Source organism: Mesoplodon mirus, assembly GCF_964341445.2.
Source record: "Mesoplodon mirus genome assembly, chromosome: 11".
NCBI classification, from domain to species: domain Eukaryota; kingdom Metazoa; phylum Chordata; class Mammalia; order Artiodactyla; family Ziphiidae; genus Mesoplodon; species Mesoplodon mirus.
In genome coordinates, this window is record NC_138987.1 from 14,867,072 (window position 1) to 14,938,915 (window position 71,844).

Consider the following 71,844-nt stretch of genomic DNA (forward strand, 5'->3'; position numbering starts at 1 on the left):
GATTGCCGATGGATATTATAGGGGCACATTAAAGGGATAATCACTCTTCTGTTTGAGGATATATTAAAAACTGTGTGTTTCGTGAATCTGTAGGTGGACCATTTATCATTTTCCAAAAGCAATGTAGACATCAATAAAGTGAAATCTCAAATTTATAAATGATGCCAAGATTTTCTGGCAATTGAAATACCAACCTGACAAAAATAAACACTGGGAAGATCTCACAGAGCTGTGTGAGTGGGCAGAGAACACTGACGCTCAGTACAGGCAGTGGAACGTAATGCCCACAGGAAAAGGGAACCCACCTTGTTCTCCGGAGACCAAGGCCTCCAAGTGCAGACGTGATCCAGGAAAAGGCTGATGGCATCATTGTAGCCCATTCTCTGAGGAAGGCGCTCCAAAGTATTGTGGCGGTCACAAAAGCAAGCATCATCAGGAAGGACGTTAAAAACAAAATAGAAAGCACAATCTCGTGAGTGCTCACACACACGCACACACATATACACACGGAGACACCAGATTGCATCTGCTCCAGAAATACTGGGTTGAATTCCAGTCATTAAACCTCAAAAATGTGAAAATGAAACTGGAATGTATCCAAAGAAGGTCACTTAAAATTAGTCAATATTAGGGTTTGTAAAGAAATCAGAGAGACTTTAAAACACGTCAGCCTGAAAAGACAAAATATGAGAGTTGGTGGGTCAGAATCTATAAAATTTTTTTTTAGATCAGAGGGTTCTGATAGAGTTCTAGAGTGAACACAGTCCCAGCACAGCAGACCTAGAAGTCCCTGGTGAAATTAAAGTATTTCTAGGACAATTTATATTTTCAATTGCTATTCTATAGGACGGGTAATAAGCTAGAAAAAAAATCGTAACTCTAAGAGAGTCTAAAGTAGGGAGCTCGTAAAAGCTTATGGTGCAGTTAGAGCTAAATTATATGCCCCATCTTCTGATGTCCGTGTTATGAAAGACATCTAGCAAGCTCCCATTCACACAGTTCTTTGAAGACCCTGAGAGTGGAGATTCTAGATTAAATTCACTACTGGCTTAATACATAGGGCATATCTGGTAATTCCCAAAGTGGCAATCAAAAGAATCACCTATGGACCTTTTATTATAAAACAGATTCCCAGACCTCACATCCAGTAATTCTAACTTGGTAGGTCTCGGCTTAGCAACCCTAAGAGAAAACCCTTTCCATGGGAAAATCCAGAGTGTGATAGGATTGGTTGAACTTGAATCATGTCTTATCCCTGAACCAATCACTGAGATGGGAAAATGATGTACTCTTCTTGCCCTGCCCTGGGTCGTGTACCTGCCCCTAGAGTGGGGGTAGGGTTTTCGCCAGGAATGAAGTGGGTAACTAATATTCAGTCTCCCCTTTTTCCCAAGTCACAGAACCTCAATTATATGTTAGGGGAAGCACATGCCCAGCTAAAAGTCTATGTTCCCCAGTCTCTCTAGCTATGGCCATGTGGCTAATTCTGGGTATTGAGTACATAGTGTACAAGTCTGGTACATGTTTTCCTGGAAGCTTCTCTGAGGGAACAGACTCTGCAAGAGGGGCACTCTTTTCCCTTTTTTTCATCCTCCTTCCTACTGACTGGAATGTGAATGTGATGACCAGCATGGAGCCGCCTTCTTGTGACTGTGGGGATCAAAGCTAGAAGAAGCCTGAGTCTCAAATGGGCCTGTGAAGTAGCCCTACCAGGTCAGGATTTTACACCTCCTGACTTTTACAGATGAGAATAAATCCTCATGAGTTTTGATAATTTTTAGTTTTTGTTCTCTATTATAGGCCTCTGAACCTAATTCTCCCTGATACATTACAGTAAGATTCTGTACCCAGATGTGTGATATTGTGATTTACAATAAGAAATATATATATTGGTCTCTGTCCCCAATTCCTGACAGAGGGCTCTTGAGACCCTTGTGATTTCCTGGGTGATAAGACTATCTTTTGTTCTAAGAAGAGGACTCTGGGTGGGCTTTTGGATGAGGGCCGGTCACAGGAAAGAACAAGCCATGAATAGATGCTTGGAATTTTCAGCCTTGCCTCCCATTATCTTGAGAAGGGAAAAGGACTGAAAACGGAGTTAATGATTGATCACGCCTACACGATGAAGCCTCCATAAAACTTCCAAGAGTATGGAGTTTCGAAAGCCTCCCGTTGGGTGAGCACATACTTACTGGAAGAGTGACACACCCCCAACTCCACAGAGACAGAAGCTTCTGCATTGGAGACCCTAGACATTGCACTATGTATCTCTTCACCAGGCATACATCCGTATACTTTGTCATATCCTTTAAGAAACTGGTAAACATAACTATGTGTTGAATTGAACCTGAGAAGAAGGTCATGGGATGCTCTGATTTGTGGCCATGTTGGACTGAAGTTGTAGGTAATCTGGGACCTTCTACTTGCTGTTAGCATCCGAAGTGGGGTATGAACAGTCTTGAGGGATTCAGCCCTGAAGCTGTGGAATCTGCCACTATCTTTAAATAGAGAGTGTTAGAATTGAGTTTAACTATAGGACACCCAGCTGGTGTCACAGAGAATTGCTTGGTGTGGGGAAAATCCTCTACACATTTGGTGATCAGAGTGTGAGAAGGGAAGTGTGTGAGTAGTAAAGGAGACACAAGAAACAGACACACAGAAGGAAAGAACAGGAGTTTTTCCAATTCAAGATGTAACTGGGAAGGGAGGCTAGGCAAATCAAAAGCCACTGTTTTTTCTACTCTCTGCAAATTCTCTTTAAATTTCACCCCCCATATCCCTGGGTATCCTGATTTTTGCTCTCTGTTTTACATCTTGAAAACTACTTTTGCCATGCCTTACAAAGAATTTGTCTTTTACTACTTCCAGATCTAGGCGTAATTCATTACCTACAACTGTAGCATCTTTTTTACACGTCTGTGAAAGAAACACCACTCTTCAAACATTGGTGCAAGATGTAGGACACCCCAAAACACTTCCAGACCAGCCCCACTTAAGTCCAGATAATCAAAAGTAGATATTCTTTCATCTCAGTCTCTCTGACTCTGTTTCCATGTTTGTTAAATAGATGCAGTGGTTTTCAAACAGTTCTAGCCACAAGTCCCTTGATTCCCTAAGACTCCACGTAAGGTTATGCAGGTCGGCACTGCCAGTTTTGTCATTGTCTTTCTGATAGACACCTTTTAGAGTTATATAATATACAACCTGCCCCCAGATGTACCCTTCCCTGAGAAGGACCAGAGGGATAAAGTTTGAAAAGCACTGCACTGATATTTTCAATGTGTATAATCAATACAGGACTAGTATTTAGGATATCAAAGTATTCCTTATATCAATACAAAAACTAGAGGTAACTCATGAAGAGGCTTGAACAGGAACTTTGCAAAATAAAATATCCTTTGCCAATCAACACCAAACAGAGGCTCAACCTCATGAGGATTCAGAATACTGAAAATTAAAATCATAATAAATAACAATTTCACACCTTCCAGATAAGCAAAAACTAAAAAAGTCTGACAATATCAAGTGTTGGCAAAAATGCGAAACTATAAAAACTCAAATACCATTGGTGGTGTTTAAATTGGTACAACCACTTTGAAAACAATTTGTCATTATATAAGTTGGGGATCTACACAATCTATACCTATTCCATTCCCTTGTGTATCCCCAGGGAAACATGTGCACAGGGCTATCAGGGTACATGCACAAGAGTCTTAGCAATACTGTTCATAATAGTTAAATCTGGAAAAAACCCAAAACCCAATGTAAGGTAGTCTACTACAATGGAATACCATGAAATACAATAGAATACTATTTTGCATGAAAATAATGAACTATCACTATACTCAATAACTTGGTTGAATCCATCACAAATATAACATTTTCTCTGCCCAAATGAAAACATTAATATTCTTTCGTAAAACTATTTCATATTTTATTTCATGGGTCAATCTTTGTGATTGTTTCAATGGTATTACTATGTTGGGAACATTAGAGACAGACAAAAGATGAGTTAGAGTAAAAGAATAATTGCCGCATTGTTGACAGCTATAACGTTTTCAAGATAGGACCATGAGACTAATTTGGGGGCTCGTTATTACTTCTTAGAGTCCCACATTCAAGCAGTTTCCATGTAAGATGTGGAAGGTTCTGTTTTCCAAAAATGGTTGCAGCCATATTTTCCATCGCACGTGCTCTCAGAATCTTGCCCCTCCTTCATCTCCTCACCTTGAACCGTGGTAGACCTTTGTGTGACTTCTGAGCCTATGTCCTGAAACTCGACACAGTTACCTGACTCTCTCACTTGGGGTTTCACCCATGGAACATCATACTGTGAGGAAATTTAGGCCACATGAAGAAGAATCAAAGTCCCTGACACAAGCCATTGGCTGAGCCCCCAGCTGACTGCCAGCACCAGCTTGCCAGCCACGTGAGGGAGCCATCTTGGAAATGGCGCTTCTGGCCTGAAGTCAAGCTACCCCAGCTAAGACAGCATTGAGCAGAGACCAGGCTTCCCTGCTGAGATCTGCCCAAATGCAGACTTAGGAACAAAATAAATGATTGTTGTTGTTTGAGCCGCGAAGTTCGGGGGTAGTTTGTTATATAGCAATAATAACCAGAACTTAAGATGAAGGGACATTCCTGCTAGGATTGTCCTTGGAGTTATGTACTCCCAAAGAACCTCTTCTGTACCTTCCCCACTTTCTTCCTTCTCCTGTTAGCATTTGCAATAGGAATTAAACTAGACTTGATGAAAAATGCTTAATGTAATAAATACTTAGTTTGTCTCCAAATGCAAGAAAAGAAGAATTCTAGCTTAGAAGAAGCAACTTTTTTTTTTTTTTTTTTTTTTAGCTTGGTGCTTTTGAGGATGTCATTATCAAATAATATATATTTCTTCTTGTTTCATTTGTGTGTCTGAGAGTTCATTTTTGGAGGTATGGTGGTCCAAAACTTCTCATCATTAAAAGGCTGCACACAGTCTCTAAAGGTATTTTTCCATGGCAAAATAGGGAAGTAGGTGGGCCAAATTGCAGACAGGTGGACTAATAATACTTTCCCCTATAAAAAATAAAATATAAGGTCTAAAATGTTATTTTGACCGTTGCAGCAGGTAAGGACATACAAGGACTTGCCCAATAGTTCTTTGGGGTTTCCGCTTTGACTTGAGGCACCAGCAGAAAGATTAAGAGGTAACACTTCGAAACATGACTTTGCCTTCATCAGCCTTTGAGGGCCTGTTAAGTCTTTGGCTGCCTTTTATTTTAACCTTGTTTCATTGAATCTGTGTAACACAGATCAAGGCCTGCCTAAATATTTGTGAATTGTTTGAACTTTGTTCTGTGCCCTTAAATACTCTTAGGAAATCAATATTGGACTTTAAAGAAGTTTAAAGATTCCATCACCCAAACCAGACTAATTCAGGGCCCACTGTGGTAGAAACACAAGAGGAGTACGCGTACTTGAAAGTCTGCAGAATCTTTTGGAAAATGACTGTTACAGTGTGAGGAACTGCATATAAATTTACACCCAAAGTAATCCTTTTGAAGCAGTTTAAAGTCTGAGGACTGATTTTTCAAGGTGACTTTTCAAGAATATTTACTTACGGCCAGCTTTCACATGATTTGCCCTTGTTGAGTTCTGCTCCTCCACTATTTTCTAATAAGCCCCTCTTATTCTGCAGCCTTCCATGGTTCTACCTCTCTCCCTCTCCCTCCCACTTCCTCTCCCTCCTTCTCCCTCTCTCCCTCTCTCTCTCTCTCCTCTCTCTCCCCCTCGCCAGGCCAGCTTTCCTCCAAGAGGATCACAGTGAGGAAGTGACTATCTCTAGGGCCAGTTCACTTGTGTAATCCTGAAAGGGGAGTATGGGCAAGGTTCAGGGCCAGCTGGCCAGCTGCTAGCCACTCTAGAGATCGTTAGGAACATCAGTTTTGTAATTTATGTGCTCATGGGTCCAAGATAGAGTAACTTCTCCGCGGAGAGGGAGGATGGAAGCTTCTAGGCAGACCTGACATCTCTCTGATGACATATCAGCTGGGGTCCTTGGACTCTCTCTTGATTTGGCTGTCGAATTCGGGTTTGATTTGGCAGGTCACTTAACCTCTGCTTCCTCCACTTCCTCGGCTGTAAAACGGGGTCACCACTTCCTAGCCAGCATCACAGGACTTTATAAAGACAAGCAAATACTGATGACAAGCAGTTTACAAGAAGAGCTAAAGCCTCAAAGCTCAGTTCTACCAATTCCCACGAGGTGACTTCAGGTTCTATTGGCCTCTCTCTGCCTCAGTTTCCTCGCTGAAAAATGAGGATGGTAATAGGACCCATACCGGAGCTGCTCCAAGGATTAAATGAGATACTGTTGTAAATGAAGGACAGTATCTAATACCCTCAGTACATGTTATTTGTTTCCCCTCCTCTGCACCTCGTTTTACCGTCTAGTTTGTGTACCAGAACACTGGAATGATAAAAGAATCCTAGAATGAGAGGTTAAAAAGTGTCTCATTTTATAGACAAGAAAAAAAAGAGACTTGGTGAGGTGGGCTGACTTGCCCAGGGCTTCTGATTCATTAGTGAGAGTCAGAGTTCAGGTCTTCTAATTGTTGGTCCAAGCACGTCTCCATTTTCACTCCTTTATAGGCTGTGCTGGTATTTCTATCCCCAGATAAGCCTTTCTCAGTCTGATTTTAAACCTAAGACCGGTTCTGACCATTAAGCAGTCCATCTTCTAAGTCTCCTGCAGCCCCATGAAACCTGCAGATAACGTCCGGGAAAGCCCCCCCCCCAGCCCCCTGCAGAAGGCCAAGAAAGGTACCGCTTGCTCAGAGACCTGAACAAGCCACTAATGGAGACAGCAGGTGAGGAGCGAGGCCAGGGAGCTGCAGCTGTTGGCAAAGGTTGCCCTAGTAACCGTGCAGGGCTCCATTCAGGAAGTGAGCCCAACTCCAAGATGCAAAATGATCGCCTTTAAGGGCTCCTGGGAGCGCAAAGGAACAAAAGGAACTGAGGGATGGCCAGGAGGAAGGGAGGTATGGGGTGAGAGGGGGGCCCAGGTTGTCAGTTACAACCTTCCACCTTCCAGAGAAGAAAAATAAAGCAAGAGAAGAGCTGTTTGAATCTCCTGGCCTGTGTGAACCGTAAAAACACCCATTTAACAGGAGTCCCTTTGTGGCGATGGAGGGAAGTAGGCGCCCCTCTGTTCACCAGCCTCATGAAACTATGCCAGGAGACGGGGGGGGGGGGGGGGGGGGAATCCCAAACCTGGCAAACTTTATGGGGGCCCTAAACCCTTCTTGCTCCTCTCTCTTATTCACACTGATGACAAAGACCATTTGCTACCAATTTATTGGAAACTTTTTTTTTCACAGCTTGAGCTGCTTAGATGCAGGGAGCTCCCTCTCCCCGCAAATCGCTGTCTCAGACACTTGCTGAATGGGCCAGGCTCAATTATGCTCCTGCCACAGGTTCAGCTCACACTGTGACCCTGCATGGCTTCCTGCTATTCATATGTGTTACTTCCCCTTTGTGGTAATGGCTTGTGGCACTTGGCCAGAAAACATTATTAATTTCAGAAGTGGACTGACAAACAACAAACCCACAGTGAAACGAGAGGAAGTGCTGGGGAGGCCAGCTGTCGGCTTGAGCAGAGCTGTAGGAACTCAGTGTATGCAGGTTCTAGAAGGAAAGGAGACGATAATCCACAAAGAGGAAATGCACTAAAATTATCCACCGCCCATATTAAAGAAAAAAGAAAGAAAGAGAAAAGAAATCAGAGAAAAGTGTGGGGAGGGGGGAGGTGTGTGGAGAAGCACGCAGCTACTTGAGCTGCAGCTGGACAGGAAATTGCTAACGCTGCTTGCAAATCCCTACTTTGAAGAGGCAGTTTAGGGAATGCCAGGAGCGGAAACCGTTCAGAACTGGATTAACACGGGCCAAGTTGAACTGCAACCCACTTCTCCTTTCGGAGCTCTGGCTCACTTGGGGCACCCAAATGGGAGAGACTGACTTGGTGTTTTTTTGCACTGTTTCTGCCTTTAATACATGCTTAGGTGCTAAAAGTCACACTGGACGGCTTGATATGGTTGCCATAAAATCAGGGCTACTTGCCTCCTACCAAATAATTCAACGGGCATCTCACAGGTACCGTGTGGGTGAAAAGCCCATATTTCTCCCCACTGCAGACCAAGGGACCAAGCTCATTCAAAAAGGGCTGGAAATGTATGTTCTAATTCTTTTGATTTCATACACCTGCCCTTTATTTTGATTTGTGTATTTTGACACTCAGGACAAGGAGAGGTATGTCCCAAGGAAAACGACGGGATATTAAGCCTTTACCTTAAAGTAACTGTTCAAAATAACCTCAACATAAAGTTCCAACAGGAGTTTCTGGCCCACATTCTAAATCAAAGTACAAAGCACATTAGGAATGGCAATGCTTCAAGTGCCAACGTGAAATCGTGGCTACATCTAGACTCAGGAAGAAAGCTTAGCTATGCCCTGCCCTGTACATGAAAGGAAAGGGGAGACATCATCCCAGATTCATTTGTTATTCCAACGCTACAATTTGCAGGTAGAATTGCCAGTTACAGACCAGAAAAAGAATCATCTCTACTTTCTCCCTGGCAGGTCTAAGTATTATTGAGCAGAAGACCCTGACAGGGAAGGAAAGAGAGGTGAACACTGCAATTGTCACCTTGTTATTCGGGTGCCCCCCCTTTAAGACTATTCATGAATATCCAAATCTTAGACTTCAGCAAGCTGTGCTCTGAGACTTCATTTTTCTTCAAGAGCATTACAATTTTCCTAAGTAAGCCAGGACTTATTAGGAAGTATTGTCCAATGGAATGATGTAATCACTCTCTTCCCTTCGTATTAAGTATTATCCATAGGAATGATAGTCAATCCCTTATGTCAGTTTTATTTGAAGCCAAAGATGCACCTGAAAAATTCTTGGAAATAGCTTAAAAGATGAGAACTTTGCCCCATTATTCCTACATGTACTTTACAAGCCAATATCAATCCCCAACTGAAAAAGTCCTAAAATGTGTCACTTCACATGTAAGTACAATTAAGGAGAGATTTTTTAAAAATACACATTCAATAGCCAAAATAGTTATTTATTAATAATTTAAGGTTTTACATTCTTATAATAAATTTCAGCTCAGAACTTTACACCATGAACGTAATGGAACCACTTGTCTCCCTCCTTCACAATCATATGCATGTCGCCTATTGAATGGGTACCCACGCTCACACACACGCTTCCAGTTTCGCACAAATTGTTTTGAAAAAGGAAAGAGACCAACCCAAAGTATTGCATTTGAGGTGACACTCCCTGAAGAATTTTGTACAGAGGTAATATACTGTTTAGCACAGCTGAAGTTTAAAAAAAAAAAAAAAGTGAGCCCATGATTTTGGTGTCTTTCCAAGATATCCCCTTTGAGACAACACAAGCCAAAATATTTACAAAAGTAAGGCAGAGTCAAACTACATTAAGAGAAAAGAAAAGGTCACAAGGAAGATATATGAAAGACACTGAAGACTGCACCATAACAAGGTCTCTGTGCTCGTAAGTGTCCATGAAAACGTCATTCAGAATTGGTAAAGTCGAGCATGCTGCAAATATATCCTTTGGATTAGAAAAGAGCAAAAGTTTCAATCGTTTGGTTTTAAGAAGTGGCATACTGCTCTTTCTCCCTTTGGATGATTTCCTTTAAACCCATCAAAGGAAAAACAAACACAGTTCAAACAAACACTGTCAAATGATTTAAGATCAAATATTTACAGTAATCAAATGGAGTATCAGATTCATTTGATTGATTATTTATTTATTTTCTTTTTTTTTTTTTTTTTTGCAAACTGATACTACAAATACAGAGCTGAAACCTCTCTTTGGCTCCTCTATATGCAAAATTGAGTCAGTCTTCACTGAAGACAATATAGAGTCAGTTCCAGATGCAAAAGGAAACAGTCATACAAGGCCCTAAAGAACACATGCTCCTACCCTACCATTTGGTCCTACCCTATATACCTGGAAGTTCTCGAATCCCAGTCCCTGCAGGGGTAGGCTGTACACATGGGTGTGGAGCAAACCTACTTACTGCCTGTATCTATACAGCAGGTCCTGTTCTTCCAACGAGAATGGAACAAATCTCTCCCTTTGGAATAACCAATTCCACACGTGGTAACCTTGTCTAATACAGACAGCTGGTGTCATGTTGACACCTGGGCCACATACAAAGAAAGCAGCCCAGCTGATGCTGCTAAGAGAAACTGCTGAAGAACGGACACATCCCAGAGTGTGGGGCCTTTCACGTGGATTGCAGGGAGTCCACCTGGTAGACATTCTGGTTGGAGGGCGTGGTGAAATAGAGCTGCTGTGCTGGGACCCGGTTGTCACAGGGACTGCTGAGTCCCAGCGTCCTCTCGAAGTCCAGCAGCTGGCCCATGAAGTTGAAGTTGGGAGAGATGTTGGATTTCTTCATCTTCACAATGTCATAAGCATCGTTCATTGACAGGTTGAGCTTCTGCATGAGATAAGCCACAGTCACAGTGACTGAGCGGCTGATGCCAGCCAAGCAATGCACCAAGACACCACAGTTTTTGCCCCGGGCTTCATCTGTAAACACACAAAAAAAGAAAGGCAAAATGTCAGTAGACTGAAAACCACCCTTTGTGAACGACCAGTCTAAAAACTGAATAATAATGATAATAATAAAAAAGATAAAAAATAATTGTGTGCAGCAGTTGAGCCCTGCAGGCAGCAGAAAATGTATCACTGCGATAAAACATGTACACTGGGCACAATTACATATTTCAGATATTTTCTGAAAAGGGAGCTTTTGTATTAAGTTCCCGCCAACAAAAAACTCCTTAATGTGTGCATTCTTTGCCCCAGCATGTGAATACCAGAAACCCTGCAATATGGTCGTGAATGCCTTTTATACAGACAAGCAGACTGCAAGGGTCTATTAAATTATTCTCCAACTGTTGTGCAGCTAACAATGGAGATATTCAGGCATTTTAAAAGAGAGAGGGAAGTCACAGGGGACAGCCCATTAGGAGGAACAGGATGTCGACATGGCCTGAAAATGAGTTCCTTTGTAATAGGAAATGCATTACAATGCCTGGAGATTCGCTTCTCCAGGCTTTCAGCCCACAGTCCTTCCTGCTGGGCTCAGGTTACCCTCACTGTCTCTCACTGTGAACCGGTATCACAGTAACATTCAGCTGGATTACAACATCTAGCATTCACAGGGCTTTCCAACGCCTAACTTGGTATTCTCAAACGACTCCCAGGTCTTTTAAAATTACAAAGTCATGCTAGAATTCCTGTCTACCTTGAGTACTTTTATCTGGCCCTCCTCTAGTCCAAAGATTGTGGGAAAATTCTGTTGTCTACTTACGAATGGTCCCCATTTCAAATGACTGAATTCAGAGTCAAGCAGCAGACGGCATTTCAAATACACCTGTGGTCTGCAGCCTTGTTAAAAGGCACTTTTTCTTAGCAAGAAGATAAACCAGAATTAAGAACGCCCTTGGAACATCAGAGACCGGCAGTCCCACAAATTAGCAAGCAGCAAGAAAGATGAACAGCTTGAACTCTAGGAAAGGTTAGGAATTTTGCATTTAAAAGTCTGAGCAAGGACAGTTAATTAGTCTCACCTATGAAAGAAATGGCCTCAGGGAAAAACTGGGACAGGTTTTGGCTCCAGTGATCCGAGATGGGGATCTGCTTGTATTTGAACTCTCCCGCGTTCTCAAAGAGATTCGGCAAATTGGGGGTGACGTTCAAGATGTACTTGATGCCGAACTCCTCCAACACGTCCAGGTTGGTGGAGTCCTTGGCACAACCCAAATAGAGGAAGGGCAAGATCTCCACGGGGAAAGAAGGCTGGCTGTTGGACAGCGGGCTGCCATCCGAGTCCGTTGCACTACTGGGGTCTCGGTCAAGGTCAGACTCAATGTCCGAGGAGGAGTCGGAGCTGATCCGCAGGCCCCCGAGCCCCAGCACTGGCAACGGTGGCGAGCTGCTGCTACACGAGCCGTCTAGATTGGTCTCGCAGTGCAGAGCGAACTCGGCTTGGAACTTACTGAAACCACCTGCCAGGACGAGAAAAGCAATCATGTAACCCGAGATCCCGTAGTAGTTTTCACAGCTTTGAGAGCCGCAGCCTCACGCAGAAACACACCACAGAACCCTTCCAGCCGCCCTGCACACAGAGCCAAATACAAGAGAAAGACACTGAAGTGTGCACCCTTGGGAACAGAACGAACGGGCCCGCCTCCCCTGGGAACCTTTATTCTTCCGAATCCGGAAATGCACAAAATGGCAACTTTCCCGAATATCTTGAAGAGCTAGAAGGTGTCAATCTGCACCCCCAACGACCTCTGCCGTCCTGCAAAATCTGAACTCAAAATCGAACGATAGAAAGCAGAGAATGGTGGAGAATATCCCGGGTAGGAAGGAGATCTAGTTAGAAAGAACCGGCCCGTGCCTGCGGCCGGAAGCCGGTCGATTCCGCGCGGGCCCGGCTCGCGGGTGCGGGACTCTAGAGAGGTTCGCAGCCGGGAGCCGGCAGACTGCCCTTGGCGCAGCAGCGCGGCTCAGAAGCGCCAGCCGAGCGCTGCAGGGGCGCTTCCAGCACGCGCGTCCCGCCTGCAGCTCGCAGCCCGGTGTCCCCCGTCCTGCCCCCGCGCGGAGCTCCCCCGGCTCGTACCTTCCAGGTAGAACGCCCGGCAGCCCTCGTCCTTGAGCTTCTTGAGCAGCAGCCCGAGCACCGACTCGCCGCCCGTATTCTCGTTCCAGTCGCTGCTACTCTCATCGTAGAGCACCACGGTATCGGTGCCGCAGCGCCGGGTGAATTGGTCCCGGTCCTCGCCGCGCGTGAAGAGCGCGCGTACCGGCAGGTTGCCCTTCTGCAGGCGCCGCAGCATGATCCCCGGGATGGCCACGTTGATGGCTGACTCGATGTGCGACGACTCGTACAGCTCCTGGGGCCGGCAGTCCATCAGCAGCAGCCGCTCGTTGCCCAGTTCCAGCTGCTCGTTGAGCCACGCCACGGTCTTGCTGATCGCCATTTCCGACGCGAAGGGCACGGGTCTGAGCGTATCTATCATGGGGGTCTAGCTGCCGGAGAGGGCGGGGTACCTACCAGACGCCCCTCGGGGCAGGCATAGGCCGAGCGCGCCGCGCGAAGCCGCCGCTCTCAGAGCGGGGTTGAATTCCACCTCGCCCTTCCCAAACCCGGTTAGCGGTTGGGGCAGGCGAGACAGAAGTGAAGCCGGCGGTTCCCTCTGCACCCAGCTGCAGCCGCTCGCTCTTAGTGTCAATGAATCTCTCTGAATGAAGCTGCCCGGAGAGTTTTGTTCCTCCCCGGTGAATGAAATCCAATTAATTCGGACTCCGTGCTACACAGAGGGGACGAAAAAAAAAAAACACCCCAGCAGCTCCTAATCCCTCCCTCCAAGACTGCACCTCAAATCCACCCGGGCGTCTTTCTCCTAGGACTATTCAACCCTCGATTTGCTCACTCTCCCTTAGACTGAAGCCTCGCACACCCCCTGAGCGAGGCAGCTCCTCAATGGATACAAACAGCGAGCGTCTCAATGGATACATTCTCCAGGCCAGCCAATGAGCGCGCTGCGGAAGGGGCTGTTGCCGTGGGGACGGGCCGGCTGGAACAGGTTGTGTTGATGAATTGTTAATGAGTTTGTCATTCACAAAAACGGAAAGGAATTTCCGCTCCGGATAAGCCCCAGTGCAAACAAGCTGCAACAGCGGGCTCGGCGGGAGGAAGGAGAAAGAAGAGGAGGCGGTGGTGGAGGAGGAGCAGGGCACACAAACCAGGGCACTTCAGTTGTCTCATGTTTCCTTCTGTTGAGAGTTCACACTTCGCTTCGGAACTTTTGCGCACAAATGGTGCAATTAGCAGGCACAAAAGCCCTTGTTCGCGACGCCTGGGCGCGCAAGCTAGCTTTAGGGAAACTTGTGCTGACTTTTTCCCTTTTATTCCCTTTAAACTCATTTGGACTGGAGTTCACGTTAACCCCCCACCCCACCCCCCTTAGGCAGTGTGTGGCATTTGTTTGCCAGCTTAAAAAGCCCAGCTCTGTTTACTCTGATGTTCTTTTAGCCGGGGCTGTGTTGGGGCTGGTGAACTGCCCGGGCTTTAGTGACCGATGAGGTGTTAAATGCTAATCCAACATCTTTTGAACAAACCAGGATTTTGTTGAAACATTTTTAAGCAAGCAAACAAACAAATGCTTGGTTGTCCAGAGAATAAAAAGCAAGCGTTTTCTTTAAAAAGAGCGTTTTAATTAATTAATTTTTTTTAAACAGTGGAGACTGCAGGAACAAACTCGTTGGGCAGTCCGATGCTTTTATTCCTCTCCGGGGGCGTAGGGCGTTATGAACCATTGTTACGGGGATCCAAATCCCCCGCCCCCGCCCACTGCGCCCTGGGCGGGGGGGCGGGTAGCGGTCGTTAATCATTTCTGAGCAGCTAGCTCAGCTTCCGACACAGGAGCCCGCCTGGAAGGGCTGCCTGGGCGAGGTGTACCAAGGGCACACGGAGCCGGGCCGTCTGTCCCCACCATCCGAAAAGCCTGGGGAAGTCCTCCCGCAAGGCCTGCAGGCTGCGGGGGCTCTGGAAGGCTCGGCGATTGGTTACTGTAGACCGAGGCATGTCAAAAGGGAGACTCTCTCCCGCCCCCCGACTTCCCGCACAGGGTCACCCCCTCCCCTGCGAGTCGCCGGGCCCTCGCGGAGCACCGCCCGCTCCTACGCGTTGCGCTCCTCGCTAGCACCCGCCGCCGCCGCCGCCTCCGCCTCCTCGTTCAGCGGGCGCGGGGCGTCGGGCGACGCCGAGGACCGGTGCAGGGCCGATGCGGGACTTCGGGCTCCGGAGAGGCCTGGGGTGGGTGTGGGGCGAGGAGAAGTGCCTGCCGGGAGCCCCTGCTCCCGAGGAGAGCTGGGAGTCCTGGGGAAAGTGTCTGCCGCGCTGCAGAGCCAGCAGGTAATTGGGGAGGTGCTCGCCAGGCCAGCGAGCTGCGCTCGGCTGGGGTACGGCGGGGCGGAGCGGGGCGGGCGGCGGGGTCCGGATAGAGGCGTGGCGGGCTGGGGCCGCGGCGGCGGCGGGTAGACGCATTCCAGGCGCGCAGAACTCTGTTGTTATATAAAAGTACCGGGGCTGCAGCTCCCGAGCGGAAAGCCACCTGTGTGCGGCCGGCGCGGCGCGCAGGGGAGGTGGAGGATGGGGGCCTGCGGCCGGAAGGCGCGGGCCCTAATCCGGCTGCCCCTCCCTAACCCACGGCGGAAAAGAGGGCGCTCATTGTCCCGCCGCCGCCGCCGCCGCCGCCGCCGCCGCCGCCGCCGGGGAGGCGGAAGCGGAGGCAGCCGCTCGGCGGGGAGCGGCTTTTCCGAGCGCCCTCGCGGCGCTCTGCGTCCACCGCTGATACCGCCGAGGGCACCTGAGGTCGCGGGGTCTCCCCAAGCCAGACGCCCCACACCCACGGGCCGGCCTGCTGACGCCCCCGCTCCAATTTGCATTTTTAGTCACCCGCCTCTTCTCTGGTTTGGGGAATGTAGGCTAAAAAAAGGCGGCTGCTAGGCCCAGGTTGCCAATTTTGGAGCTTTGCTACAGTCAGGCCGCCCCTGTAGGAGCGTGTTCGGTGAAGGTGGGAGTTGCAGCGCTCCTATCCCCGCGCCTTTTTTGGGCATCCCTTGGAACAGAGCTCCCATATTTCACTGCATATCATCCAGTTCCAGCTGGAGGAGGCCTGCGCTGGAGTTGACGCCTCCGATCCGCCTCCACCTGTTACAGATGTCCCTACCCCGAGACCTTTCTGTTACTGGGACCTGGAGGCGAGGAGGGGAGAAGCAGGATGCCTTGCAGCGGAGCTGAGAAGTGCATTATCTTTCAGCCCAAGACCTCCAACAGAAAATGGAAGAAGGGAAATTGTTTTCCACTTCGCTATTTTAAAAGTGCTGTTACCTGAGCCTGGGCATCAGTTTGGAAAGATGGTTGCAACACTTCTCAAACCTGAAACATTTAGCTTTACCCATGCTTCTGAACCCTCAGTCCTTCTCAGGACACTGTATAAAATGGCATTCAGACCGCTCGGTCCTAAAACGTGCGGGATAAAGAAAGGGCCTCTGGAGTGGGGCGGCCCGGGTTTGAATTGTGCCCTCACCCCTTCCTAAATGTGCGACCTTGATTACATCATCTAACTCTTTTTAAGCCGTAGTCTTCCACGCTGACATACGGAAAAGGACAGAATCGCTGTGATGACTGAATGGGTGAAGTGAGATGCCCTAAGACGTTGTTGATGTGTCATTAACTGTTGATATTATTTTTATCTTTCTGAATTCTGAACCTGCAGAACGGCCCCCGTCCTTTCAATCCCAAAGACGCCCTTTGATGCCTAACAGCCCGCCTGAAGTTCCCTAGTCTAAGGAGAAATCCTCTGAAGAACTGCCCTAAGCAGTTTAATCCATGGTAATTCAGCTGTCAAGCAAAGCAGGTGCTGTTACAGACCACGATCACAATCCTTTAACACAGTTAAATACTGAATATACCCAGCTACCCTTCTAACTTCTCCCTACTGGTCCCCTCTTAAACACTCTGTACACTAAACTGATATAATAGAAGTCGTATGTAGTGGGTATTTACCACCTGGTGGGCATGGTCTTGATTTCTGTGTTTACATGCATATTTCCGTCAGTCTTCAGAAAACCCATGCAAATTATCCTCATTTACAGAGATTAAGGAATTTGCCTGAGGTCACACAGGAGCAAACGGTGGGGTCAGGATTTGAAGCCTGACTCTTCACAGAGCCTCAAGGACTACCACATACCCATATTACAGGGTGTTGTGGAGACCGCGCCCACCACGCTTTGCTGTTGCTGCTGAAATTTGAAGGATTCAAAGTCTGCACTTTGAATTTTGACCACCAGGCATTTCCGGGCTTCACAAATTATGTTGCTCCTTCGCCACAGATGTCAAGGATCAAAAGTTAGGCTCATTTCCTTCCTGCTCCTTTTACATCTGGCGGTTTTCTTTGACTGTATGCACCTTTTCATTAGTCAACCATTTAATAAATGCCCATACAGTTTTCTTTCCTAGAGTATGTCTTAGATGCTAATCCTCGCATCTACCGTTACTGATGTGTCTCAGGGTAGCACATGGGCCTGAGTTCAAATCTTAGCTCTGTCCTCTAACTAGTATTTTGATAGGGGAAAGTCACTTAACCTCTCCGGGCCTCCATTCATTCATTCATTCATTCACTCACTCACTCACTCATTTACTCTAGGTACCAGGAAAGCAGCAGTGAATAAAACAGACAAGAACCCTGCCCTCCTGGAGCTTACATTCTAGTAACAACAGGCAATGAACAAAATAAATAATTATACAGTATATTAGAAAGGAAAAGTGCTGTGGAGAAACATAAAGCAAGGAAAGGAATTCAGCAGTATGTAAAATGGGGAATAGTTACACCTGCCTCAAAGGACTGCGAGGATAGAGACAGCCAAGATGACACACAAAGGGCACAAAGTAGGTATTCAACGGTTTTTAAACTCATGGCTTCATTTTTGCATAAAACTGACTCGCTGTTGCTGGTGATCCTGCTTTGAATCTCATCATCCTGGCCCTGTTGCCGGGGCCCCCAGGAAAAGCTTTCTCAGGAGAGCTCTAGTGACTATAAGAGACACAGGCTTCCTTACTTCCAGAGGCCTCAGTTCCCTGCCTGGGGTATCAGTCACATGTAGAGAACTGTGTTTAAAGGTTGGAGAGTACAGCAGGTCATCTCTGATGCATTTTCATCAGTGCACAGAAACAATTTCATAGATCCTACCGTCTCTGTGTGATAGTGTGTGCGTGCAATGAGCACTCGTGCTTGACTTCTTCCCCGTGTTTCCCCCTGGAAGGTTCCTTAAAGGAAAATCTTTCAGTTATAAATGTTTGCTTGGTTCTTGGAGAAGCAGTCCAACTTTGCAGGGATTTTCCTGCATTTGAGAACACTTGCGATTGATGAGACCTGAAAGGGTTAGTATGACCTTTAATCTTGGAGTAATCTCTATGAGTATAATGACGTTTATTAACACATCATGTGAAAATAGTTAAACAGATTTTCACCTAATAGGGAGAGCGTGTTTTGGAAGATCTGACTTAAAAATGGAGTCTTTTTTTTTTAATTTGTTTTTTTATTTTTGGCTGTGTTGGGTCTTACTTGCTGCACGCGGGCTTTCTCTAGTTGCAGCGAGCGGGGGCTACTCTTCGTTGCGGTGCATGGGCTTCTCATTGCAGTGGTTTCTCTTGTTGCGGAGCACGGGCTCTAGGTGCACAGGCTTCAGTAGTTGCGGTGCGTGGGCTCAGTAGTTGTGGCTCGCCGGCTCTAGAGTGCAGGCTCAGTAGTTGTGGCACACGGGCTTAGTTGCTCCACGGCATGTGGCACGTACCAGGGATCGAACCCGTGTCCCGTGCAATGACAGGCGGATTCTTAACCACTGTGCCACCAGGGAAGTCCCTAAAATAGACTCTGTGGCATATCCAGGATTCAGGGTTTTTAGAGGTCCCGGGGAGGCCCTCAAAGTGACAGTCAGTGGAGTGAAGTCAGACAGAGAAAGACAAATATCATATGATATCACTTATATGTGGAATCTTAAAAAAAGCCTACCAATGAACTTATTTACAAAACAGAAGTAGAGTAGCAGATGTAGAAAACAAACTTATGGTTACCAGGGGGTAGGTGCGGGAGGGATAAATTGAGAGATTGGGATTGACACACACACACTTCTATATATAAAATAGCTGACTAATAAGGACCTACTGTATAGCACAGGGAACTCTACTCAATACTCTGTAATGACCTATTTGGGAAAAGAATCTAAAAAAAAAGAGTGGATATATGTATATGTATAACTGATTCACTTTGCTGTACACCTGAACCTAACACAACATTGTAAATCAACTATATTCCAATAAAAATTACAAAAAAAATAGTGACAGTCGGTGAGTTTCAGGACAGCTAAACCTCAGAACAGAATTTAACTGCATTTGAGAAATATGTTTGAAATAGTCCGACTTTAAATAAAGGGCATATGGGGTTCACAAAACTCATGTTGTGCTTTCTTGACAGGTGCCTCGAAAAGACAGCAACTTATGTCAGACCGGTAGGAACCGTGGAGCCCAAGAGGCCCAAAGGACTGACAATAGGAAACCCAGGTAATATACAATGATGGGCTGTGCATGGACAAAACCACAGGGAGCTTCAAATGTGAGCCCCAAGTTAAAATACCATGACTGCAGATCCTTGTTTGCCATCAAACTGCTTCTGGTGTGGCAGCTTCATGCAGCCTGCCCCAGGGTCAGCTGCAGGGAGCTTATTGAAGGCGGGTAACAATGTCCCCAAACAATGCAGCTGTGGAGGGAAAGGCAGGTAAGCTTAGACGGGGACTAACAGGCAGCTAGACAGCAGCAGTTCCAGAGTCACATCCACAGTCACATGGAGGGAGTGGTCGGAGCTTTCCTGTAAAAGTGATGGCACTTTCACCCCTTGCCGGAATTATACAACCTGAAGAAAAATATGAACTACTGTGAAATTCAGACCTTGACCCCAATCGAAGGTTTCTAAAAATTAGGTCTTCATCAGCTTTCTTGGGTTTCTGTTTCCCCTCCCCTGATGGAATACCTATTAGTGTACATTCAGGATCCCATAGAGACTCTATCAAGAATATTCTTTGGAAGTTAGTCTCTAGTAAGGAAATTCACTTACAGCGAGCAGTGTTGGTTTCTTCTTTCAGAGGCTTTTGTCCTTTTCCTTCCCGTGGGAAAACATTCTTCATTCTTCCCTCTTCTCTTTTATTTTCACAAAGTAGGAAAGTAAAGGCACATGTAAATGTATGTGTAAGAAATCACCAGGAGGTTGGCATCTCTGCATCTGCAGTATAGCCAGGTTCACTTACGGTTAGATTTTCTGGTTTGTTTTTTGTTTTGGAAAAGGAATGACCGCACCTTGCTTCCCACTGTACTCTTTCCAAAGCCCCAGTGAGGATCCTTGGTGGGAAATTAGGCTTACATTTCCTTCAGGGGAGGTGAGGGACTCTATGTATACATCTTTCAGGAACCTTCCCTGGTCGTGTCATGGGGCCTCATGTGTGCAGCATCCTGGGCATTGGCCATGCTGCATCTACATGCACTATATTTGCCCTGTGCCTCCTTGTATGGGCCATGTTTCCTCGGGTGACATTTCTCCTCCTCTTGTGTTCCTTTATTTATGCAGGTCTGAGTAGCACAGGTAGCTGTTGTGTAAGAGAACTAATTATTTTTCTAAGTAGGTACTATTTCCTGCCAGCCTATTTTTGCCTCAGCAATCAGTAGAAATGACTGTGTGTCCGCAATGCAAGGAATGCTTTTGCTCAGTTTATCAAACTTAAGAACTCACAGATTCCTCAGGAATATATTTGTGGAACCCCAGGAGCTTCCAAACCCCAGTCTAAGCAGTACTGCTTTAGGGCATTTGGTGGGTTAATTACAAAAGCTATATTTGAATATACCATGAAAATAACAACAGAAAGCTACAATTTATTAAACACCAAGCTTTGCACGTGTTCAGTCTAATTATGGTGAGAATTCTGCATAGCAGGTATACTATTACCACAATTTTATAGTGGGGAGGGCTGGGCTCAAATGTCAGGTAATTACACTGGAATCTAAATATCTCAGTCCCTTCAAAATCTCTTTAGTACCCGCTGCTCCCTACCTGATAAGAGTGACTTCATGCAACCTATTATAAAATAGCAGCATCTACATTATTTGTTCAGTTTTATCTTGCTGGTCAAGACTGGGAGTTCTAGAGTCAGACCAACCTGGATTCTAAACCTTTCTAGAGTGTGACTCTGAAGGAAATCGCATAATCGCCATATACCTCAGTTTCCTTATCTGTAAAGTGGGGATAGTATATCACAGGACTATTGTGATAAATGAGTTACATTTGTAAAGGGGTAGGAACAATCCTGAAACAATACTAATTCATTGGCAGTTACCTGTTTTTATTATTAACACACACACCCCGCACACACACCCCCCGCACACACACACACACAGATCTTAATAAATGTTTACTGACCTTGCTGAAAAGGGATTATATAATGAAAAACACTACAGTGCCAGTTTCGTTCTTAGGAATAGAAAAAAAAAATCAGTGCAAGATTCTGAAAGAAAAATGCTAAAGAACAGAGTCAATTGCTTTACCACCCCTCTTAGTTGCTGATGTAAGCAGCCCAGATCTCAGTGTACTGAGAGATCTGGATAAATTGGGGACCTTGGGGACATTGGTTGTCTTGGAGGGACTTCCCAGCAGTCTAGGACTGACTTGCTGAAGCAGCAGGCACTTTCCCCCTCCATCACTGCTGGCTCACAGCCCTTCCTTGCACTGTGCAATAGCTTGCACAGTCTGCAGGAGGTGAATTGGAAGTCTACTGGCCCAAGCAATGTAACCATCCTCAGTGATCTGGGTTTGTTGTCGCTGATGGGAGCACCCATTGATATACTCAAGCTTTTAAGGCCTCCTGCAACTAAGAAATCTCCTCTGGAAAGTTCCTTCCTTCCTCTGACGTCTTGCCTAGCAAAAGTGTTCTGCTAAAGGCCACATGGTAGAAGCGTACCTAGCCTTAAGTAAACGGGCCACCTGCTCAGCACAGTTTCTTTAGTAATTTTTTGCACATGCATGATTCCAAGGTTATTTTTATTAAATGTCTGACAAATGTCAGGTTTTTCTGGAGCCATCAGAAGTTTTAGATTCTTTACCAAAAGTCTAAACCCTTGCCAGGTCATGCCCCACTCCCTCCCCCAATCCATCCCTCTCGCCTAATCAGTTTCCCAGGGAAAAAGCCTTTATAATGGGGATTTCTCTGCCCTTTTGTTATAGTGTCTGTATGGTAATTTAAGTAATTCAGTATAGCTACTGTAGTACTCTAATGCTTTAAAGATGGAGAATTAGCTGTGACATTCTCTAATATGAACCAATACCTTAGACTCAGTGACCTGTGAGGTTTTTTTTTTTATTTGCATAAAAGATGTTAAAAAGTTATATCTGTTGCTGAAATTGGTGGCGCTTGCGATGTGTCTTGTGAGGGGAGGTGTGACAGGACCCGTGGATCTTGTATGACCAAGATATAAGAGGGCAGCCAGACCACCTGCATAGGTAACCATGCAGCCTCCAGCACTGGAGCCTGTGGCCCTCCACTTCACCAAGGACCCTGCCCCCTGCCCTGTGAGACTACACCCCCTGCTGGGTTTTATTTTGGAATGTTGCTGCCTTTCCTTCAGCATGGGCCTTTCATGCAAGGTGCTGTTCATCAAAATACTGAGGTGGAGAGAAGGACTCAGTTTGGATGACTGTACGTACTTGCTGAAACATCTTTGTGTGTGTGTATCTAGTTAAATTTGGTATGAGATATACTTTTATAGTGAGAGTGAGGTGGGGTGTAGTGAAGGGTGTGACCTAAATCTGGGGTCTCTAACCACTAGAAGCCTCTGATTTTTATCCAAAGAATCTGACATTTATCCAACATCCACCTTGGCTCAGAAGCAAAGCATTTGAAAACTATAGATGCTCAAATCCCAGCTCCAGTAAGTCTGATTTAAATGATATCTGGGTCCAAGACATCGATATGTTTCAAAAGTTCCCCAGGGAATTCCAGTATGCAACCTGGGCTGAGAACCTCTGCCTTAGAAGGATTCACAACATTCATTCCGCTTGCCTAGGGAGAGGTTTCCAGCCAGACCCGTGGGTCTCAAAATAAATGTTTAGAAACAGCTGGAGGTACTTGCCTGTGGTCCACACTCCTGACTCCCACTCAGGGACCCTGACTGAGGTCTAGAGAGGGACCCAGGCAATTGCCTTTTAGTCCAGCAGCCAATAGTGGCTCTTACAGATGGACCACACTTTGAGAAGCTCCTAATAGCCTGGACAGCCAGGTCCCTCACCCACCAGCTCTGGTCCGCAAAGTATAGAAACTTTCTTGTAGGTTACTTGGAAAGATGAATCAAATAGTACACTTTATCTGCAAATATCAGAACTTCGTAACAGAAAAATGCAACCTCAGACATAACTAATCTGCTTGTCCTTGTCAACTCAACTCTTGAACTGGCACGAGCTCTGATTTCTTTCGGGGGCTGAAACGGTACCCAGATCTGCCTGTGGTTTCGCCTAAAAGAGGGTTTCTCTTGACAACAGCATCACGTCTTGTGTCGAACACTGTTGTGTGTCTAGATCTGAAGTGATTGCTGGAGCATATGGAAATCAGTAAGAGTCAGACCCTGCCGTCACAAAAAATAAGTCTGACTGGGGAGGTTAGACACATGCCCAGGTTCCTAGAATGTAAGAAACTAAATATAGTAATTGCAATAGAAAAAGTGTACAACGGGAACAAGAGGAGGAAATGGGTCCATTGACCCTGGGTGTTGGTAAGTGAACCAGAGAAAACAATATTCGAGGCAGATCCCTGTGGGTAAGCAGATTCCCCCCTCTCCATGGTCCCAGAAGGATAGAAGAAGACAGGCCCTCTGGGTAAGAGAGCCAGATGGCATGAGCGGAGGTTTGGAGGCATGGACGGACGTGCGTGAGAACTAGAGAGCAGTTGAGCAGTTATAAATGGCACAGAGTGGCAAAGAAGGAGGAAAGGTAGTTTAAAGCCAGATGGACCTGGGCTTTGGATATCCTGCTAAAGAGTTCGGAATTTTTCTTTAGGCAATGAGAAGTCATCACAGATATTTATGCAGGGGTGTGGCATGATTTCAGAATATGGTTCTGGTAACAAAGTGAGTGAGTAGACTGAAGGGGAGAGAGAAACTGGGGGCAGGAAAACCAGTTAGGAAGCAATTGCAGTTGTTCAAGAAAATGATGCTCTAGGGCTTCCCTGGTGGCGCAGTGGTTGAGAGTCCGCCTGCCGATGCAGGGGACACGGGTTCGTGCTGCGGTCTGGGAGGATCCCACATGCCGCGGAGCGGCTGGGCCCGTGAGCCATGGCTGCTGAGCCTGCGTGTCCAGAGCCTGTGCTCCGTGACGGGAGAGGCCACAACAGTGAGAGGCCCGTGTACCGCAAAAATAAATAAATAAATAAAATGATGCTCTCCACCATAATAGTCCTATTCCTAAAATAATGTACTAATCATCTTGCTTCCTTTTATTCCTCTTATTTCTGGGGCTAGAAAAATCACTTAGTCTTTCTGTGACTCAGAATCCCTCCCTAATAATAGAAGATGACAAAATCCTTATCTTACCTCACACAGGGAGGTGCTGAGAGATGCTTGTAAGCCAGGAAAGAGGGGGAAATGTTATTCTAAATGCCATTGGTGTCATTTCTCTCCAGGAGACAAACTGCCTTTTGCCTCTAACTTTTTATTATGAAAATTTCAGACCTGCAGATAAGTTGAAAGTTGAGTAAAAGCATCAGAAACAGTTAAGTTTCTGCAGAAGCTCCAAGTGTTCAACTACCCAGGAAGTGGCATTTCTTTTTTTTTTTTTTTTTTGGTACACGGGCCTCTCACTGTTGTGGCCTCTCCCGTTGCGGAGCGCAGGCTCCGGACGCGCAGACTCAGCGGCCATGGCTCACGGGCCCAGCCGCTCCGCGGCATGTGGGATCTTCCCGGACCGGGGCATGAACCCGTGTCCCCTGCATCAGCAGGCAGACTCTCAACCACTGCGCCACCAGGGAAGCCCGGAAGTGGCATTTCTAATACAATCACCCGCGGCCTTTAGAACGAAAATGCCATTGCAACATGTGTGGTTAAAAACACTGTTCCGTAAAGTGAAATTTTGTAATAAAAAAAAAAAAAAAAGCTTGTCTCCCCATTGTTTTTCTTTTCATTAGAAACAAAAGTGTAAGGAATGTTCTTCCTGTTACTCCTGTTGCTGAAATGGGGGTGGGGGGTGTCCCCTGTCTGTAGAGGAGCTAAACACGGTCATTTAAGTGAAGAGTTGGGCATAATGCTTTCAAGTGTTCTTGTTTTTGGGGCCCTAGACCCTGGCCTGGTAGCAAGGGACACCTGGCCATGCCTTTTCCACCTGCTGCCGTGGCCTCTCTGACAACTAGATCGCCATTTCACCACCCAGAACCATAGCAGACTTCTCTCCTCTTTTTGGACGGGTATCACCTGAACCTGTCACAGAATGCAGTACAGACTGAAAATGCTTTCCATTTTGTCAAAATGACTATCTTCTACCTTTTAAAAAATCCATGCTCAATACATCTGCTGAGTTGGGGCAAGATCTTCTGAGGAATAAAAAGATAAATCACATGGGGACACTCGCCTCAAGAAGCTAACAGGTGGGACCATGACCTAAGAGAGAATGTTGCCGAAGTAGCATTCAGTGTGCAGGTAGAACAGTATCAAAGTTCAAGATCCAAAAGGATGGTGGTGTTAGGTGACGGACGGAGTCCTGCCAACCCAGGATGGGACGATTTAGACTTACAATGAGGAACTCCACGGTTCTTTGTTTTATATATGAAAACTAAATGATTATAGAGTGATATAATAAGGGTACATATCAGGAACACATAAGGGGAAGATAATATACAGTACTTTCTAAGGAGTTACATAAGGAATAAGTGATTAGTTCTCTCAAATGGAAATATTTGCTCTGGTACAGGAAATTATTCTGATTCATTTGTTCTCTCTTAACATGCATTTCTTGGAAAACTTGCAAAATTCATCACAAAGTAATTGGGAGATTACAAATTACAGAAGAATAACCCTTTTTAATCCTTACACAAATTAGTTCTTATTTTAAGGGCAGTTTAAATATCATAACATCCCAGTCAGCATTTGCATTTACTTGCCCATTACACGTTAGATTCTTTTACTTCAAAGAGCTCAAGGAAAACAGCTAGAAACATGGCTGTGCTGACAACAAAGAATCCGTTACAAAGGGAATTAATAAAGATTTATCCATTTGCTAATAAAGTAATGTGACCATTTGATAGTTCTAATTTCTGATTAGATCTTTAAAGGTGACTTATTCACTTCTTTTCAAAAAAATGTGCAAGACACAGACTGGGAGAAAATGTTTGCAAAAGACACATCAGATAAAAACTGTTACCCAACATATGGAAAAAAAACTCTTAAAACTCAACGGTAAGAAAATGAACAATCTGATTTTTAAAGGGGCCAAAGGCCTTAATGGCCACTTCACCAAAGATATACAGATGGCAAGTAATCAGGGAAATGCAAATTAAAACAATAATGAGATACCACTGCACACCTATCAGAATGGCCAAAATCTGAAACACTGACACCACCAGAGGCTGGTGAGGTTGTGGAGAAACAGGATCTCTCATTCATTGCTTGTGGGAATGCAAAATGGTACAGCCACTTTGGAAGACAGTTTGACAACTTCTTACAAAACTAAACATACTCTTATCATAGGATCCAGCAATCATACTCCTTGGTATTTACCCAAAGAAGTTGAAAGCATGTCCACACAAAAACCTGCACGCAGATGCTTATAGCAGCTTTATTCATAACTGCCAAAACTTGGAAGCAACAAGATGTCCTTCAAAAGGTGAATGGGATAAATAACTGTGGTACATCCAGACAGTGGAGTATTATTCAGCACTAAAAAGAAATGAGTTATCAAGCCATGAAAAGACACGGAAGGAGCTGAAAAGCATATTGCTAAGTGAAAGAAGCAAATCTGAAAAGGCTACGCACTGTATGGTTCCAACTATATGACACTTTTGGAAAGACAAAACTATAGAGACAGGAAAAAGATCAGTGACTGTTGAGGGTTGGAGGGAGAGAGGGATGAATTGGTGGAGTACAGAGGATATTTAGGGTGGTGAAACTATCTGTACCATATTATAATGGTGGATACGTGTCAGTATATATTTGTTAAAATTCATAGTATGTCCCACACCAAGAGTGAGCCTTTATGTAAATTGTGGACTTTGGGTGATAATGATGTCTCAGCGTTGGTTCCTCACTTATAACAAATGTTCCACTCTGGTGGGGGATGTTGGTAATGGGGGAGGTTGTACATGGAGTGGGGGGCAAGGTGTATATGGGAAATCTCTGTACTTCCTGCTCAATTTTGCCCTAAACCGAAAATTGCTCTAAAAAAGTTTTTTTTTTCAATTAATGAAAAAATAATGTGTATGCTGCTTCCAGTTGACTTGAAACTACAGAATACAGTTTTCTCATGAATTAGATGAAAGCCCCTTTTCAAATGTCTACATATATTGTACAATTTTTTCTTCTCTTAAAAAAGAAAACCTTATTGAGTTATATTTGGATAGATGATACTTGTGCATGGAAAAGGAAAGAAGTGGTAGAGAGTAAAAGTAAGTCTCTCCTAGATACCTAGTTCCTTTCCCTGGAGGCAACTATTGTTAACTGGTCTGGTACATCCTCCCAAAGAGAGAGTCTATGCATATACAAACGTATACATTTACGATTACTGATGTTATTACCGATGTTACACAACTGTAGCAGACTAAACATACAGGAGTGCAATTTGGTTTTTCACTGAGCACACTTTGGAGATGGGCTTTGTAAATTGATACAGCTACTATGGAGAACAGTATGGAGGTTCCTTAAAAAACTAAAAATAGGACTACCATATGACCCAGCAATCCCACTACTGGGCATATATACCCTGAGAAAACCATAATTCAAAAAGACACATGCACCCCAGTGTTCATTACAGCTCTATTTACAATAGCCAGGTCATAGAAGCAACCTAAATGTCCACCAAAAGAGGAATGGATAAAGAAGATGTAGTACAGATATACAATGGAATATTACTCAGCCATAAAAAGGAACGAAATTGGGTCCTTTTGCAGAAACATGGATGGACCTAGCGTCTGTCATACAGAGTAAAGTAAGTCGGAAAGAGAAAAACAAATATATTAACACATATATGTGGAACCTAGAAAAATGGTACAGATGAACCTATTTGCAGGGCAGGAATAGAGATGCAGACGTAGAGAATGGATGTGTGGACCCGGAGCTGGGGGGAAGGGGGAATGGGATGAATTGGGAGATTGGATTGACATATATAAACTACCATGTGTAAAACAGATAGCTAGTGGGAACCTGCAGTATAGCGCAGGGAGCTCAGCTGGGTGCTCTGTGGTGAAGTAGATGGGTGGGATGTGGGGGAGGGGAGGGAGGTCCATGAAGGAGGGGATATACGTATACGTATAGCTGATTCACTTCATTGTACAGCAGAAAGTAACACAACATTGTAAAGCAACTATACCCCGATTTAAAAAAAAAAAGAAAGAAAACATAAGAGCTTCTTCATTCTCTTTAATGGCTACATAGTATTCTGTTACATGAGCATAGATAGCATAGTTTATTTTTGCAATCTTCCTATCTATCAATGGGCATGGTGGTTCTTCATAATCTTTTCTGCTACTGCAAGCAATAACTGCAGTGAATATGCTTTTATACATTTATCTACTTCGTATATGTTTGTGAGATAAATTCTTAAATGTGGAATTGCTTGGTCAGAGTATGCAAGTTTATAATTTTGCTTCGTATCACCCAAACGCCCCTTTCAGAGATTGTACTAGTTTGCATTACTGCCACTCATGTATTTTTTTCATACCTTAGCTGACACACTATGCTCTCAAACCTTCTGCCAATCTGATAGATGAATCTTGATATCTCATGGTGACTTTAACTTCCATTTCTCTTATTAAGAGTCAAGTCAAGCATCTTTGCATATGTTTAAAGCCTGTTTGAATTTCCTTTCCTATGAACTATCTACTCATATTCTGTCCCATTCTTTTGATTGGTAAATAAATAAAATCCTAGTTTATTTGTATACCTTATTTTTCAACCATAATATTATGTTGATGGTAGCCACTGAATTTAAATACCATAACTCAATCATTAGTTTCAAATAGAAAACAAAAAAATGTGGAGGCACTTAATCCCTGAGCACACTTTGATATATAACTCACTGGTGCTTGACTTTTCCTTTTCGACTCATTCTAAATGTCATCTTATAATGAAAACTGTTTCCAGTCCTCAGACTTGCTCAGGGTCCAACAGCTCTGGTTTTTGTTTGTCTCGTTTTAATCCCAGAAGAGTGTCTTAAACTCAGCCTCAGACATTATTATCTTTGCAAACCTTCTGAGGGATTTTAATTCATTAAAATAACAACCTTAATATTCTCTTCCAGCATTCACAGTCTCTGCCTTTCGATAGTACCAAATATCTAAGCGCCTTTATCCTCACCCCCCGCCTCTCAATAAGAAGATCCTATCTAGTCCATTAAATAGAGAAGTGAAAAAGTCCTTTTCTCTTTCTCAGTCTGGGTACGGTTTAAAGTGTCTTGTTTACAATCTCCAAATATCACATTGCTCTTGGTGGCTGATATTCTCTAGCTATTGATTAAAAGATACATATTTTACCCTAAACTGAATATCATGAATCAAAAGGATTTTGAGTATTACTTTGAATCGGCTTTATCACACCTACATATCAGGAATTTGCTGAGAGTGAAATGGAAGGTAAAGACACAAAGAAGACAGAGGATAGCATCAAAGGTAATACGATGGAGATCAGGAAGTAGGTTTGTAAATACCAGGCTGTACGTAGGAGAAGCTGCTATCTGTTGTTCTGGTTTACCACCAACCAGGCTGGGCAGAAGCAACCAATCTGAGGAAAGACTTGCTAGCATCCAATCATACTGTGGTGAGAAGAAACCCACTTACAGGAAAGTTAGAGGAGATTTAGAGACCACATTCTCAACCCAGAAACACTTCACTGGAGCAGCACTAGTTAACCTTAACGCAAACTTTAGATCTCCGTTCATTCTTCTTCTTAAGAAGAAAATAGACTGTTGGCAGGAGGCCAGACTGAAGATAGAATGTGTGATTTTTTTTTTATCATTGTCTTAACCAAATTTCTTAGACAATAAAACCTGCAGCAAATATTACTTGCTAAGGCTATGTTGGATTTGGCAATCCCAGGGCTGCAAAAGTGAGAGAGAAAGAGAGATGAGGCAGGGGAGAAAGGAATGCAGATACCCAGGCGGGCGTGTTAAGGAACTGGCCATAAAGTCACGAATTACGGGCCAGTTGCTCATCCTGCAAGTCACCTTGAAGCAATCCATCAGGTAGGGGTGGGGGTGGAGGAAGGAAGAAGGGTTTATCTTCTTGGCCTCTAGCCCCTTGATTCAAAGTTTAAGTCCCCTGCAACATCGGGGTTGTTTTTCAGCCACTTCAGGGAGCCGTTAGGGAAGCCAGATTCCACATCTTAGCAAGCTGCCTGGAAGACATGGAAGTGCAGCAGCCATGCATAAGGTACATGAGTCTTGTCTGGTCAGACCTGGGCCAGGAACCACTGAGGCTCCTGTTCCGGCAGGTGAGAGGTGGTCCCACCAGAACCCCGCCCCCAGGAGGCTCTCCATCCAGGATGAGGCAGAGGCTGGGGGTCAGGTGAATCTGGGGCATCCCGAGAGGCACAAAAATAAGTCCGGTATGGTCATGTTTCTAAATTATGAAGAATCGTTTTAAAGCTTTTAGGATCCAAGAATTAGTGCTTTTGTGAAGGTTAGTATGAATGACTTTCAGATAAACGAGTCATCGCATCATAGTGAGGGTGGAAGTTCTATTATCAACAAGATTTATGATGGCTGAAAGATTTTTTATGATTATTCAGATGGATTTCTGGACTGAGTTTACTCAGTCTTCATCAGATGACTTTTATTATTAAGGTGGATTCTGAGGGAGTGTTCATTAACAAAAAATGCTCTTAACCACAATTCTTTGGTTCCAAGTGGTGTATTTGTGTTAAGAAACATATGTCAACTTCTGGACACATATTGGACCAAAACTCCTAGTGCACTAAAAATCACAAGCCTTTACCTCTCTGCACATTCATTCGTGTGCTCACAACAGGGTCCTGTGCTGTGGGTCTAGGGGAGAGAGGGCAGATGGTGGTGATGGAAGTGGGGGAAAAAAAATCAGTGGAAGAGAGTCTGTTGATGGAATGAGTTTCATAATCTAAAAATAAAATAGCCACAATTACTTATCCTAGTATGCCATCCAGATAACATTTGGAAATTTACATAGAAGTAACAGGAGGGCCTACATGAAGCCTTCTGAAAAAAAGCTTTTCAAAAATGTATGTTCTCTTGGATTTTCGGGACTCTAGAAACTTATTTTTAGTTATCCAAGTGAAAAGACCATAGTTGGTGTCATCTCCGTACAAACAGCAAGAAGCTCACTTTGGGGACCAACACATGGGCACTTGTCCCACTTGTCCCCAACATCGTAGTGTCTTTATGTCCTTTCCACGTCCACCACCATCAAAACCCCACCAAGAACAACTTGTGTTTTCCTGCTTCATGCAGATTTCTATGTGAATGTAGTCTCTCTCCTCCAGCTTCCCTCTAGACATTTGCCAATCCCTTATGAGGTTAGGGAGCTTGCACCGTGGCACAGAAAGAATATTCATGTACTGACTTCCTATCCTGCAGGAGAAAGAAGACAGCAGGAGGAATTCTGTTGCCACTAATTGAAAGGAGTTTATCACCTTATCTTTAGAAGGTTTAATGTCAAAACTTCAAAGAGAGGAGAAACAGTCCAATCGGAGTTTAGCCTAGCCTGAGTTTCCCACTTTCCCTGGAGTTTCTATGTCTCAGAGGAATCTGAGCGGATGTGGAATTACATGTTAGTACCTGAAAGCGGGCACAGCCCTTACCCTAAAATGAATGTACACTTACTTCCAAAGGACTCGTTTCCAGAGTGTGGTGGAAGGAACCACAGAGACAGCTACATGCCCACACGCTTGCCCATCTGCCGTTCCAAACCACACACAGCTCTCCCCTCCGTTTCCTGCAAATGATTCATCTATTCTTTTTTTCCTTCCTTAAAAATAACTGTGTAGGTATTTAAGGAGGGGAAAGTCATTAAGAAAAGTGGAACCTGGAGTTCTTAGGATGAGGTGGAGCAGATTAAACAGTCTGGAATTTCACAAAGCAAACAGTGTGGGTGTGGGCTCTGGGCTGTCTTCTGCTGGTTCCTCGTTTCATAACAGGCTCTCACCATCCATCATGAACAGGTCAACAAAAATGGCTGCATGTAAACTATGAGCGTGTGAGTAGCTAAAGAGCAGAAGAGGAGAGAACAGCGGAAGCCAGGGGTAGGATTCTGGATTTCCCAACCGAAGATGCTGTTCATCTTACCCACCGTCATACACGGCTTCTGTCTCTAACTTTACACCGACGAATGGCATCTTTGTGACTTTTTCTAATAAGCAGACTGAAAAGCTGCCACCACAGTCACACGTTAAAGGAGACCCTGACCAATCGCCAGAGAAGGTGACTACGACCGTGTCCCCGACACCAAAGGGTTTTAGTGACAGCGTATTGATGAGCACGTCCAAAAGCAGGGGCTTTGTAGATAGTTATTAAATTGCACCCCTTGGAGGCAGATGGGCCTTGGTTCAAATCCTGGCTCTGCGACCAGCTTCTGGGACATTAGGCAAGTTGCTAAACCTCTGGGACTCTCAGGTGCCTCACCTGTGTGTTGGGGGATAAGGACACCTCCCTCAAGGGGTTGGAGTGAGGGCTGAGGAGGATGATATAGGTAAAGTACTTCCTGGGATCCTCAGAAGAGGGTAGATACACAGATATCAGATGATGAGAGAAATACCTTATCATTTCACATCATCTTCTGTCACACCTCCACCTTGAAGATAGCGAGGTCAAGAACTCAAAGGCACCGAATCTAGCCTCTTCCAGTACAGCCTCGCCCATCAGGAGAGGAGGGGCAGGCATCACGAGGGACCCAGCAATAGAATTGCATGGGACATACTCTTCTTGTGAACGCAAGACACGGGGAGGGGAGAGAGAGGGAGGTAGAGAGACAAGGAGAGCCTGATGACATCTTCTCCTTCCACCCCCAACAGTCACTACATCCCCTGTGGCAAGTGAAAGGCCTGAGAAGAGAGTGATCCCTTTGCTGAGTAAAATCAACAGTTCCCAGATCAGACTGACTTCGTAAAGACTCTAGCATGATGCTTCCATTTTTCTCATCCATAAAATGGGTGTCATAGTAGCACCCACCTCTTGAGTTGTTGTGAAGATGAAATAAGATAAAATCTATGTGACGGACTAAAGCCCAGGAGCCCAGGACGGTCAGCAGTACGTAAATGTTAGCTACTGTTATCACTTTGTGTCCCTTGTCAATATATGGAGTTGTTAACAATGACTTTATTCATTAACTTGTTTATTGATGGATCCATTTTCATTTAATAAACACTTGCTCACTCCATTGAGTGAACTGAATCGTTCAGTGACTCATTCATTTATTTATCATCAAATATGTATTCAGATCTTAGGTTATGCTGATGCTATGCTAGGCTCAGGAGATGCCAAAGCTCATTTGGCAAGAAATTCGAAGGCTAGTCAGGGAGAGAGACGTGTAAAGAAAAACAGGACGAGACAAGGTGCAGTGTCAGGACTCAGGAAGGGCTTCACAGAGGAGATGCTTTTTTTTTTTTTTTTTAATAGAAGATGTTGGGGGTAGGAGTTTATTAATTAATTTATTTATTTTGGCTGTGCTGGGTCTTCGTTTCTGTGTGAGGGCTTTCTCCAGTTGCGGGAAGCGGGGGCCACTCTTCGTCGCGATGCGCGGGCCTGTCACTATCGCGGCCTCTCTTGTTGTGGAGCACAGGCTCCAGACGCGCAGGCCCAGTAGTTGTGGCTCACGGGCCCAGTTGCTCCACGGCATGTGGGATCCTCCCAGACCAGGGCTCGAACCTGTGTCCCCTGCATTAGCAGGCAGATTCTCAACCACTGCGCCAGCAGGGAAGCCCAGAGGAGATGCTTTTTGAACTGGATCCTGAAGGATGAGCAGACCGAGGAGTTTGGGCTTGGGAGTTTCAGGTAACAAAAACAGCTTGCAAAAAGGGATGAAGTTGTGGGAAAAAACAAACAAACGAACAAAAACAAACAGGGCTGGGAGCCACGAGGACTTTGGTGTGGGTGGTGCTTGGCCATCTGCCTGGCGTCTTTCCCTGAATTCAGGCTCAACCCTGGGCTGAGGCCACGGAGGCCCACCTGCAGCTCAGCCCTACCCCAGGGGTTGAGCCCAAGCCTGCCCTTAGAGGAAATGTAAGTAGCTCACCTAATCAATATCTAATCAGCTGGGCTCGGGCTTCTGTTCTGAGGTCCTGCTCCATTTCCAGTTGTGGCTGCTTGGTCCACGGATGGCTGTTGCCTGCCAGATTCCTCCTCTTTGCCCTCGCAGGTAGAACTCAAGACTGATGACCTTTTGTTGAAAATCTCTGATGACAGCCATGTGGCTGAACTGCCCCATCATTGCCTAAACAGGAATTCCCATCTATAACCTGTTTCAACCACCTGCGAGAACCGCCCTAGGATCCTCACATAAACAAACCTGGTTTGGCTCACCACGGATTGAATTCCTAAACACCATTCTGACTATTGCTAATGAAAAATGCACTACCTTGATATTGAAGGTTGCACCAAACATATGCTTTGGGGGATACAGGTTATGCAATATGCTTTCATAAATTCCCCACAAATGGGCCTCCCTGGTGGCGCGGTGGTTGAGAGTCCGCCTGCCGATGCAGGGGATACGGGTTCGTGCCCCGGTCTGGGAGGATCCCATGTGCCGCGGAGCAGCTGGGCCCGTGAGCCATGGCCGCTGGGCCTGCGCGTCCGGAGCCTGTGCTCCGCAACGGGGGAGGCCACAACAGTGAGAGGCCCGCATACCGCAAAAAAAAAAAAAAAAAATTCCCCACAAGCGTTTGGACTTAGAGAAGGTATCCAATAAAAGCTCTCAGAATATATGAGCCTTGATGTTTTAGGCCCAGGCCTGTCTGTCCTGATTGGCCTTTGATGGCGTGTGTCATTTTCCTTAACATTGCTCAGATTAGGACACTAGTCATATGCTAGCAGCAACAACTTTAAAAAAAAAAACTTGGGAATAAAGTCACGAGAAGAAATAAGGACCATTTGGAAACTTGAGAACCCATACGTTCTCTATGTGATGTTTTTTCTTTCAGGAAGGATTTCAAAGTTTCAACCTGTTTTAATGCTAGCCCATCTGGCTGCTTTATTAATGAGAACAGCAGCATCTTCTAATGCTCTCATGTGAGATGGTACTTTCCAAAAACTTACAGAAAGAACTTTTGGATTTGATGTACCATATTTTGTCTTTTTTTCCCCCTTTGGGGGAAAGAAAACCCACAAACAACTGGAGCGCATTTTAGAGAGGGTATGTGCATAGAAATATTCAGTGAGTCATGCCTTGTGTTGTAGGTCTGTTCCGGTGCGTGGGGTTTCCAGAACAATTACATAAGTGTTAGCATAGCCAGGAACTTTTGACATTTGTGGCAGCTTAATGGAGTTCTTTTCTTCATTGAAAATATCCTAATTGTTGTTTCCTTAAATCTGAAATGCATAGCAGTATAAATTTGATTTTGAGGCATTTCTATCAAGTGTGCTTTGTTGGCAAAGAAACTGAAGAAAATTTATTTGAAATGAAATACAGGTGATCAAACTGTAACAAATATAATAATCTAATCACCCAGCGAAAATTGCGTGGGAGCATCAATTGTAAGTGAGATTTTTTTTTTTTTTTTAGTGAGATATTTTTGTTTCTTTTTCTTCTGTCATCCGTCAAGATTTCCTTCACAGTCTGAGAGTCTGTAGCACATTGTTTACTTGGACAGCCTTAAAGAGGGGAGTTATTCAATAGCATGGTTTTGAAAATGCTGAGGTTCCAAAAGCCACTAGAACACACCAATATCTTGCTTTTATTTTTCAGGAGAGCCCCCAGTAAATGATGTGATATTCCAGGTGCCACTAATATGCTTGCTAAAAAAATTTTTTTAAAGATACTCACGTTCCAAGATGCTCAATCTTCCAAAAAGAGAAACTAGAGAAAGACCCAACTAGAGCCCTTGTCAATTCATCTTTTCCATCTCAAAAGTGAGCCCCCGGGCCTTCCCTGGAGACGCAGTGGTTGAGAATCTGCCTGCCAATGCAGGGGACACGGGTTTGAGCCCTGGTCTGGGAAGATCCCACATGCCGCGGAGCAGCTGGGCCCGTGAGCCACAATTACTGAGCCTGCGCATCTGGAGCCTGTGCTCCGCAACAACAGAGGCCGTGATAGTGAGAGGCCCGCGCACCGTGATGAAGAGTGGCCCCCGCTTGCCACAACTAGAGAAAGCCCATGCACAGAAACGAAGACCCAACACAGCCATAGATAAGTAAATAAATACATTTTTTTTTAAAAGTGGTAAAAATTCTGGTTTAAAAAAAAAAAAAGTGAGCCCCCAAAATCCAGGGTTGACGGGCTTTCCAGGGAGGGTGGAGCCCTTGGTTCCTGTAGATGTTTGCTCAGTGTCTTACACAACTTTCCTAACTGGCTTATTTTCCTGCAGATAAGAGGTTGTAGTTATGGGTGTTCCTGTATCTATTGGTTCAAAGGATTCGTGCAAAGGACAGGCGGGCAGAGCAGGCTCTGACTCACAGAGGTTGCTGTTTGCTTGTGCCCTGTGTGCTCCGTTTGAGGGGAGAGAGCACGGTCCACCAAATCCACCTCTGCACACCCAGCGGTGCTGGATTCTTCCCACATGACCACAACTGCTTGACCACCTTTCCTCTGTAGCAGAGCTGAGAGCACAGGACATCTTGGGAATCCCTACAGAGAAGGAGGGGTGAGGGTGTGTGAACTGCATGGGCTGTGATCACGCAGGTGAGGATGTACATGGGATCACAAATGTAGTAAATATCCGTGTGACACCCAGTCATCATCAGAGTGTGCTTGGTGTCATTGGAGTATGACATGCCGTCCAGGACTATTTCCAAGAATCTACCATACACGTACCCGGGGGGGGGGCTTAGGAGACAAGGCGAAAGGAGGAATTTGGTGTCCCTGCCAAGTTTCCTAAATAATGGAGATGACTTTTGGGAAGAAAGTGATGTGTTCATCCCAGGGCTAGGACAGTGGAGGAGGGAAGAAGGCAGCCTTCGCAAGTAAGAAAATGCTGCCAGAACCAAGGCCATGTCAGAACATACCGTCAGACCAACAGGAGAGAGGTGAGGGGAGCTGCCCTACGGGATGGCACTGAAAAACTCTTTATCTGACTCTTCATGTTCCTGGCGTTCTGCATCTGGTAGTCACCAAGTCCAGCTAGCTCGATCTCTTTTGATTCTGGAATCCATCTTTCCTTCTTGCGCTCTCCAGTCACTGAGTTCAGTCTCTCGCCATCTCTCACCTGGATTTGCTACAATAGTCTCCTCACTGGTGCCCCTGCGTTCAGTCTTGCCTCAGACAACCCATATCTCACCAAGGGGATCTTGTCTTTTGTTGTTTAACAATTGGACTTTATTGGGAAGATTTCTGTCAGCTCTCTAGGGGGACCAGAAGATGACTAAATTGATAGAAATTGGCAGGGAGTGGATGGGATAGGTCTAGGAACCCTTCAAAATTGTTGTCAGTGCCCTGTCCCAGAATGAATGATCTTCTGTCATTTCTGGGGATTTTTTTTCTTTCTATCCTCGTTTCAAGACTTTGATTCTAAGTAAACAGTGTTCCAGCTTGGGTTAGGTAGCTGTTTTTTGGTGAGTAGAGGGTTGAGGGCACCTAGATTTAATAGTCTCACCAGGTTTTCCAGTGGGGGAGATGTAATCCTTCAAAAGAAATTCAAATTGGAGTGAATAACAAGCAGTCAAAAATCAGCTTGTGCCCATGATATGTTGGTCATAGAAGGGGCATCTAAGTACAGTGAAAATATATATTATTCCCCTGTACTCTGAAAATATATATTATTCCACTCTGACAGCTTGTTAACTTATCTCTCTTCCTCAATACACACTGAAGTCCTTGAAGGAAGAGCCGTGTCGTATTCATCTTTGTATTCCTGCCCTCTCATAGACACTCATAGATACATACAATAAATATTCATTGTATGAAAATGAATCAATGTCCATGTAAATGAAAGCATTGTTTTGTCTAGTCTATAAGATTCCACAATGACTTTATGGCCCTCCAGCCTTCAGTGATCCTTCTCCCTGACCTAAGCTGCTCAACACTGAACTCAGTAGTACTCAGTCCACTCACTCACCCTCCGGGTGCTCCCAGAGGGAAAGAAAGAGAACCAAGAGACTGTGTATCAGATACAAGATTCTTTCTGCTTCCATTCATCCACCTCTTCTAGCATCATTTTGGTCTTAGGAACTCATAACATGCATTTGTTCCTGGACTGTGTAGTAGTTCTTGATGAGCTGATAGCTAACTACCTTATTTGACGTAACACAGTGGATGAAATGTGCTTTGAAATCAGAAAGATGTAGGCTCCACTATGAACTTACCAATGACCCTGGACCCTTTGTGACCCTGGACCCTTTGTTTTTTAACCTCTCTGGATCTTGAGTTACACATATGTTCACTGAAGATACTGCAGGTGTAAATGATGCTTGTCCTCATGCTTGTCCCATGACAGGTGTCTGGTACACTCAGCTCCACTCTGGGTTGGTGACTTGCAGCGATAGAGGCATGGGGGAGGCTTGTAGTGCTAGAGGTGGTAATTTGAACTGAAAGGAAAAAAGAGAGAAAAGCAGAATGAACATACTGATGTGCTCTAACATGAATCAAAGTCAATGATTAACTTTTTGCTGAACTATATAAAACATACCAAAGTTTAAAAAGATGTAACAAGTAGGTTTAAGAGAGACCCAAGTCCTTATATTTTCCGAAACAACAACAGAATTAGATATTCCCCAAATGAAAACCTGCACAGGCATAACACTGGAAGAGATTTCTTCTCCAGTGTGTGTTGTTTTGCTCCACTGCAGGATGCACTGGGATGAAATCCTGGGTGCATTGTAGGTTTTTTTGTTGTATCACCTAAGAGGTCACTTACATGGAAACCCTAGAGCAGAATACCTCAAGGACTGGAGAGTCAAATGAGCAAGCTACCTTGGGGTGGCCAGGGGTGAGGATGGCTGGATCTGCCCAATAGCTTCCCCACTTCTTTGGCACCCTCAATTTTTTGTTATTGTCTATCTCATCAATAAAAGAATACTTTCAATTAATTACACATGTAATAATTAATTGATTGACAAAATAAAAAATTTTTAGAGAGGTCAGTTTTAGCAAAAAATTTAAAAACGTCTTTGTTTTCTCTTCACACCTGTATCTTTGTATCTTTGTTTTCTCTTCACACCTAAAAAAAAAATCACAGATAGCAGATTTGATGGTACTGCCGTAGAAATATGCTGAGTTTCTCTCAAATTAAATAAAAAATGGGTTGACCTGAGGAGAACTGAAATCAGCAGCTCAGAAAGAGGGCATGATACCCACTCCTCCTCTCTCCAGTCTCATTCCTTTTACCCATTTTTCTCCTTCTCCAAAATTCTAAGCTGCTCACACATCCCAGACTGTTCCTGAGGGAAGGAGTATATGCTGTCCTGGTATGGGGGGATGGCTGGTGTGCTAACACGTGGTTTGGAGGAGAGAGAAGATATGAGCTAGAACTGGAGGATGGTGAGTTAAAAGTAGTATAACCTACACCACGCCTCACCCTTTAGAACTGCACATTCCTCCCCTGCCATAGGGCAGCCATGTGCCACAATAGCCTGAGGAGAGAGATCCTTGATTTTTCTTCAGAGAACCACTTTTCCCCCGTAGGAGAAATGGTTTTCCATCATGGTGCCTTCCCCTCTCCTGGCCAAAGGGAGGTCACATACATGACTGAAACTAGGTCTACCAGATGCTCTTGACCTGGAATTTCAGTGCAGAGAGAAGTGACCCAAAAACTGAGACTGGTTCTAAGTCACTTACCCTGGTAGTAATGGCCAAAGGGAATTGTGTTATTCCTATAGCCTGAATTCCTAGAGCTTCTCTTGTAATTCTATAAAGTGGATTCTCAGCTTCTCCTTCTGCTCTGTGAGCTCCTCTGTATCCTTCCAATAAATTCGTTTGTTTGCGTAAGATACCCAGACTCTGCCTCTGTTGTTTCCATCACAGAGTCCAGACTAAAATAGCTTCTCAGATGCCACAGACTTCAATATGCAATGCAAAAGGTCAAAATTTGGGAGGTGGGGAGAGTCGCTTGGGGTCAAACATTTACTAAGGCACCAAACTCAAGTTTTCTCAAGCCATTCGAATCCCGAACATTGGCTTTACGTCATCCCTCGCAAGCCTGGGAAGGAAAAGGATCCCTTGAACTAATTTTCCGGGAGTTAATTTGGTTGAAATCACCAGATTCTCTAGTTCTGTCAGTGCAATTCTAAGAAGCCCCACAGATGCTAGGAAAAGGTCAGTGATGCTGGTCTAGGTGGGTAAGTTTCAATCAGTTTTGTAAGAAGCAGAACCAAAGTTGCACAGTAAGTATATAACAGATTATGATGGAAAAGCAGCCACTTCAGTGAGGTCAATAGGCACTTGAAAAATCACTGCGTGGGAACCTTTGCAAACCACAACCCTCCATTAGGAGCCTACATTTCCCAGAAGGTCCTCATTCCTTCTTTAGGCAGCAATTTTAAAGTCAACTGGAACCACTGTTGCTGCACGACAGCAACTGAAAAAGAGGCTGTATTTTACTTTCCTATAAGCAGTATCTCTTGGTCATAGCATTTGGTATCCCTAAGATGTCACATTCTTTTGAAGTTATTTTCAGCTTTGGTTTGAAAAGTATCCTAAATCAGCAATGACCAGCCTTCTCCCCATGGAGTTTAGGGAGCAAGAGGGAGCCAGGGAAAGGGGTGCAGAGAAGAGGAGTTTCCTGAAACCTTGACCAGAGCCCTCTTCAATCTGCTGAAACTTCTCCTCCTCCCCTTCCTCTCCTCCTCTTCCTCTCCCTTCCCCTCCTCTCCTTCCTCCTCTACTTCTCCATCTCCTTCCTCTTCTCCTCCTTCCTCTTCTTCTTCTCTTTCTTCTCCGCCTTCCTCTTCTTCTTCTCTTTCTTCTCCTCCTTCCTCTTCTTCTTCTTCTCTTTCTCCTCCTCCTTCCTCTTCTTCTTCTCCTCCTCCTCCTCCTTCCTCTTCTTCTTCTCTTTCTTCTCCTCCTTCCTCTTCTTCTTCTCTTTCTTCTCCTCCTTCCTCTTCTTCTTCTCTTTCTTCTCCTCCTTCCTCTTCTTCTTCTCTTTCTTCTCCTCCTTCCTCTTCTTCTTCTCTTTCTTCTCCTCCTTCCTCTTCTTCTTCTTCTCTTTCTTCTCCTCCTTCCTCTTCTTCTTCTCTTTCTTCTCCGCCTTCCTCTTCTTCTTCTTCTCTTTCTTCTCCTCCTTCCTCTTCTTCTTCTTCTCTTTCTTCTCCTCCTTCCTCTTCTTCTCTTTCTTCTCCTCCTTCCTCTTCTTCTCTTTCTTCTCCTCCTTCCTCTTCTTCTCTTTCTTCTCCTCCTTCCTCTTCTTGTTCTTCTCTTTCTTCTCCTCCTTCCTCTTCTTGTTCTTCTCTTTCTTCTCCTCCTTCCTCTTCTTCTTCTCTTTCTTCTCCTCCTTCCTCTTCTTCTTCTCTTTCTTCTCCTCCTTCCTCTTCTTCTTCTTCTCCTTCTCCTCCTCCTTCCTCTTCTTCTTCTTCTCTTTCTTCTCCTCCTTCCTCTTCTTCTTCTTCTCCTTCTCCTTCCTCTTCTCCTCCTTCCTCTTCTTCTTCTTCTCCTTCTCCTCCTCCTTCCTCTTCTTCTTCTTCTCTTTCTTCTCCTCCTTCCTCTTCTTCTTCTTCTCCTTCTCCTTCCTCTTCTCCTCCTTCCTCTTCTTCTTCTTCTCCTCCTTCCTCTTCTTCTTCTTCTCCTTCTCCTTCCTCTTCTCCTCCTTCCTCTTCTTCTTCTTCTCCTTCTCCTCCTCCTTCCTCTTCTTCTTCTTCTCTTTCTTCTCCTCCTTCCTCTTCTTCTTCTCTTTCTTCTCCTCCTTCCTCTTCTTCTTCTTCTCTTTCTTCTCCTCCTTCCTCTTCTTCTTCTCTTTCTTCTCCTCCTTCCTCTTCTTCTTCTTCTCCATCTCCCCCTCCCTCCTCTTCCTCCCCTTGTTTGTGTTTGCTGCAGACGCCACTCCAGCAGCCTAATGAGAAAGAACGTCTGAGTATTCTTTCATTCAACAAGCATCTGTCGAGGATCTATTCCATATATATATACGGAATATATTCTCTATATAGCCTATACCAGGCACTGGTAAACTGGGCAGGCAAGGTGTTTGCCTTCAAGGAGCTTCTATTCCAATGGAGGGAGACAGAAGCAAACATGAGGATTTCAGATCTGCTTGGCTCATAGGTAGTCCTTGGGTCTAACCAGTAGGAGAAGGGGATTCGAACATCCTCACCTCCCAGCTAGAAATGGTTGTTTGCGTAAAGTAGCAATTAGTTCACCAAACACTTCAGGCAAGGAAAATCAAAACAGGAAATCATTGACCAGCTAGCTTAAGTGGACCACCCAGGCCTTCCCTTTCCTGGTCAGCACCACAGTCCTCATTCCTCCCCTTCCACCTATCTCATCACCTATAACTTTGTCATCCACCACAAAGTGCCCTGTTGCTGTGGGTTTGATTGGGATTAGCCACAATATTTTGATTAGGACACAGAACATTCCCCTGACATGCACACACTCCTAGAAAGTACATACCTCTATAATCTGCTACTATCATTTGTCAAAAATTATTATTTTTAAACCTGATTCTTCCTGGCTCAGAAATCATTCAGGAAAAGAACCACATTTCCAATGCGGCATTTGCCTTCCTTATAGACATGGTCACTGGAAACCATCCAAAGAGGACCCCACACACCTAATTATTGTTTTGCATCAAAAACACTAGAAGCAGGAATACTGATGTAATATTAATAACAGCACCTCTGAATTTATAAAGTAAGAGTCTTGGTCTTTCATGACCTATTTACCTGATCCATCCCCATAAAAATTGATCAATTTATAGGAGTTTGGGATTAACATAGACACAGTACTACATATAAAATAGATAACCACCAACAAGGACCTACTGTATAACAACTATATTCAATATTTTGTAATAACCTATAAGGGAAAAGAATCTGAAAAAAGAATATATATATATATATATATATATATATATATATATATATCTGAATCACTTTACTGTATACCTGAAACTAGTACCATTTGTAAATCAGCTATACTTCAATTTAAAAGAAGAAAGAAAAAAAAGTGGATCAATTTAGTGAAAAGGATGAAAACCACATGCAGATAAACCATTTATTATAATAATGTGGCCTCTATGAATGAAAGTTAACATTTCTCCAACACCTGTAATAGGTCAGACCCTATGCTAAGTGTTTCATGTAATTATCTCACTTAATCTTTACCCCAACCTTTTCAGGTAGGTGCTATTACTACAGCCATTTTACAGATGAGGAAATTAAGGCTCCAAAAGGTTAACTGTCTTGCCCAGCAATATATAACTACTTAGGGATGAAGCCAGCACTTAAAACCACGGCTCTTTGACTGCGGAACCCTCTTTCCTAATCACTGTTTTAAATAGGGGCACAGATAATTAGGGCTAGACCTTAGTCTAGGCACAAGGCAGCAGAGGTCCCCAACGACGAAGGACCTGCTTAAAGTCCCACACCAACAGAATGAGACTTGCTTCTACATTGCGTCTCCCAACTGGAGAAAAGCTAGAATGAGTCTTTTGGTATTTGCCTATAAATTTACAGAGGAATATCTTTTGTGAGTTTGAGCTGAGAATATCTATGCCACATAAAGTGGTATCTTGACAAACTTATACTCACAAACCCAATTATGAGACTATCTATTCAGTCATAAGAAACACTTCTAAACCTTTGGAAATTAGCCATATTCCAGTAGGAGTCTCCATTTCCACCTGGATCTGTTCTGATAAGAGCAAACCTGGAGAATGATAAGGTTTCATAATAATATATTTATCTCAAGCTTTCAGGTGAGTCATTATTGAAAAACTCATAAGCAGAAAGTTAACTATTGTAATAAGCTGATGGTGATGGTACATGTTTTTATGACTTTTGTTGTTTTGGTTGTTTTTCTTTTTTTCTTTTTAAGAGCTCAATAAACCACACTGAATGTTAACAATCCATTAGCCCTAAAGGGAACATTTTTCCCTCCCAGAAAATTCATTTTACCTCCCGAATCTGAACCTGTAAACACAAAAGCTTTTTTGTCTTATAAAAAGACTTAGCATTAGTTGTTTCCACAAGATTAGCCCCACTGATCTGAAGCACCTGTGCCTCTAGAAAATGTAGGACATTATCAATTTTTACCATTTGTCCAGGAAGCTATGCTTGGACTAATGTTATTTATCCAGCTGGCTATACTGACCAGGACAGCAAAGATCAAAGCAGTTGGGGATTGTGTAACATGGAAGATCTGCCCTGGTAATCAAGCCTGGAGCATATGGACTTGATTACAAAACTCCTTCTTATATATCCTTTTACGACCCTGAGAAGTGAAAGGCTGTGCTGTCTGTAATGGCCATAACCCACTTCCAGGATTCCTAGGACTAATTTTTAGGTTGTTCTGTAGTTCTGCTTAGTTTTCTGCATGGTGAGCACACAGAAAGCATGAGATGAAAACCCCAAAATGCAATTTGCAGCAATGAGACCCTTGAGATTGTTAAGAGAACAAATTAAAAGGGGTGTGGGAGGAGGCCTGTGGAACTGTGTACGCCCCGCACCCCTCCAGGACGGGCTGCTTCCGCCCTCACCCGGGAAGAGGGCTGGATGCAATGGCATCCACATTCCTGTCCCCTCCTCCTGCCCTCACCCTCATGGCAGGAAGGCGGTGGAAAGCCCAGGAAAAGACATTCATTAGGAGAAACAGCCTTGGGTGTCCAGTGAAAGCACGAGGGCTGGGGACAGGAGGGCCCCAACAGGAAGAGGAAAAATACAAAACAGTCTGGCAAGAAAGGAAAAACTGAAAGAGCCAAAACAAATAACAGTAATAAGCATGGTGGGATTATATGAAATCATGTGTGTGAAACTTCTGAAAATTGTAAAGCACTCTAGAATTTCAAGAATCTTTCATTCAATTTTTTAAAAATGTGGAAAAAAGTTTCAAATAAAAAAATTGTTTTAATGAAATAAACAACAAAACAAACCTAAAAGAAGCTACAGGCTGTATTGAGTGACCTGAGAAGCAAGACACTGAAGGAAGCAATCGAAACTAGAAAGATGCAAAAGTGGCAGGCAGTGCCGGGAGCTCCCGCCACCTTCCCCAGGCAGGGCCAGGTCGCAGAGTGGGAGAAGCCGTTCCAACCAGGCACCTCCCAGCCTGACAAACGACTGCTCTCTGAATGACCCCAGCCTTGCCCAGCTGCTTGGAAAGGAGCTTGCAGGAAGGTAGGAGGGAAGGGATTGCAGAGAACCTGCTAGCATGCCTCTTCCCTTTCTGAGTTTGAAAGCTGCTCAGAGAACTTTCAAGGCTGACAGCTAAATTTAATCAGAGTTAAATCACTGAAATGAAGATGATGTTCTTATGCAACGCATGTGAAAGGTGGTTCTGCCAGCACTTTCCCTACAAGGTAATGGTACAGACTCCTGGGAGCAGCCCGGCAGTTTGGAAATGTTATGAATTCAGGGGAGGCAGGAAATGTGAAAATCTGGTTCATTGCTAATATTGTCTTCCAGGGACTTGGGGCCTGTGGGTTCAACAGGCAGCGTTCCACAGCTGGTGTTCTGTGATGACAGTGCTCGCTCGCTGGCAGTTCTGTGAACTTCTTCATACATGGCATCTTAACTACATTCTATATTTAAGACAGCCATTTTTTTCCCTCAGGAACTCCAAATGTTTTCTGCAAAAGGAACTTGCATAAAATGTTACAACCCGGGACTTGGACTGAATGGAACATTAGTTTGTTTCCAGAGACTTTGACAATCTGATTTGGTGCCAGTTCTCTCCTTTTAGAAAATGGACAGGTCTGGCTCTGGTTCAGACTAACTTGCCACGTGGTTTATTTTCTTTAAAAATAAATGTTAAATCAACAGGGATTTAACATTTGATAAACATTGATATGGTGTGATGAGAAGGGCACTTTACCACTGAGGTTGTCCTCCCCAAAACCTGTCACCCCTGTCTAACCATGAGAAAAGCATCAGATAAAGCCAGATTGAAACACATTCTATACATAACTTGATCCATACTCCTCAAACTGTCGAGGTCATCACAAACAAGGAAAGTCTGAGAAAGTGTCACAGTTTAGAGGAGCCAGAGGAGACGTGACAACTGGATGGGAACAGAAAAGGACATTAGGTAAAAACTAGGGAAATCTGAATAAAGTACCATCTTTAGTCAACAATATCATATTAGTTTTCGTTCCTTAATTGCGACAAATATTCCGTGTTGATGTAAGCTGTTAACAATAGGGGAAACTGGGTGTGAGATATAGGGGAGCTCTCTGTACTGTCTTCACAACCTTTTTATAAATCTAAAACTATTCTAAAATTAAATGTTTACTAAAAACATATATGTTAAAGTCAGTTTGGCTTGTGGTTCTGCAAAACCAAACATTTAAGTCCACGCATGTTTCCTCTTCTGGTTGGTTTAAATTCCTGTCCCCAGTGTCTCATTATTACTGGTAATTTACCAAGAGGAAAACTGAAACATGAAGACAGGAGTGAACCCAATGTAAGGGATGACGTAGCAAAGGGGAAATTGTTCTAGAACTCATCTACTTGCTTCATCACTCAGGTACCTGACCTATGGGCCTTGCCCAACTATATCCTGCCAGGATGCTGTGTAATAAAGGAGTTTTAGGTGTTACCTTTTTAAGGGTCTATGTATATTTCGATAGGCTATTTTGGAGACGAAAATCAAGTCCTCAGGAATGATTTTTTTTTTTTTTTTTTTTTGCGGTACGCGGGCCTCTCACTGCTGTGACCTCTCCGGCTGTGGAGCACAGGCTCTGGACGCACAGGCTCAGCGGCTGTGGCTCACGGGCCTAGCCGCTCCGTGGCGTGTGGCATCTTCCCGGACCGGGGCACGAACCTGTGTCCCCTGCATCGGCAGGCGGACTCTCAACCACTGCGCCACCAGGGAAGCCCTGGGAATGATTTTTTAATGGCGGAATTTCCATGAAAAGGTACAGCTGGTTAAGGATAGAGATTGGCTCCATGGGTCCTCAAGCCCTTTCTATTCATGGGGCCAGGCCCTGCTCAAATGACACAGGGTCGACTAGTCAGTATTAGGGCTGTGGCCATAAATCCTGATGCCTAAGGTCTTGACTTCCCGGGGTCCATCCGGAATAACATGACTTCTCATTTCAGGTATATGTGACACAGTGTGGGAGGGAGTCCTGGAGGCCATGACAGCAGGAGGAATCAGCCTTGCAGAGGTGACCTGTACCTTGCCTTTTGGTCTTTAATAACCTGAACATTGTTACAGGCTATCTAACCAAACCCGGCCACTGCTATAATGACAACATGGCAGACTTTGGACTCATAAAACCCTGAGTTCAAGTCCTCACTTCTAGGTTTGCCACTTCCCGGCTGTGTGGTCCAGGTCAAGCTACTTAATCTCGCTGATTTTTAGGTTTTCCATCAGGAACAAGGCTGACTGTAATCCTGCTTTGAAGGACTGGCTTGGGGATTAACTACACTGGGTGTGTGAATGCCCCTTGCCCAAAGTCTGGAATAGAGTAGGCACTGAACAAATATTCTTTCCCCTCCCCTTTTCCTTCCTTTCTCACAGAGCCAGGACCCTGGGGACAGACACAGTCTGGGCAGCTCAGCCCTTTCACAAATGGTTCTCCCTGTTCTCACGAGATTAGCATTTCTAATAGGATCAGGAATTCTGCTGATTCATTGATCATTAATCCTGAGGTGTGCCATTAATCTCTTCTGATTTGTGCAGAACCAAGCAAATTGAGAGCACACATTTATTTATTATTATTTTGTTGTTATTCGGTGGAAAGGTCTAATTTTAACCCACCAGAAATCATCTGAGCAGCTCTCTTGCTGGACAATGAAGGTTCATTGAACCCAGGAGCTATGCAAAGTGGCCACTAAAAAGGATTGTTTAAAGCAAGATAGGAACCGTCTGCTAACAGGACACCTTGCTGCGAAAGATGCCAGTATATCTTTGATAGAATTGTGGGAACAAATAAATAACAAAGCACCTGAGAAGGCTTAGCGTGGTAGGGAAAAGGATGTAAAAAAAAATCTAACTAATTAATTAATTAAAATAAAAGGCAAGTGGCCAGGCAGGGTGAACAAGAAGAGAACCCTTAATACAGAGACAATCTGAAGTTTAGAAAGGCTAGAGAAGTTTCCAATCTGAAAGCCTAATAGGAGACTAAGAAGGAAAGCTTTCCCAACACACAGGCCATTTATATTTCTGATAGCAGCGCTTTCACAGTTAGTTAATGTGTTTCTGTTATGGTAAGGGTGTCAAGTGTGTCTGTTATACTAGGCCTTGCTTATGTTTAACTATTCCCATACAGTTGGGCTATAGTTTGTTTCCAGATTTTGTTATTAGAAAAAATACTGTATCAAAGTAGCGTGGCCATAATATTTCTTTAAGATTCTAAAAAAGGTATGGTTTTGTTACTTCAAGTTATTTCTACTTATATAACAGACATTTATTGAGCGCCCAATCTGTGCAGCGTGCAGGGATACCAAAATGAGTAAGGTACAGTCCCTGTACTCAGGAGGTTCCAGTGGAAGCAGAATTTAGTGGAGACAGATGCTTACATAATGTATTTTAGTTCAGCTTGAGAAGTACTATAATAAAAGTCAGTGCCAAGTTCTAAGATCTAATGTATGAAAGTCATTTGCACTGTCCCCGGCCTAGTAAGTGCTCCGTACCAAATGACAATGATGATGATGATCGCAGCCCTACCATCTCTGATAGAAATGCTGCTCCCCATGATTCACATTTATAGAAAAATACGTAAAATCAATGATAACCCACATATACCTAAGCTATGCCAGCAAATAGCAAAGGTCATCAAGTTCTTTCTATTTGCTAAAACAAAGTTCCTCACAGAACAGAAACTTCTTTCATAGAGATGTTCTAATGGCATGATGTCATCCTAGTTCAAATGCTGTCAGATGGAATGACTTTGGTCTCTCTCAACATGACATGGAGCAGATAGAGCTATCTTCAGATAAGAGATAGGTTGATTTAGTTGCACTTATACTTCTCTAAAAAATGTGTAACAGGGCCTCCCTGGTGGCGCAGTGGTTGAGAGTCCGCCTGCCGATGCAGGGGATACGGGTTCGTGCCCCGGTCTGGGAGGATCCCATATGCCGCGGAGCGGCTGGGCCCGTGAGCCATGGCCGCTGGGCCTGCGCGTCCGGAGCCTGTGCTCCGCAACGGGAGGGGCCACAACAGTGAGAGGCCCGCATACCGCAAAAAAAAAAAAAAATGTGTAACATATAAATATATATGTATATATATATGGTATAACACTTTTATGGATTAAGGCAGATAAGGGAGCTCTAGAGTCTTCCATAGGTAGGATTTGTTTGCATGTGATTCCAGATTCCTGTCACTGCCTTCAGCATCCAGGGCTACAGACCTGAACAATGGTTAGTGTTTAAAAAGGTACAGCATGTTCTGGCTAACAGCCCTGCCATCTCCTCTTCCTGATGCTGCTGCTGTGGTTGCAGGACTCAAGTAAGGCTTTTCATTCAATGGAAAACACATGAGAAATGATGCTCAAATCATGTTAAATGTGAGATTGAAGTTGCTTGAAGGTAAAGAACTTGCAGCCTTAAAAAAAATAAAAAAGACTTGAATTAGCTCGGCTATTTATGGGGATAGGTTTACAGTAGTATGTAGAAATGATCCATAGCTACCACTGAAATATGCACAAGGCTTTCAGATAGGAAATGAAGGAAGTGCTGCATTAAACTGAAAGCCCAGTGGGATTTAAATAAGCCAAAGAGAGATTCTCTGGTGAGCATTTGATCAGGGTACTGCTGGCACTGGCTCACCCTCTCGACTACAGTAGTGGAGAGAATGATATGGTCTGCCCATCCAATCCAGAATACAAAGTGCTTTCCACAGTCCTCCAACCATTCGCTTTCCTCTTTTATTAATCCCGTTCTCATGAATCCCCCGTACAATGTTTTCTGAGAGCCACACAGTGCAGCTACTGACATTTCCCATAAACGATATGCCCAGTCTTCCTACCCACCCAATTAGTTCCACTTCCTTCAAACGTTACTCAGCGCCCCTCGGAGAAGCTCTCCCTGGTTGCATGTCGTCCTTCCTCATCATTGCAAACCCTAAGCAGTTATTTATGGATTGATTTGCTCTCTATTGCTGTGTATGTATTTGCACTGGGTTTGGTCCTGGAGCTATACTGATGAGTGAATCCGAGTCACTGCCCTCATGGAGGTCACAGTCCACTTGGAAAAATAGTCTAATAAAATGTGATCAGAGTGATGGTTGAGATAGGCATGTGGAAGCACACACGCACTTCTGGGATGTCAGAGGTTTCCTGGAAAAGCTGATGCCAGAGTTGAATCTTCTGGGATGAGTACAAGTCGAGCAGGTAAAGGAAGGTGGGGAAGGCACAGATGGGATGTGCGGTAGTTGGTGGAGCCAGGAACAGATAGGACAGGGCTTGAGTGCCATGCCATGCTTGGATATATTAGTAATCTTCCATTTGCTGTTGAGAAGTTCTCTGAATTTAGGTTCTTTTCCTACAGTTAAATTATAAAGTCTTCTAGGGACCATATTTTCCAATTATTTTGCCTGTTTCCCCTTGGGTCTGTTATAGTAAAGAGTACATTCCACCATCCCGGGAAACACTGCTGACCCCCTGGCCACCTCCTGGGCACTCTCCACCAGCGCTAGCAAGACTGTGTGGCTATGGAAAGACCATGATGCTCTCACCTGTAAGCCGAGTCCCAGGAAAACATGCATGTCTTTGACTCAAAGCAAGTATGTGCTGCCTAAATAGAGGAAACATCCAAACCATTTACCAAACTTCCCAGTCCCCATCTAATACCATCGTTTAGCTATTTCATATTCTTAGCCTTTGTGATGATGCTTTACACTTTATATTCAAAAAGCTCTGCACCAATATTTCTATTAAGATTTCATTGGATAATTAAAAAATATCACTGAGCAAGTGTGGAATAGAAGTTCTAATGGTCCTACAAAAACAGAAAGTAGTCATTTTTTAAATTAAATTATTAAAAGGCCCCCCCCTTTTTTTTTCGGTATGCGGGCCTCTCACTGTTGTGGCCTCTCCCGTTGTGGAGCACAGGCTCCGGATGCGCAGGCTCAGCGGCCATGGCTCACGGGCCCAGCCGCTCCACGGCATGTGGGATCCTTCCGGACTGGGGCATGAACCCGTGTCCCCTGCATCGGCAGGCGGACTCCCAACCACTGCGCCACCAGGGAAGCCTGCTGATCATGTCTTTATCTAACTTTATCTAACATGTTAATATTTTGTTCATTGTGGATTCTTTGCATTAATTTTGATTATTTAAAATATTATATTAAAATACTCTTTCTCTTGATTACTGAGTTTTTTCGGTGCTCCCCTCTAAAATTTTGCACGTTAAGCAAGGGCCTCACGCTGATGTCCCGGGGAATCTAATGGAGGCTGCATGGGGATGGGATGAAAGAGGATCCTTTGTGCGTGAGTGCCAACAGAGGTGCCAGGTTTTCAGATTCTGCTTCCAAGAGGCCTAGAGGTTCAAAAGAGCCCCATCAGGGGAGAAGTAGAACCTTTTCAGCCAGAGCAGCTCTGCCTTGATCTATTTTGTTTGCTAACATTTTGGATAAGTGTTTGTTGGATTGCTGCTTTGGTAGAAAGGGATTCTTAGGTCTAAAAAGTGTTTGAAAAGTTCCTACAGCAATGAGAAAAGAATAGATTCACACACATAAGACCCATCACGTGCAACGTGGGGCTTGAGTTAGGGGTTGAGAGACAGAGTGAGTACATGAAGCAGGCAAGACATCAGGGTCCCAAGAGGTCAGAGGCTGACTGACCCACCAGAGATGTAACGGGTTTCAAAGCTCAGCTGTTTGCTTTCCTCCCAAGCTCCCCGCTGGAGAGACTTGTTAGCAAACTCATTTGGCAGACATGTCTGGTTATTTTACTGGACCAAATGGCTTGTATCCCTTTCCTTGTCCACCAGAGAAAGGGTCAAAAAGGATAATTTAAAAATTTTGACTATCACAATAGAAAGTGTGCTTTTCTTAGACAAATGCTCAATAGATCGTGAGGGGGAAGGGCAAAGCCAGAGAAAGCAAGCATCTCAGAAGCGATGCCTTAAAACTGACTTGAGTGCAATCTAGTCAGACCTTTTGGGGGCCGCCACATTGCAGAACTCCCAGGGGGTGACTTTTCATTGTAGTCGGTGTCAATGGCACCCACTGGAGTCACACAGTGCAGCCGGTTGGCTGAACAGGGCAGCGATAGTTTATGAGAGTCGTCAAAATATCTCGAGTCCACGTTTGGCCATCCTGATTCAAACTATCAGGCTTTCTGAGTTTTAACAAGCTAGATTCTGAAATTCGGGAAATTTTCTCCATCGAGAGTGTGCACTTTTCATTCTCTTGAAGCCCTGCAATTGTTAGGGAAGAAGGAGGTGTGTGTGCACAGTGAGAAGTGATGAAGGTGACAGGAATCTGGGAAGCCGCTGAACGTAAAGTCGGCTAAGAAAGATTTCAAGATCAGAGGCACACTTATTATGTTGGTTGGCTTATATACAAAACAAATCTGATAAGAGCAAGTTTCAGGGGAGAAGATGCAAAAATGGACCATCATAAACTCCCAGCCATGTATAACTTGGTATTTCTGAAAGGCTATGTAGGGGTATGTGTTCAAAGTCTAAATTATGCGCATGTCAAAAATTGTAAATCAGGTTTTAAAACTATGTACAGAGTGACACCACCAAAAATACATATGAATCCATGAAAAAGTCTGTGAGTTTAATTGCGTGTAGACAGTGGTTCTCTGGAGAGCATGGTTATGGGTGATTTTTTTTTTTCAGCTTTACTAAGATATAATTGACTGACATATAACATTGTGTAAGTTTAAGGTGTACAGTGTGTTGATTTGATAATTATATATTACAGAATGATTACCATCATAACGTTAGCTAACACCTCCATCTCATTATATAATTACCATTTCTTTTTTGGGGTGAGAACATTTAAGATCTACTGTCTTCGCAAGTTTCAAGTATATACTACAGCGTTATCAGCTATAATCACCATGCTGTACGTGAGATCCTAAGAACTTATAACTGGAAATTTGCACTTTAACCAACCTCTCCCCATATCTACCACCCCCAGCCCCTGGTAACTACCATTCTATTCTTTTTTTCTATCATCTTTTTTAGTTTCTACTTTTAAGTGAGATCATACAGTATTTGTTCTTTGTCTGGCTTATTTCGCTTAGATTAATGTCCTCAAGTATCATCCACATTGTCGTAAATGGCAGGATTGCTTTCTTTCTCATGGTTGAATAAAATTTCCTTTTTAAATATATGGGTGATTTTTTTCTAACTCTCTCCTTTTACTTTTCTAATTTTTTGAAAGATTTATTCACTCAACAGATGTGTTGAGCGCCTGTCACTTGTTAGGGGGTTTCCAGGTGCAGGAGATACAACAGCAAATCTCATGGTGCTTAGATTCTAATGGGGGGATTTAGGCACAAAGGAAATAAATAAAGTATGTAGTGATATGGAGAAAAATAAAGTGGAGAAGCATATCAGGAGTAATGGGGTGGGAGGACTGTGATTTTTAAATAAGCATCAAGAAAGGCTCAGAGAAAGGTGATATTTAGGCAAAAACGGAGAGGAGGTGAGGCGGTAAGCCTTTCAGGTGTCTACACAGAAAAGCTTTCCATGCAGAACAACATCTGCAAAGGCCCTGAAGTGGAGGACGGAGCAAGCAAGAGGAGGTAAGGTAACAGGATCTGAGTTTAGAAAGGCAATGAGACCGATTAGATGAGACTCTAAGGTCTTTACAAGCGCTTTGCTTCTACCCTGAGTGAGATGGAAAGCCATTGTCTGATTTTGAGCGGAAATGTTATATGACCTGGCACATTCTTCAATGGTACCCCTCTGGCTGTGTTGAGAATAGTTTCCAGGGTAGCAAGGTGGAAGCAAGAAGATCAGTCATGAGGCTATTTCAACAGTCCAGGCAAGATGTTCCAGTGGTTCAGACCAGAATGGTGGTGACAGATGGTGTGGTACTAGATATATTCTGAAAGTGTGACCAACAGGATTTGCTAAAGGTTTGGATGGATAGCGTGAGGGACCAAGAGAGATCAAGGAAGACTCCAAGGTTTATGGCTCTAGTTAGAGCTGCTATTGACTGAGATAGGGACATCTGTAGAAGGAGCAGTTGGGAAGGGGGAAGGCCAGGGTTTCAGTCTTGGACGTATTGTATTTGCAATGTCAAGGAGCGGTTGGATCTGGAGTTGGGGGTGGAGCGCAGGTGAGAGAAGGAGCCTAGGCTGGAGAGTTACATCTGGGAGTTTGTTAACTCCCAGAGACTGAATGAGATCACCAAAAGACTGCCTGTAAACAGCAAAGAAGTGTCCAGGCTCTGGAACCCTCTAGAGTTAAGTGCATGGAGATGAAGAGGAGCCAACAAGGGATGCTGAGAAGGATCAAGTGAAGGAGAAGGACAACCAGGAGCTCATGAAAAAAAAACTCTTTCAAGGAAGAGGGATTCATGATCAGTGTCAACTGCTGTGGATTGGTTAGGTAGGATGAGACGAAAAGTTCTCCATTGGCTACAGCAACTTGGAGGTCACGGGTGACCTTGACAAGGATAGTTTTGGTGGAGTGTGCAGATGAAGGCCTATTGAAGTGGGTTAAAGAAAGAATGGGAGGAATTGGAGCCAGCGAATAAAGACAACTCTTTCAGGAGTTTGCTGCAAAGGGGAGAAGAGAAATAGAGCTATAGTTAGAAGTGGAAATGGGGCCAAGAGAAGGGTTCTGTTTATTTTAAAGATGGGAAAAATAAGAGTTGTTTTATGCTGACGAGAATGATCCACAGGAAAGAGGAAAAATTGATGGTGCTGGAAAAAGAAAAGAGACTTGCTGGAACAGTGTCCATGGTTAGGCAGGGGGGCTGGCATCCAGTGCCCAAAGGGAAGAGGAGGGAAGGCAGAGCTCATGGCAACAGATGTTGGAAGATGGTAGAAGTGGTGCTGGGGATAGTGGAAATGATCTTCTGGTGACATCTATTTTCTCACTGGAATAGGAAGCAAGTGTTAAGAAGATGAACACATACTACTTAAGGACAAGGAAATAAGGAAAGAAAGAAAACTTAAATATGCATGAACTTTCACTTGGCAACATCACTTCCAAGAATTTTTCTTAAGGAAATAATTAAAGAACTTTGCCAGGATGTTCTCTGGCAGGATTATTTGCCAGAAGTTAGAAACAATCTAAGAGCCTCGCAGGAGCAGATTTGTTATAGTTAACCAGTTTATTAAGCAGTGCTGACTTTCAAACATAGGCATTGATATTGAAAGCTATTGACTATACATTTAGAAGAAAAGCAAAGTTCCCATGTTTGTAAAAATTATATGTTTATTTGTAGATATCTATCTATATGTATCTACATGTGTGAAATTGGTAATCCATGCCAAATTGGATCATGGATTGCCGACACTTTTTGTCGACTATATTTTCTTAGTTTTCCATAATAAGCAGAATGAGAAACTTGTAATGAGAAAGCAACAACACAAGAACTTGCTCAATGTATCTGTGCTGTGTGGCACCTTTCGATTTTTTGGTGACTCTCAAGAGGTTCTGGGCCTCTTTGCCTTGGGTCCCTCCACATCATTCAGGACCCTCTTGCTTGAACTAACTCAAATGTTGCCTGTATAATCCTGGTGTATGTCAGCAAGTCTCCTTCAGACCATGTCTGTAAGATGCTGGTTGATATCCACAGCAACAGAGAGGGAGGTGTCCAAAGCTATATGTTGCGCCTGCCTGCTTGCTAGCTAATATGTGTACATATGTCTGGCCATTTTGCCCAAGACTTGCTTGAATTGTGACACACTAACTGGTTTGGATCAAGTAATGCCCACTAGCCTGTTACAAGAAACTGCTGAAATTTCTCAGGAAGAGCCGCATGATCATCCGTTGGCCAGATTGGTTTAAGCCATTTGTTACAAATAAAAATAATCATATTACTTGATATATATAAGGGACATTGTCTCAGTAGTATATGAGGTGGGTATAAAAGCATATTTAGAGAATAATACTTTCATTAATCTGTTGTACGTAATCTAAGTTTTAAAAAGTGTGCTGCCTATACCTTGAAGACAACCCTTAGGCATCCCTCTTTTTTTTTTTTTTTTTTTTTGTGGTATGCGGGCCTCTCACTGTTGTGGCCTCTCCCGTTGCAGAGCACAGGCTCCGGACGCGCAGACTCATCGGCCATGGCTCATGGGTCCAGCCGCTCCGCGGCATGTGGGATCTTCCCGGACCGGGGCACGAACCCGTGTCCCCTGCATCGGCAGGCGGACTCTCAACCACTGCGCCACCAGGGGAGCCCAACCATCCCTCTTTAAACCAGATTGCTGCTCCAAGCCCCTGCTATCTAGGGATTCTGGTGCAGCCCCGACCCCCAGGGGACTCTGGATGTCCTTTAGAAGTCCATCTGCCTTGTTTCCGCAATGTGCCACTTACATTTGAAACAGCTGCTCCACAACTGGAATTTCCAGCCCCAAATTGGCGTTTCTCTGAACCGTTTGCAACTTATGCACTATTAACGTTTGGATTACACTGGATAGCTTTGGAGGTTAAAATTGATTCATGCAAATAGATGACTGAGTAAGCAATAGAAACATGACCTAGAATAACCTCATGGTTTGCTATTGCATAAACATGTTTTATAATCTGTTTAACAGCAAACTTGATACGTCCTGAACGTGCCAACCATAACACACCCTTTTCTGTTAGACAAGAGAAAAAGAAAAACCAGGTTTTTCTTCTCATTCATAATCAAGGAGATTATCAAACTAAGAAACTCTGGTTGTGCTTAGTAACTATACTTTCTTGTGCTTTTCCTTTCGTTCTGTATTCTTGTCTGCTTGTGCAGGACTGGAACACAGGCAACACTCATCGTAGCAATGGTAGCCTTTGACCTCAGGTTTATTGTTTTAAACACACCTGCCTGAAAACGACCAGAGGTCAGAATAAGCATCGCCAATAATGGGATGGGTCGAAGCTATATGTCCCTTGCTATGACGCACTAAGAGAAACACAGCCTCACTTCCATGATATTCCTGGCAAAATGCAAAGTGTACTAATCATAAGGAAACATAGTACAAGCCCAAATCGAGGGAGATTCTACAAAACAACTGGTGTGAAGTCTTCAAGACAATAGAGGTCATGAAAGACAAGGACAGATTGAAGAATTATTTCAGGTGGAAGAAGATGAAAGAGACATCCAAAGTGAAGGTGACACATTATCCTGGACTGGAACCAGAAATAGAAGAAAAAAGAATCGGAGGGGGTGGGGGGTGGGATGCAGTATGTATTAGAATAATAAGTGAAATTTGAATGGTGTGAATGGATTACATGGTAGTACTGTATAAATGTCAACTTCCTGCCCTTGATGGCTGAATTGTGGTTATTATGTGGGAGAATGTCCTTGTCTTTTAGTAAGTTCACATGGACACTTCCAGTGAAACTGGGGCATCACATCTGCAACGTTCAATTATTTCAGGAAAATAGCTAGCTAGCTAGCTAGACAGATAGATAAAGATAGATACATAGATAGATAACAATAAAGCAAAAGTATCAAAATGTTAGGAATTAAGGACTTTGGGTAAAAGGTATATGGCAGTTCTTTTTATTATTCTTTCAACTTTTCTGTGTCTAAAATTATTTCAAAATAAAAAGTAAAAAAAAAAGAGAGAAAGAGAGAGAAACATTAAAGAATATCTTAAAGCAAGAGACATTAGTTTACTTACCATTTCCCTTAAAGTGAGAAGGTTCAATATTGCCATAAAATAAATATCTGTACCCATATCTGTTCTTATATAAGGTATAGATAGACATCTGTCTATCTGTTTATATCTATCTTACATATGTACATGTATATAATTTGTCTGGGACCCTGCAGGCCTGCTGAATTAGAATATGGGTAGGAGGTGGGGGGTCGGTCCTAAAAAGCCCAGAGGTGACGATGGTACACAGCCAGCATGGCACGTCACCCTCTAAGCAAGTCCTCTCAGTTCCGGGAGCTCTTGGGTGGGTCTGGGAAGGAAGCAGCAGTTCTGCTTCTTGTCCTGCCTTCTCTCTCTTACATTCCAAGTCCAGTACCTACTGTCTTCTCTCTTTTGCTACTTCCTAGAGTGTAAATACCTGACAATGACTCAGCAAAGCTTCCCAAACTGTGTTTCTCGAAATGCTAATGTGTTCTCAGAAAACAAATGAAAACAGAAACAAATAATCCATTTGGTTCTGAGTTGAATATGCTTAATATAATAGTTCCTTCCTGGACATTTATAAAAATGCATTTGTTTATAAATGGCTTACAAGTGGCTGCATTTTGTGTAATTCAACATTTTGCAAACGTTTTTGGCCACAGAACACTCCCCCCCACTTAACACCTATCACATAGCAGCCAGTAACCCTTGTGTTTCTCCAGGTGCTCAGTCTCTAAGGCTGTGTGAACCATTTAGGATGCTGATGGGAAAGGCGTGAAGGTAGTCGGCCTCAGGCACGGCTCACTCAGGGCCTGGCTCAGGCCATTTGTTGTTATCCTCACGGATCTGCCTTCTTGCGTGTGTGTCAGCTTATGTGCAGAGTGACTTCCCTCAAGAGATTTCAAGATGCTGTAAGCAGCAACTGGGTCTAATACTTCTGCCTTCACAGGCAGGCAAAGAACATATTGTGCCCATCCTGCTCAGACGACCCTTGAACCAATCACCAGATCCAGGGAAATGGGATTGGCCTGTTCGCATGGACCAGCCAGGGCTCATCCATCCATACATGCTGGCTACGCGTTGGTGAGGGGGTGGGATGGATGTTGGGGCTCGGGGTACCAGAACGTCCTCCACAATGTGGAATTTAAGTAAGCAGAGAACTGGGGTCTTGCAATTGGCTCAGGTAAAACTCTCCCCACCCAAGTGTCCCCAGACAAACACCAGCTCCTCGGGCAGTTCTGTACCCGGTTAGCCTGTCCTGGGATGAGGAAGGGGCCCCCTGAGAGCAGAGGGCAGGGGCAAGGCTGACCCAGTGGCTGCTCACTGAGGAAAGGATAAGCATGCCAGTGAATTGAGTTGCCTTTTCCAGGTTTTTCTTTTCTTCTTTTATTTGCATGCTTTCCCATGATTGGATTTTTCTTTTTCTTTAGCCCCACCTGGCAAGCCCTGGTCTCTAGGAGCCCGGCTACATTCAGGACACTTCTGAAAAGAATACTGAACACAGTTTGCTTGCCAGTTCCCCCACTGGAGGCTGAATTCCGAAGGTTATTTTCTTTAAACCTTAATCTCAACCTTTTGCCTCATAATTTTGAAGTAAAATCCATCTCGAGACAGGTCCTCACAAAGTGCTAAGAACTGAACAACGTGTCATTATTACACTTGCAGTAATTCCCAAGCAGCATCAGTGAATTCAAATATTTGTACCTTTGTGTGGGTCAGCCAGGCTGCAGACAAGGAGACTCCCATGCTAGGTTAACGCTGAAGCTTTCGTTTGATCTAATGCAAACAATGAACAGAAATCAACCCAGGTCGGATTTTCCCTCCTTTCCTGGGAAATAGTTAATGTTAATGTCACAAGTACAGTGATTTCAGAGGACTACAGCTGGCTTTGAAGACGGGCCATCACTCATTCATCACCCAGGTAGATGAGAGATGGATTCTAGGCCTCGGCGGCTTACTGTAGGAAGCCTCAGAAAGTGCCCGGGCCTGTCCCAGAGCAGGTGTCCAATTAGATGTTCTCTCTCCTTCCTTCCATTCCTTCCCTGCTTCTTTTCCTTCCCCCCAACACTGCCCCAGAGGAAAAGGCCCAAGAAATTACTGAACGTTAATGTAACAAGTTACTCCTACAGCTACTCTCCAGTTGCCATTCCTGAAATTATCTGTCCCTTGTTTTTAGGTTACTGCCTAATTCATTTGATAAATTACTATGTGATGAGGTGTGTTATCACACACACACACACTTTTTTTTTTTTTTTTTTTTTTTTGCAGTACGTGGGCCTCTCACTGTTGTGGCCTCTCCCGTTGTGGAGCACAGGCTCCGGACGCACAGGCTCAGCAGCCGTGGCTCACGGGCCCAGCCGCTCCGCAGCATGTGGGATCTTCCCGGACCGGGGCATGAACCCATGTCTCCTACATCAGCAGGGGGACTCTCAACCACTGTGCCACCACGGAAGCCCCCCACACACTTTTTTATTGAAGTATAGTTAATTTACAGTGCTGTGTTAGGTCCTGGTTTAGAGCAAAGTGATTCAGTTATACATCTATATGCATATAGCTTTTCACATTCTTTTCCATTATGGTTTATTACAAGATATTGAATATAGTTCCCCTGTAGTTTACTTTATATATAGTAGTTTGTATCTGATAATCCCAAACTCCTAATTTATCCCTCTCCTCCGCTTCCCCCTTTGGTAACCATAAGTCTGTTCTCTATGTCTGTGAGTCTGTTTTTAAAATAAGTTGATTTGTATCTTATTTTAGATTACACATATAAGTGACATCATGATATTTGTCTTTCTCTGTCTAACTTACTTCGCTTAGTATGATAATCTCTGGGTCCATCCGTGTTGCTGCAAATGGCATTATTTCTTTCTTTTTTATGGCTGAGTAATATTCCATTCAGACACATTTTTAATGTGAGAACTTCAATGCTTCAATTCAAAACAGTGACAAGAGCTGAGAAACTTAAGCCTTCTCCTCACTATCAAACACTTGCTACTCTTTTAAACCAACCTCAGTGATGAATTGGGTTTAAATTTTTTTAGGGTCCCTTTGGGATACAAATAACCCCTTAAAGCTTACTGCTTGTCAAATATCTGCCTCAGAGAAGATTCAGAGCCTAACAATTGTAAGAGTTTCTTGAGGCTCAAAACTCCTCAAGGCCATCTTAGACCTGTGAATCTCCTCCAGTCCCAGAATGACTTCTACATTGACCAGTTTAGCAGGTGTAACCACAGGATCATAGAGTCTCAGGGTTGGAGCTGGTCTTGAATGTTCCATCATCTATTCTAAGCTACAATTTCCTCGCCAAGTGGTAAGCTAACCTCCCATAAGCTAGCCTCTGCCTGGCAGGGTCATCGAGATTCTTGCCTTCTTTATTTTCACGTATATCCTTCTAAGAATTCTTGCATTACCTGAAACAAATCAAATGGATGTCTAATCCTTGAACCCATAAGAATTTTTTTTGTTTTTGTTTTTTTGCGGTACGTGGGCCTCTCACCACTGTGGGCTCTCCTGTTGCGGAGCACAGGCTCCGGACGCACAGGCTCAGCGGCCATGGCTCATGGGCCCAGCCGCTCCGCAGCATGTGGGATCCTCGCACACCGGGGCACGAACCCATGTACCCTGCATCGGCAGGCAGACCCTCAACCACTGCGCCACCAGGGAAGCCCAAAAGAATTTAACTAGGCGTTCTCGCATTTCCCAAGTCTTCTCCGGGGTAACCATCTGCAAACATTTAAACCCTCCTTCTGAAATGGCTTCCAGTTGCTGCAGCTTCTCTGCCCTCCCCTCTCTCCCCCATCCTCTCTCTAAAGTTCTTGGTCCCACCTCCTCACCCCCAATAACCAGCATCAGAAACGAAGCACATCAAATGGCAGCCCATCCTAAGCGTGTGCTCTGTATCTCCGGCATAAGCAGAAGGCTTTTATGAAATCAAATCAATACACATTTTTTCCATTTTTTTGAATGATCATAGTAAAGATTTCCCTACCTAATCAGTCCCATGGCTCCCAAGGATTGTTAGAGCCAAACTTGTGAATAATGAACTAAAATGGATGATCATCTGTATGCTCTTGAGGGGAACATGATGAGGAGTCTTCTGTGGATCTCCTGACCACTCCTCTCCATTGGGTAAGATAATCAAAAGTATTGGCTCTTAGTTCAACTTACTTAGCTAGTCTTTGGAAAATAAGTATCTGAAAGAAAATGTAAATGTTCTTATGTATATTCAGTTTTTGGCTGCAAGTAATAGAAAACCTAATAATTTCATAAACCTTAGGATACCATTGAATGCAGGTACCTAAAACTGGGTGCATGTAAAGGTGTATGCTTTTGCTTTTGTTTTCCACTCAAGGTTAGAATCTGTAATTCTGCCTCCAGAATTCTGCTTGGCATTTTCACAAAAATGTGTTCAAGACTGAAAGTTCTGAAAATGTGTAGCCACCAGCAGACTTCCCTTCCTGTCTCATTAGTCAGGGTGGAGGCACCAGGCCAATCTGAGCTACAGGGAAGCAAGGAAGTGCGTTTCTGGCAAAGGGAGGTGGGATGGTCATGACCAGGGAAAGCGTCTGCTTCAGTGTGTTTAGAATGTGTAAAAATAGAGTTTTATTTTATTAGAAAAGTTAATGCATAATTATTAAGAAAGTGAGAAAAAAATTCCCCAGTGCCACTACCCAAAGTCTTTTCTCAATGTACTATTTTAACACTGTTCTAATCATTTTGTACAGTGTGAGGTTTTTTTTTTTTTCACTTAACATTATTTTAAAGCTCTATGGTTTTTGAAATAGAGTATTTTGAAATAAAATAGAAACCAAAGGAGGCAGCATAGAACAGTGGAAAGAGGGCTGGCTCTGGTGTGAAGAGACCATGAGTGTGGCCCGGGTCCTGGCACTAATCCATCAGTGTATTTCCATTTCCTCAAAATAGAGAACTGTGTTTCCTTAGTTCTACCATTTCTTTTTTTTTTTTTTAATTTATTTTGCGGTACGTGGGCCTCTCACTGCTGGGGCCTCTCCCTTTGTGGAGCACAGGCTCCGGACATGCAGGCTCAGCGGCCATGGCTCACGGGCCCAGCTGCTCCTCGGCACGTGGGATCCTCCCGGACCGGGGCACGAACCCGCGTCCCCTGCATCGGCAGGCGGACTCTCAACCACTGCACCGCCAGGGAAGCCCCGAGAACTGTATCTTTGAGACACATAAGCCATGCTGTTCAGATACTGATTCAACACAGCAGGTCAGGACCACAAGGAGAAACAGACAAGTGAGCTGGAGGTTACCACCATGTGAAAGTGATGCATGATATGTAATAATATAAAATATAATACGTAATATGCACTATATGACATTACCAGTTCTTCGTATTTTTCAATGGAGGCCAGAAATCTGGATTTTCATGTGAAATTGTTTGCTTTTTAAACATGGGCACCTAGTTTGAAAAATAAAATACTCTAGAGGCCAAACAAAACATGTCTGTTGATTGCCTGTCGGCAACTCTGGTTAAACCAGCAGCCAACTTGATCAACACCAGTTGATACTAACTAGTTAGTGTTGATACTAACACTAACTAGTTTAACACTAGTTAAAAAGATGTACGGGGGGGGTAAGAAGAGCTGCTTATAAGATGTTTTGGCTACACAGCAACTGGATTATTACAATCCGTCTAAACCTTCAAATGCTTACATTAATGGTGAATAAATATAATTAGGATTTTATCATCTCTAGTTTTTTACATTGACAATATAACTACTTCCCTTGCTGATTCTGAAACACCCTTGGGTATGAACTGAGCTTTGATGTGTTGTCTCGTGTGCTGTATTGGAAACAACTAAGTCAGGACCCTGCTAGGATGACTCCTTTCACATGTGTTTTTCATGATCATGATTTTTATGGTTCAAAATCAAGTCCTGTGTCTTTTGCCTCAATCATTCAGTTTAAGGACAAAATGAAAAAGGAAATGATGAAAGTCTTAGACAGGTGTTCCCTTGAGTTAAGAACTGCCACCTCAAGCAGTTTGCTCTCTTCTCACCCTGAATGTTGCATCTTTAATCTCTCTTTTTCAGGCAGAGAATGATTAACGTCACCAGTCACTGCAGGCCTTTGCACCCAGCAATTCTGACTATCACTCTCTTGAGAGCAGTGCAGAAAAAGGATCTAACAACTTTGAACTTTTTACGTGATTTTGTACCTTTGACACCGTTGTTAATTAGAGTTCTAAAAAAGCAACAGCTCCCTACAAGAACATCAGGTTTTTAAATGATTCATCTTCTCACAGACCTTGATATTCAATCCAGGTGCAGGAATAAACAGTATAGCCCTTGGGTTCTATCCTCAGGGCTTGGAAATGCTTCAGTGAAATTCTATAGCGAAAGGCCCCTGTGCTTCCCCTGACTTTCTCTTTGTTCTACTAACTTTTTATCTCTGAAAAGCAAAGGGATTTCCTTTGGGGATTAAGCAGAGGAAACAACCTAAGGTAATGATAGTGTTTCATTAGAATTATGAGATGCAAAATTATCCTGAAGCCAACTCAACAAGAAGTTCTTTGCCCGAGTCTTGGAAGGGTCCCCCTGTATATCCAGCAGAGAGCATCACAAGCCCTTGCCCCACGGAGGCTTCTCATCCTCTGTTCTCCTGGCGCCACAAATATCTTGGACAAACAGTGGTGGGTTTTGAGTGAGGTGGAGAGGTGTCTCATCTGAATGTGATACATGACAATTTTTTGTCCTTTTTCTTTTTAAAACTTTTTTCATGTATTATTTTGCTAACATGAAATCATTCTGAAATAAATATTTAAAAACAGGTGCCATGCTCATCCTGCCACGTCCTGCTTTTGAGTCACTGAAAGCAACAGAGGTAGAACAAGACAGACGATTAATTTTCTTAATGACAGATCTTAGAAGCTTCTGTTCAAAGAATGAGATGCAAGTGAAGGGTTTCCTGTTCACAGAAGACCAATGTGCTACTCTACAAACCGTTCCTACTCACACTTCTTCCAAACGGGGAGTCTGCAGAAGGATTAGCGTATGACGGTAAAAGAAAAGGATTTGTGTCAAAGCAGCTACACTAATGCCAGCCTGACATATCCATCTTCTGTCAACACAAAGCTGGATGAAAAGTACATACTTAGCTGCTATTCGAGAGTCACTAAAAATTCTTGAAATAAACAACATAAATCACTTTTCTATTAGATTTCTCAAATATTCACATTCTGATTTATGGCTGACATTTACTTTAAAAATGTTCGATGGTAACCTGAATGGCCAAATTTTAAGTTAACTGTGTTTTTATTAATTACTTTTGAAGTAAAACAAGCTTTTTTTTATCCTTTTGGTTAATGATTAACTTTAAAATTTTTGAAGAGCCAGCTATTTTTCACATTTCCTTATATAGCTTTGTTGTATTTTCCTTTCACTTATTATGATTGCTCTTTACATTCTTAGGGATATCCTTGGTTCATACTTTTATTGTTTTGGCTGTATCCCATCTAATTTGACATATTGCATTTCTATCTGTATTTAAAAATACTCTTCATTACATTTTGGGGTTTCTTCTCTGGTCCAAATATTATTTAGTGGAGTTTAAGTTTTCCTTTTCATATTTTCTGTGTGACTATTTTATTTTGTTATGTCTAATTTTAAGATTTACTCATGATACATGGAATGTAGAGTTGTGACTTTATTATGTAGGGCAAAACATGGTCAATTTTTGTCTAAAATACACTTGGGCGAAAAAGCAAACTTGCTTATATTTCCATGTAGTTTTTTGCACAGATGTTAAATCTGCCTTATTAATTTTGTATCACTTTGTGTCATGTGGATGAACTAAATTCTACTTCTGAACTGTTGATATTTCTAATTACATTTTGTATTTTATTTCTGTCAATTATTTCTATTCATGTACTTTGTAAATTTAGAAGTTTAAGATGATCGAGTTACTTCTCCTACTGCTTTTGTTGTGAAATCTACCTTATTATGAGAAGAATCTCAGATCAGAGTTTTTATTTTTAATAGAAACATGCTTGAGATTTGACCCAAAAGAAACTGCAACTGATGGACTTTGCAAACAAAAAAGTAGTTATACACACCCTCTCCACCCCCATTAACCTCTGCCTCTTGGCAAGCCATTGACCTATTTTCCTAGTAAGCCCAGGCTACCACTGTGTTATCAGGCTGAGTCACAGTTGGAGCTTATGGAGGACAACCTGGAAATTACACCGTGTTCCTAGATTCAATGTACATTCATAAATCCTCTGGTTCATGAAGTCTAAGATCTTGTGACTTGCTAAGGCAGAATGTTGTATCAGCCATCAGGGAAAATGAAGCATAGAGTGTATTGATATAATTCCACTTAAATATCTACTATAGACCCATCTGTTTTTATCATTAAAATTGCTCATGAGTTGAGCATAATTATTTGTCAGTAACCTCCAAATATTTGGATTTTTTTTTCCTCAACAGCCAAATATTTGTACCCACGAACAGACAGTTTATCTTCCAATCCCCTTGTATGGTCAGGCCAGTCAAGATGGCTGTTTTCTTGCTCTTTGTACATCCCCTCTTCCATCCATCCTGCCTCACCTACATCCCATGCACGTGAAGGTCCTTTCCCCTGCCCCAGCTAGTGCTTGTTCTAATCCTTAGGCCAGCACAGCTCCACTTGATGGTTTATTAAAGGGAAACATCTACCCTCATGATGGTCATTAACCAGAGGGTCTGTGAGGGATGTGGCTCAGCTGCCCGTTCCCCTGGTAACTGATAAGCCAATCCGATGATAATTCCCCCTATAAATGGTAGCCTCTTCCCCTCAGTAGCAAAGATTGCTACTATGTTCTGCCTGCCTGTGGCCACACAGGGTGGGAATGTTGCTCCAGGACCTTTTGCTTTTGCGAGTAAGATCCCCTGTCCAATAACCCGTGGATGTCTCTGTGGCTGTCTCTGGGCTCTTTCTTTAGTCTCCGGGCTCTTTCTTTAGTCTCCGGGCTGGGTAAGTACAGGGCTTGCAGGCCTGTGGGGCTCAGCCCAACAGTTGGCAAGCCACAGGAGGCCGGGGAAACTCCCGGGAGCACCAGGATGTCAGGAAATAAGGCCGGGGAATGGGAAGTTGGGAAGGTGCTCCAGGGTGGCTGTCCACTGGTATCTGAGGCCTGCAAGTTGAGGGGGTAACCTCGGGCTGTCTGTCCACTAGCATGTGAGGCCCTGTGGCAGCTGACTACCGTGAGAGCTGTCTTTCTTTTCCATTATATTGACATACGCTGCTATGTGTATTGACATACACGTACACCTCAGTCTCTTTCCAGTTGACGGTAGCACAGCTGAGCTCCCGGTTCATTGACTGCGTGAGGATGGCTGGTGAAAACGGACAAAACGCAAGGACCTGGATTATCTGTAAAATAAAGGCGTACCCACACCCACCATGCCTCAACAATTACAGATGCGGGCTTTAGGGATCTTAACTCAGGGACAGGCTTGTGAATTGGATGTTGCCAGTTCCCCAGAAGGGTTTGGTTGGGGCCTGAGGCAACAGCAAAATGATGAGCACCCTTGGGCCTCTGGTCCCAGCTATGGAAGGGGGGAGAGCGACGATGTAGCGTGATGGAACAGGAGGAACAGCAGCTATGTGCCATCTACAGTGCCTTACACCAGGTGGAAGACGTTCCAAAAGCCCTACCAGAGTCCTCAAGCAACACAGAAAAACCACTTTACCGGCCGTGAAGTTCAGGAATGGGCCAACAAAACGAACATACATGGGCTTTTCCTCCTGCCCCACAACCCTCCTGCTGCTGGGCTAACTGAAAGGATGAGTGGGTGCCTTAAACAACAGTTGAAATGGAAACCTGCTTTCTCCACATGTGGACCACCCAGGAGGCTACCTCAAGCCCTACAAACTATAACTGCACATCCCAGGAGCAGTCCTCCCAGTGCCTGTGCTGTGTCAACCCAGAGGCAACTAGTCAACACAACCCAATTTCAACTGTTGACCACTGAACGATTGTTACCAACTACCAGTCAGGACGATAACTCACTTTTGCCCCTCGTCACAGGGTCTACCCCCAGGGGAACACCCTATAAAATGGGACTGGCAGGGAAATCCCCGATGGTTTGGGTTTGCTGCCCTGTGAGGGATGGGATTAGAAAGGGACCTACAGATTTCACCTGTCTTCTACCCAGCCTCACCTAAGACCACTAAGGTAATTAATCCAGGCCCCCTACTGGCGGAAGGCACCATCCTATTAACCTTGTATTCTGTTGTTATACCGCCTCTCCAGTACTGGGCACCGGCTATGGGGACTGAGGGTGGATAGGCGGGATGGTACTGCAGGCCAGGAGGAAAACCACAGGCGGGGGTGGTATTCTCTCAGAATGCTGTTACTGCTTGTATTTTGCCTAGTGGTCATGATCTTCCCTGTACTGTGCCTGTTAAACATTTTACATTTGTTCCCTAGTCTGAGCAGAGGGAATCAGCTTGTGGACCAGGCGACAACAGTGGCTTCACTGAGAAATGAGTTTGATTGCTGGGTCTACGGCGAGCTGTCATTGTCATCCTCTGGACTTCCATGAAAGGAAGCGTCTGGCTCCAAAGTCTGCCCACCTCTTAGACTCCTGAGAGTCTAGCTGCTGCTGTCTGTATTGCCCTTGTGGTATTTGGTTGAAGGGCACCTCTACATACTTGATCCCAGGGATATCAAGGAGGAGGGGCAGACCAAGATGATAAGGGTTGTGCAGGGTATGTGTGGGGGTGGAGTGTGTGGTCAGGCGCCTCAAGATGGCTGTTCTCTTGCTCTCTGTACATCCCCTGCTCGACCGATCCCTGCCTCACCTCCAACGCCCCACGTGAAGGTGCACGGCCCCCGTTCATCACTTGCAGGCCCCTCTGATCATATGTGTACCCCCTCCCGATCAAGTGTGCACCCCCTTTTAATCACATGAATGCCCCCTGGTTGGGGGTCCTTTGCAGGAAAAAGGCTGATTTCTCAGCCTTCTGTTAAATATTTTGGGGTTTTGAACTCAAGGACAGAGAGCTGCTCCCTCATGGGAAGGAAGCTCTCGCCAGGGCTGTGGTTCCCACCAAGACCACTCCCCAGGTGCCTGAGAATGGCCAGCTGGGTTCTGCCACATCTGGATCCCCCACTTTGGACTCATAGCAAAACCTTTTGAATGAAGCTTCTAAAGGGGAGATCATGAGTCTCTAGACTGAAATCTTGGAGGATAAACATCCAGAAGACCAGCTCCATCCCTGCTGGACAGGACCTTCTAAGAAATGTGACTGGAAATGGAAACCATGCTGCAGAAGAAAAACCCTGACCAAGATCATGCAAACCTGGGCTGGTTCCGGACCCTGACTCAGACTTCTCGCAGAGGGCAGGTGAACCCTGCTGGATATTAAGTTGCTTTTCAGAAGCTGTGAGAAAGGAATCAAGGTGAGTGGGTTTGCTGCAATGGTGGCTTTGGTCAAGTCAAACTCTTCAGAAGGCCATTTCCCTCACTTGCTGGGATGGAAGAAGTTATCTGTTCTTTAGTCAGTCCTGTGTTTCTAACCTCCCTGGCCTGGAAAAGAAAACTCGGGGACTAGGATTTCTCCTACTTGGGCAAAAGTAGGGAATCTCTCTAGCATTGGATCTGTCCTCCAAAACCTCTTTCTGGACCAGATCATGCTGACCCCTTGGTTGTGCTGGTCCAATTTTCAACCGTCCCCCACTTTGCTGACTTCAGACGGCACCTATCAATTAGGCTGATCACCTGTTCCCTGTCTTACCCTCGCCTAAACCGAACCTTTGCTCTCTGCCTGTCATGGGATCCTCAGATTTAATAACAAACCAACAAACCCTGGCATCTACAACTGTCAAGGTTTGACTTGGTCCAGATATTGGAGGAACCATACTACTCCTAGCCTGTGTCCCTTCCATATTTCATATTGAAGTGTTTCAGCCAAAAGGATAATGATGGAGGCGCTAGAACATGTAAACAGGTGAGACACCATCTCCGCTGGACACTGTCCTAGATAAAGCCCCTGAAAATCCTAACCGTTCATCATGGCTGGCATTCTATGAGCCCCCTGAGGGTACATCTTATAGATTCAGTTACCAATCTTGGGCCTATGGCTGCTCTGACACCTGGCACATAGGTGGGATTTGTTTCTTGGCATCCAAAGGTGAACTTGGAACCAGAAACCAGAAAATACTCTCAAAGGGGTGCTAACCAGTTTCATTTCTCAAGCCCTTGTCGGGTCTGTACCCCTTATCGGCAGGACGTACCCAGAGCTGACCTCGCCCCTTTCCCTGCAGATGGAGGAATGTTCCAAAGATGGGGGGACTGAAGCCTGAACCCGAGGGTTAAACCCATTCCACCTGCCCTCAATTAATCAAAGTCGTGAAGACTTCATGTTCTCCAATGAGAACGGAGCCTAATCAGTGAGCTGTTTGCCTGAATTACTTTCCAGGAACTTGGAGCCTCAGCTGTGTCTAGTTGGGGCTGAGCGTGAGACTGGATAGGACCACAGATCCCTCCACTGGGCCTGCGCGCATGTCCGCAGGACGCTTGTGAACGTGGGCGGGCCTAGAGCCTAGTAACGCCTGCGCAGAAGGACCCTACCCGCTCATTTGCCAATCACGAGTGCCCGCCCTGCCCACGCCGCCCACGCCGCAGCCCGCCCCGCGGCTTCACCCTAATCCGTCAGTCTCCAGCCCGGGCTTTCTCGGAGGCGGACTTGCGGCCTGTCCTCCCGGCTCCTCGCCTGACTGCCTCGTGAAGAAACCCTCTCCTCGCTTCCACCGTCTGCATCTGGGCTTGCTGTGCGTCCGGCAAAACGAACTTGGTTTGGTGACCAATTCGGAAGCCAGCGGGAGGCAGTCCAGGGGGACCTTTGCCCGAGGGTCGTGGCCCCCGGGGGCACTGAGAGCCTGTGTGTGAGCACCAGAGGCGTCGGGTCCCTTGGTTCCAGCACCAGCCCCGGATTCCTCCAGACGCCGCCAACCACCTGAGCTTGGTTTGGTTTTGCAGCGGAGAAGCGGTTTGGGTAGGAAGCCGCCTTTGGGTGAGTAACCTGGTTATGGAAACGCACCTGGCTCTAAATTGTTCCGCAGTCCTCAGCAGGTCATGGTTGGAGGCCCCGCTGGCGGGGTTTTGGAAACAATAGGAAAGGTCTCAGTTGCTGAGGTCCTCCGTGCCTGGAGGAGAGGCCGGTCTCTGCTTTTTGGTCTTGTTTGTTCTGGTCTCACGTGTCCAGGACCCTCTGTATCTGATTGGCTTGTTAAGGATTGGATATTGGAGACTGAGCTTCTGGGTGACCACAGCAAGGACCCTTAGATTTCTTTACTGTGACCATCTGGAAGCAGAGCCCCTTCAGAATGGGAGATGTTAATTCAACAACGTGCAATTCCCTCTAGGCTGCATTCTCCAAAATTGGGTACTTTGAGTTATGAATCCAGGTTGGAGACACTGTTTTAATTCTTGTTGTAAAATGACAGGTTTTGGAATGAGCTAGATGCATTCATGAATGGTAACGTGTTCTATTGGGTTCAAATTTCCCACTCCAGAATTCAGTTAGGTGACACCACCCACGTGTGTCACAGAGATGCATGCAATGGAAGAATAATTTATCTGAGTATGAGATGGAGACATCCTGGATTCTTATAGGCACGTTTAGAACAAATGCATATCATTACTAAGAAGTCTTCTCTTCGACCATGGCTGCCTTCCCCTATAGATGCCCTTCTAGGGTCCTGACCCAGAATGCAGAGAGGCTGGGTCCCCCTGTGTGTTCCCTTCACCATAAACCGTGAACATGCACATTCGTTTTGTCTTGGTGTCCCTGACAACACAAACCTTTACTCTCCAGGGGTTGGCCTGGTAAATGTACCAAAGGCATCCAGCACGTGGGTGGTCTTGCTTTTAGCATTCCGGCTGACTGTGTATTTTACCAGGAAATCATGTGTTGAGTGAATAATGATGAGGTCAAGTGTGCCTGCCTCTGTGAGAGTGAAAAGATGGAACATGTA

General features: G+C 44.4%; 2 protein-coding genes across 3 annotated transcripts; one reads left to right on the plus strand and one right to left on the minus strand.

The window, feature by feature from the left end:
- Positions 1 to 9,092: 9,092 nt before the first annotated feature.
- DUSP6 (dual specificity phosphatase 6) lies at positions 9,093 to 13,594 on the minus strand. Of its 2 annotated transcripts, XM_082636018.1 has the most exons (3): positions 12,717 to 13,593; positions 11,662 to 12,099; positions 9,093 to 10,615 (listed from the first exon to the last, which is right to left on the minus strand). In XM_082636018.1, exons 1-3 carry the CDS (start codon positions 13,114 to 13,116, stop codon positions 10,308 to 10,310), a joined length of 1,146 nt encoding a protein of 381 aa, XP_082492144.1. In that variant the 5' UTR covers positions 13,117 to 13,593; the 3' UTR covers positions 9,093 to 10,307. The 2 variants fall into 2 exon arrangements, with proteins under 2 accessions (XP_082492144.1, XP_082492145.1); XM_082636019.1 differs by lacking the exon at positions 11,662 to 12,099 and having other exon boundaries at positions 12,717 to 13,594.
- A 321-nt stretch (positions 13,595 to 13,915) lies between these two features.
- LOC309812487 (uncharacterized protein) lies at positions 13,916 to 33,314 on the plus strand (the record flags this gene model as incomplete). Its single annotated transcript, XM_082636293.1, has 4 exons — positions 13,916 to 13,987; positions 14,478 to 15,014; positions 19,138 to 19,223; positions 32,082 to 33,314. 4 exons carry the CDS (start codon positions 13,916 to 13,918, stop codon positions 32,110 to 32,112), a joined length of 726 nt encoding a protein of 241 aa, XP_082492419.1. The 3' UTR covers positions 32,113 to 33,314.
- Positions 33,315 to 71,844: the final 38,530 nt, after the last annotated feature.

Coding starts and splice junctions, on each gene's coding strand:
- DUSP6 (XM_082636018.1), bottom strand. CDS start 13,116: ATGATAGATACGCTCAGACCCGTGCCCTTCGCGTCGGAAATGGCGATC. Junction 12,100..12,716: donor CCGGGCGTTCTACCTGGAAG/GTACGAGCCGGG, acceptor TCGTCCTGGCAG/GTGGTTTCAGTAAGTTCCAA. Junction 10,616..11,661: donor TGAGGCCATTTCTTTCATAG/GTGAGACTAATT, acceptor GTGTGTTTACAG/ATGAAGCCCGGGGCAAAAAC.